The 72,089-nt window shown below is 41.9% G+C and overlaps 1 protein-coding gene across 1 annotated transcript; it reads left to right on the top strand.

The window, feature by feature from the left end:
• Nucleotides 1-20,363: 20,363 nt before the first annotated feature.
• OSTC (oligosaccharyltransferase complex non-catalytic subunit) lies at nucleotides 20,364-33,878 on the top strand. The gene is made up of 4 exons (XM_058549887.1): nucleotides 20,364-20,555; nucleotides 24,259-24,352; nucleotides 25,867-26,064; nucleotides 33,299-33,878. Exons 1-4 carry the CDS (start codon nucleotides 20,417-20,419, stop codon nucleotides 33,315-33,317), a joined length of 450 nt encoding a protein of 149 aa, XP_058405870.1. The 5' UTR covers nucleotides 20,364-20,416; the 3' UTR covers nucleotides 33,318-33,878.
• Nucleotides 33,879-72,089: the final 38,211 nt, after the last annotated feature.

Genomic DNA, 72,089 nt, shown 5'->3' on the forward strand with positions numbered 1-72,089 from the left:
CAACATATAAATTTTGGGGGAACACAAGCATGCAGTCCATAACACTAGGATGTGAAATGTGGCTGATTGGTGACCATTTCTTCACTTGTGTGAAGTTTAGCCACTAAGTTCTTGACTGCAGACAGCACTTCTTCGCCCTCTCTTTGCTAAATGCCTCTCCTCTCCACCTTGCCCTCACACTGTCCGGTCCAGTTCCTTCTTCCCGCCCCAGTGCTCGAAGGAGTGCAGAGTTCGTCTTGTGGTGTGTAGATACAGAAGAGCAGAGATTGGTGTAAACCTAGCACCAACTCTGTCCCAAAGCGACCAACATGGATTCTGCACTGTTCTGGGTTTTGATTTTGTAAAAAGCAAAGTAGAGCTTTTATTAAATCCAGTTCTGTGTGTGTGACAAAGTATTCTTGACAGGTTCCTAAAAAGACATGTGAATGTAGTCAGTGGTTTCTTTTTAAAGTCTAGTATTTCTCCTTCCATTGAATTGCTTATAAATTCTATTAGAAGGATGGGACGGGGGAGTTCTTTCCCCCTTAAAAGCAGAAAATCTCCATATGTTTAAATAATTAAATCAAGTTTATAGTCAGCAGTGTAATAACATACTTAAAATTTTAACCCTAATGATTGGGAGCTTGGGGTCCCAGAATTTGGATAGTCAGGGCTATGTCCAGTTTTAACTATAAACTATCTTATCACATGAACTGAAATCACATACAATTCTTGTGGAGTAAGACTGAAGCAGGGCTGAATATTATGATTCTTCTTTGAGTTAGATTATTTTTTGCTGGTAAGAGTTCTCTAATTATTAGACGTTACCAATAGAACCAGTGGTATGTGAAGCCAGCTCATCCCGGCTGTGAGAAACACTTGTGTGCATGTCTTCTCAGCTCTGTGTTCAGTGATGTCAGGTTGGTACCTTGAAATTGGCATGGGGGGAGTGTTTACATGTGGAAAATCAGCAAACACTACAAAATGCTTTTTTTTCTCCCAGGGAGCTGGCTGTTAAATGTAGCCAGCAAGCCACTGGATATTACTCAAGTTACAGTCTATTATCACAACTTAAATATGATGCTGTTGGTACCAGGGGCTGTACATATATCTGGTACATGTTTGATAATGATTTGCACTTCAAAATTTTTTGTAATAAATGTCTATTAATACTTTGATTCCATGAATATTCTGGGGTTTGATTTTGTAAAATACAAAATGAAGCTTTTATTGAATCCAGTTCTGTGAATGTAGAGGAAAACAATTAAAAAGCTTGCAAAGGTGCAAGTTTATCTCTTCAAACAATGAAAACGAGATGTGATAAACACTATTCTAACCCAGGAGTAGAAAAGTTAAGACTATCTTCATGAGTTTCCTTTCTAAAGGATAAGATCCACAATAATTCCGAGTCAAAAGATGCTTTCTGTTTTCCAAAATGTTAGCTATTCAGTAATTTTGAGTAAATCTTCTTAAGTGTTTCTGGTTAACTTGAAGGATTATGTAAATATTTTTGCCATACATTTACTTTCTTCTATCATTTGCTTTAGCTTTTATTCATTCACTCAACAGATATTTATTAGAAACTACTATGGTCCAGAAACTGTACTGTTGGGTAAATGTTAATACAGTCGTCAACAGAACAGACAGACTCTTCTGCTCTAGCTGTACTTAGGGGAGACCACATTAAATGACGATACAAACACATTTTTTGTTATTATTGTTGGTGTTGAGGAAGATTAGCCCTGAGCTAACATCTGTGCCAATCTTCCTCTATTTTGTACGTGGGTCTCTGCCACAGCATAGCTGACGAGTGGTGTATGTCCATGCCTGGGATCTGAACCCGCGAACCCTGGGCCGCCAAAGCAGAGCGCCAAACTTAACCACTACCCCACAGGGCTGACCCACAAATATATTTTTAATTGTACACAGGGGGATAAGAATCATGAAGAAAGTACACAGTGCTGTGAAACTGTAAAAGAAGAACCTCATGGGGAGTTAAGGTGGGCTTTTCTGAGGAAGTGATGTTTAAGCTTTGAGCGAGAATAAGTAGATGTTAGCTGGGTGACAAACAGGAAGAACATTCCAGACATAAGAACCAACATGTGCAAATGCCTTAAGTCAAGAAACAGTTTGTATAAAAGAAAGTAATTCATGCAACCCAACTGACTCTCAATATTTAGAGCCCAATAAATCTGATGTGTGTGAATGAATCGTTGATGTTAATCACTAAGAAGGAACATCCCTTTAGCACATAGCTTTAAGTCCACATACGTGGCCCCAGAGCCAAAAGATCTGTGTCACCTTTTCCTTCCTAAGAGAGACCAATGAAAGGAAAGCTTTCCTAAACTGTTTATTTTCGTTAGGAGCAAAGACACCCTCCTCTGCATTAGAGGGTATTTAAATTATGCAATCCACTAGATAATTTAGGGGATTTAACCTCCGATTAAGGAGGAGAAGGATCAAAATTATTGACTGAATTCCCCTGATATTCATTCAGCTTCTATATTCCTTGACTTCTGCAAATAGCCTAAGGGCTCTGCCCTTTTAACTCTCTCTCTCTTTCTTTCTCTCTCTCTGGGGTTGGAAATAAGCTTACAGCCTGATACACGCCTAAGGAACAAATGGTCTTGAAGAAAATTCAAAGGTTTATTGTATCTTAGCATAAGTCATGCAGACTTTGTAAGCTGTATGGCATCTGTTGCAACTACTCAACTCTACTGGCAGAGCATGGAAGCCGCCATAGACAATACCCAAATGCATGGTCATGGCTGTGCTCCATTAGAGCTTTATTTACAAAAACTGATGTTGGGTCAGAGTTGGCCCACAGGTTGTAGTTTGTGGACCCTCCCTGCTCTAAACGACCCCTGCTTCCAGCTACAGCTGCCATCTGGCTGCAATTCATGAGAAACTTCAAGCAGGACCAGCAGAAAACCGCCTGGTTGAGTCTAATCAACCCAAAGGATGGTGAGAAAAAATAAAATGGTTGTTTTATCCCACTAAAGTTTGAGGTGGTTTGTTACATAGTAGTAGTATACCACTAAAACAGTGGTACAGTGTAATGGTCTTTAAATATTTTTTCCCTTGCATATCCCTTAAAGAATTTGGAAAAGCTATGCAGACCCTTCACATTTTTACGTTATCCTCTAAAACTTTTCATTATAAATTTAAATCATTTCAAAGGACATAATTTTCAGCATAGTAAAGATATGAATAATTCTTTTAGAAACTGTTCCATCACTTTTTAAATATATAAAGTAGAAGCTACATAGCAAACTTTTTTTTAAAAAAACCCACAGGAATAGGATCTTTAACAGCTGGAAGTTTTATATTCTTCCTTTTTCTTCTTGACTCTCAGTACCATTCCATTTCCTCCATGGAATTTTAAACTATGTTTTTATGTTTAAAGTCTTTTTCTGATTGGCAATTCCCACAATGCTATTTCTAAGAAAGAAAAAGCCAAAGAGAGAGGCATGGAGTCTTGCCACACATCTGTCCTCTGGATTAAAAAAGGCACCACTGCCTTTCCAACCAAGTTCTCTTTGCTTCACTCACGGGGACTCTCTCTTAGGAATGACCCATTCTTGACACTCTCTCTCAGGAATGACCCATTCTTGGACAGTTTGGGGGAGATGAAGAGAGGGGAGGATGTTAAAAGAAAATTGTTGTCATTCCCCCCTCCCATTCTCCGTTCTGTCTGAGCTCAGGTCATCCGGCTTGGCCAGGATATCCTGTCCCAGTGTCCGAGTTTTCCCTCAGGGTAAGACTGAGAAAGACGCGGAGCCCTGCCACTGGTTTTTATTTCTTCAAAATCAATCACTCAAGCATTATTTATAATTCATTTACTATAATAAATAAAGCACTGGGATAAACAAAATAGGCAAAAATCTCTGCCTTAGTGGAGATTACATTCCAAACAGGGGAGACAGACAATGAATGAATGAATGAATGAACTAGTGAATCTATGAAACATGTAGTAGGGCTGAGATAGGCTATAGAGAGAAATAAAGCAGGGAAAGGGGACAGAACGCAGGGCAAGTAGGAGGAACAGCGGTGGAGGGAAGTCCTCCCTGAGAGGGGACGGTTAGGCAAAGACCTGACTGCTGTGAGGCGGGACCGTGAGGCTGTCTGGGAAAGGGCATTCCCACAGAGAACAGTCTGGAGGCAGGAGGGTGCCATGTGGTGGAGCAGAGGGAGAGAGCGGGCGAGATGAGGTTGGGGGTTCACAGGCGCCAGGTTGTACTGGTTCTTATAGCTCGTCGTTCGACCACTCCGGGCCTCAGACCTGGGTGAGAGGGGCCTCTGCCCTGGGCCCCACACTTTAGAGCGCCCTGCTCTGGCTTCCTCCTGCCAGTACCCACCCCACAAGCCGAGAGTCCAAGGGACTGAGGGGCGTGCTGATCTCGAACATATGCTCCCCTTCCAGACCCCCCGAGGGTACACATGGCCTCAGAAACCCCTGCCCAAGGCACCCCAAGCCCCCTCGCAGGCCTGAGCACTCCTCCCTCCGGGGCCCTCCCTCAGGGAGGATTGTGCCCCTGTGAAGTTCACTGGAAGCCCGAGGGTGTTTGCAGGGGCCGTGGGAGGAGCTTGGATGTGTGGGCTGAGCTGCCCACACACCTGCGCAGGAGGCCTCTAAGGTAGGAAGCAGAGCCAGGGGTCTGGGAAAGGGGCGCTGGGCAGGGAACAGGCTACTCCTGCATCGCCATGTTTGGGCAGCGAACTGTGAAGAGCCCTGGAATTCTCATGTCCAACCCGGGCTTTAAGACCTTTGGAAGGTATGTTTGTCCACGTGGGAGGCTAGAACTTATCCTGCTAAACCATTTGTTAGCTTGGTTTGTACTTTTTTTTAATGTTTAGACGTGATATTTGGCATGATATTCGACATCCATTTGTACTCCTGGGCTGAGTCCTGCAAACTGTTATGGGCTCCCGAGTGGATGCGAAGCCATCAGAGGTGCTTTGTTTGAAGGAGGCTGTGAGGACCCCAGTATTTAAAAACTCAGCTTACTGCCCTCACACTCCGTATGCCTCTAGTCAGTGCACCATGGAACACCAGCTGGGTTTGAGGTTCTCTTTCTTTTGTAAAATGGGAGAATAACAATTGTAAAAGGGGAGATGGGAGGGAGACTTGGCGTGGCACCTTCTTGGGGAGATCAGTTCTAGGAAAGAAGTCATATGGAAGTTGATAATCTGGAAATTTTTTTTCCTTGAAACCAACAACACCCCAGTGCCCCTTGGCATGTCTTCAGGTAACCCTGGAGATTCAGGGTATGGAGTACCAAGATTTGAAGATCCCTGATGGAGGAGAAAGAGTGCTATACTAGAAGCCAAGAGACCTGTACTGCAGGACTGGTTCTGCCACTAACTACCTCCGTTATCTTATCTTGGGTAAGTCAAGTCCTGCTCAGGATGATTGCATTTGTGATCTCCAAAGTCTCCCGTTCATGGATGCATTAATTCATTGCATTGTCCTGGTAATGAATCGGGATCTGCTGTGCTCCAGGTTCTGGATGGGGCTCTGAGGGTGGCTGTGATGCCACCAGTGCCCTCCAGGAGCTCACAAGCCAGCTGTTTAGATCAACCATTTAGGACTCTTGGTAGATTAGTTTAAATCAGTGGTTCAAGCTGGGATGGCACCTATGAGGCATTTTGGCAATTTGTTGGGGCATCAATGCTATACATTCTGCAATGTATAGGACAGTCCTGTTCAACAAATTGGCCTGAGTCCTACATGACTTTTCCAATATCCAATCAGATTTTTATGTAGCTGGGAAACCTGTTTATTATTCTCTAAGCCTTCGTAAACTCCATTTAAATATAAACAAAAAACATTTTTTGCATGGTTTTAATAAATACTGAATTTTCCAGGAATGCACTGTGTAAAATCAAGGGAGATTATATTTTCTTCTGAACATTATCTAGAGAAATTCAACATTTTAGAAAAAAGAAGTAGCAAACCATAAAACTTTGATCTTTTGTAAGGTAACCCAAGATTCCCAATTTTTAGAAAAAACTATAAACGACTAGGTGAATGTGTTGATATACATTTTTTCTTAAATCTTTGTTGCTATATATTGTGTGCACAAAATCTGATTAACAATAAATTAATTTGTGGCATAATATATAAAACTATCATGTTCTGAAAAGAGCGCCATGATTTCTAAGTGCTTTCCTTTCTTAACAGGTTAGAGAACCACTACTGTGGGCAGTTGGGAGACACCAAAGTGTTTAAGTACATGAGTGTTTAGAAGGTTCTCTCTCTTTTTTTGTTTTTTGTTTTTTTTTTGTGAGGAAGATCAGCCCCGAGCTAACATCCATGCCAATCCTCCTCCTTTATTTTTCCCCAAAGCCCCAGTAGATAGTTGTATGTCATAGTTGCACATCCTTCCAGTTGTTGTATGTGGGACGCCACCTCAGCGTGGCCGGAGAAGCGGTGCCTCAGTGCACGCCCGGGATCCGAGTCTGGGCCGCCAGTAGCAGAGCGTGCGCACTTAACCACTAAGCCATGGGGCCGGCCCTAGAAGGTTCTCTTTGATGGCAGGAAGAATTCACAAAGAGTATACAAAAGCTTCCATCTCCCCAGTCTTCCTTCCTTGCTCCCTCTCTCCACACACGCAGGCATGTGGCTTGGTGTAGTGGACAAAGCATAGGCTCCACTACTTAATCATTATGTGACCTTGAGGAGTTACTTAGATTCTCTGAGTCTCTGTTTTATGAACCCTCAACATAGGTATAAAAATACCTATCTTTCAAGGTTGTTAAAGATTAAGTGTGCCCAGCACCTAGTATGTACCTAAGAAATGTTAGTTCTGGGTCTTTTTCCATCTCTTCTCAATCTCAGAACACATCTGCCATCAGCTATCGTGTGAACGAGTCAGTGTGTTCCCTCTAGGACTGTCTACATTTTAGCTTTATAATTCCTGGTGGTGCGTTGAAAGATTGACTTTTGCTAGGGGAATTTCTAGCAGGTGAAGCTGGTAATTCAACCTGCTGGGAGTCAAGGATGGCCTTATCAAATATAAATACACAGCTAACGGGTAATGCCAAGGACACGGTCAACAGTGAAGAGCACACCAGGACTGCCGCCTCTTTACAAATAGACGCCAGGGGCTCAAATGAGGCTTGTCCTATGAAATTTCCCTTTTGGTTTTAAAAATCTGCGAATACGATATAGACAATGGTTCTCACGCTTTAGATTCACTTAAGAATATGCTGGGGATATTGTTAAAATGCAGATTCCTAAGCCCCATGGAAGACTTCCTCAATCAGCATCTCTGAAAGTCGGGCCAAGAACCTGCATTTTAGCAAGGTCTCCTGGCCAATTCTCACAGAGACAGGTCTTGGACTGCCTTTCCACAAGATACGGGAGAAAGCATGTACGATTTGGTGTTAGACAAATGGGGGTTTAAATCTTAGGTCCATCGTTAACCAACTGGGTGACTTTGAGCAGGTTTCCGACCCTCTCTAAGTCTCAGTCACCTTACCTATAAAATGAAGATAATATGACTTCAGAGGTTCTAAGGGTTCAATTATCTGCACCACAGAACACATGACCCTTTCCTGCTCCTGGTACAAGAACTGCCTTCTCATGTAGTCATGGCAAGAACATCAAGATGGTCATGATGGAGTCTCTCCTTTTCAATGATTAAAGACAAGTGATAATGTTGGAAAAAAACCAAGAAGTCATCTGATATCTTATTCTCCTGTACCATGTTTTACCCAAAGTGATTTTTTTCTTTTTGTAAGACACACACACACACACACACACACACACACACACACACACGCATACCCGGCCTGAAAGTGCCAAGCTGTATTTGATTAGTTCTGGGCAGAAGCACGTTAGGGCATCTGAAAACCACAACTGGAGACATCTATTCTGATGGGCCTAATGCTCTGGGTATTTCCTTTCAACCGAACTTGGGGGAAAAGTACTTTGATATAATGTACATATGGAAATATTTTACAACATTCTTAAAAAGTTAGATATTTTATTCGGTATATATATGAAACATACTTTTCTCTTCCCTGTGTGCAAATATGGATACATCAATGTCTTAAGCAGTCCCTTGTCATTTCTAAGCTAGAATTGTTTTGTTAAATAGACTTCAGTGTGTATGAAAGGGCCAAGTTGACAGCCCTGGAGACAGCGGTCTTTTCTCTGGGCTTCTGGCAGACAGCAGGAGCAGCTGCTCTTCAAATGTCCCCCAAATACCTGACCTCTGGAGAGTCGTTTCAGGAGGTGAGAAGACACTTTGATTTCTCACTCACTTTCAAAGGCGTTGTTGGGGATGGTGGTGGTACGGCTGGCCCTTTACACAGGCCTTTGGTTCTGAGGCCAATGCCACATTTCACATGTGCAACCAAATTGCAATCTGGATTCTGGTTCAATTTGTTTTGAAAAGATTAACATCTGTTGTTTTAAATGCTCTTCCTAATCCTGGGGTAAAACGTTCCCTGGAAAATATTCTTCATCACGAGAGCCTATTAATAGTTGTTACTTTCAGGGAGAAGGAGCAAGGAAGGGGAGAAGATGATAAAGGGAAGATGGCCTTTGATTTTCGTGTTTTTATCCTTTGTACTCTGAATTTTATAACTCTGAACATAAAATCTTATTTTTTAAAAACAGGGATCATCTGTATGATGGTGTTGTAGGCCACTTTTGTTATTTATTCTCTATAAATTTCTGTATTGAAAAATGATATCTAACAAGTTTACTTTAAAAACCTTAACTAGAAATTATTCTTTTTTTTAAGTTTAATAACCAGAACTTGGCAAATACACATTTCTTTTTTCACTTTTATAAGTCTATATGATTTGCAAGGCAACTAGATATGAAAGAAAATATCCTGGGTTTGATATTTTATTCATCTGAAAATGTTGCTTTCACAGGATTTTTCTTTCATCATTAAGAGAGTAAACCATCTGCATTTTAAAGATGCTTGACTGCCAGTGGGAAGTAGCCTTTTCCATTTCTGTAATGTTTCGTTGCACTTATTTGATCACAGCACGGAGGCAAGTTTCTTTTAAATACGTTTGCCTTTTCATTATGCTTGTGAATATAGTTTGTAAATCTCAAGGTATGAAAAATACATTTTGGCGAAGTTGAAATTATACAGGACTGTGATTCCTATAAAAGAGGACTTCTGCCCTGCTGTGGCCGCGGAGAGGAATTACACATGGGCGGCTGTCAGAAAAACACATTGTTATTTAGTTTTAATTTACAGGAAATGTAAAAAATGTGCAGATTTACAGTTCTTTTCCTTTAAAAATTTTAATGGAAAATATGTATGTGTATATATATTACACATATTAAAGAAGATTGCATATATATTATTTATATAATATTACATGTATATATGATATTACATATTTTATATATATAATTTTTTAAAAACCTGGATCCCTAATGCTTCGTAGTAATCCATTCTTCACAGTGGCTGTCTCGAGTCTTTACCTCACTCTCCAATCCAACACTCGCTCCAAGTAGGCTAATAATATCTGAAACTATGGAAACCATTAGATGTGAACTTCTGCAATTCCCTTCCCTCTTTGGCACCTCAAAACGTAATGTATGTAAAAGCTTGTGCTTGGGAATCAGCAGGCCAGGGCTCTGCTACTTTCTGACTGTGTCAGCTTGAGCATATCGCCTAGTCTCTGTAAGCCTTAGTTTCCTCATCTGAAAAATGGAATCAAAACACCTAGTGGGTGGATTAAATAAAATAATACAACTCCCGTGCATAAGAGACTTTAAGTGTTGGTTGCGTTACGTCTCTAATCTTCTTTCTGCTCTTTGTCCTTAGAAGATGACTCGAATCTTTTCCAAGGTAAACTTCACCCCTGGTGGGCTCCATCCACACACTCTCACCATGGCCTTAACTTTGTCCCGTTTCTGAACCTCCTCCCCTCCTTCTGCCATCTTCGGTCCCTCACTCTCCACAGTTTTCTTCCCTCATCTTATACAAACATGCCCAAGTCCCACCATCCCTCTCTGCTACCACCTCAGCTCTACTTTTCCTTTCATGCCCACTGTGTTGGGAGGGATAAATCCTATATTAATTCTCTACTATTATTTTTTAACTTCCCATTCACTTCTCCTTTCTGCAATCTGGCTTCTCCTGCCACCACACTACTGAAAGTAATGAATTAACTCACCAGACATTTATGGGCATTGATCACGGTACCAGGTCCTAGGACTGTGCCTAGTAATGGCATCAGGTCCATACTCAAGTCATTCTAATACTGTGCACTTAACAATAGACTCACTGGCCAAAGGTCACCGGTGACTGATTGTCAAATCCAGTGGCTTCTGTTCAGTTTCACTCCACCTGACTTCTGGAAACTCCACCTTCTGAGCCTTCTCTGCTACTGCTCTCCCATGGCTGCTCTGCTCCTTTGATCTTGCTGTTTCTACTTTGCAGTATCCTCTTAATCATGTGGGTGATTCCCTAGGCATCCGTCTTCAGCTCTCTTCCCTCTCTTTTAACTTTAGTCTGTGAACCTCCTATAATTATAGCTACGTTTGGTGGGTACATGTGAGCATTTTCCTGGGAAGAGAGCTCGTGGCTTTTATCAGCTCCACAAGGAGATCTATGTTCCCTCTAAACAAAACCCCTGCCTGCTCCATCTCATGTGTCAGCATGTTCATCCACTGGTATGTCTCCCACCATCATCCAGATGCTGCTGACTCCTGGATCTCTAACCCTGGTCTCTTTCCCAACTCCACCAAGGTCCCCTCCTGGAGGATCCTTCTAGAACAATAGTTCTCACCAGGCAGGTGGCAGGACCTCAGCCTCCCACTCCTTGCATCTCCCTCTGAGAGGCCCTGTGTGGGTTGGGGGTGATAGGCAGGGCGTGTACACGTAATCAGAGTCTCTGGGAGAAGCAGCTCTGCTCCGACCTGCCTTTTACTAACCACTGACGCACTGCTTGACCCTGACCATTTCCCCAGTCTCCTCCGGCTCCAGGAAAAGACTTCCTCTTTAGTCCAGCTCTTGGACACAGCTGCAGAGTTGCCTGGGGCCATTATTACACAGTTCACTTTCGTCAGAGTCTGCTCTTTCCAAAGTAACCAAGCCTCATATCCATTTGTTGATCAAATTCGACTGATTCTACCCGGGAAAGATCTTTGATGATCTTTCTGTTACCCCCAACCTCCCTGCTCTCTTCATTCCCACAGCCTATCCCAGACGCTCATCAGCTGTCATCTGGATTCCCACATGAAGGTCCTAAAAGGTCTCTCTGCCTTACATCTTGCTGCTATCCCATCCATCTTCCAAACACACAACTGATTATTTCAATTTAAAAAAATCCTTCAGTGTGATCAATCTATCAATTTAGATAAAATCTAAATGGATCATGGCCTTGAAAGACCCTCCACAATCGACTCTATCTTTCCTTTTTGAGTCAGATCTCCAGCCATTCTTCCTTTACCCTTCTGTCACACAACCACTCATCTTCCCCGGGACTTTCCCGCCTCTCTACCTTTGCTCGGCTGGTCCTCATGCTTGAAAAGCCTTTCCTCGACCCTTAAGGAATCCAGCTCCCCATTTGATGCTCAGCTCAAATGTGAGCTCTTCTGCGAGCCTGCCGTTTTCTGCCTGCGAGAAAGAATCACTCCTGTCTCAGGACTCTCACAGCAATTGGTCCAAACCTCCAACAAGCACGCACTTCTCAGACAGCTCTGCCACTGATTGTGTGTGTTCCCTTCCCCCACTCCTGTGCTTAGAACAGAGCTCGTCTCTGCTTCATGCTCCATAAATCCTTGATGAATGAAGGAAGACATGAATGGTGAACACATCACCAGCACTACAGCCTGCCCTCATTGGTCCCTGTCTCTCCTGAGGAAGGGAGAGAAGTATGTGAGGTTAGACAGGTGCTTTCAGAGTATACCCACAACTTCCCAGAACAGGTATTAAGACGTAGAAAGGAGCTATGAGATAGAAAAGAAAAAGATAGTAATGAATAAAACCACACCAAATTCTACTTCTTATTCAGCTACTTACTTTTCTCTAGTTAGCAGTAAGGATGGCATCTTGATTGGCCTGATGCGATTTGTTCTGTTTCTTAGAACAAGCACCCTGGTTGCGGTGTGGAGAGAACTGGGGCAGAAGATGATGTGGGTCTGGACCTGTAAGTGGTGGTGGAGATGGAGGAGGGAGCAAACTAAGGAAACATCAAGAAGTGCAGTTGTTAAGATGACACATTGAAAGATCCAAAGAGATGAAAGAGTCAAGAATTTGTTCACTGATTCATTCAACTAATATTTAATGAGTCCTACTATGTGCCAGCACTGTGAGATGTGCAGAGAATTCGTTAGTGAAAAAGATATCATCCTTGATTTTAAGACACTGAGTTTCTGATACTACAGTTGGCTGTCTGATGATGTACAGTAACAAGCATCCAGCTCCTCTTACTTAGGATGGAAACAATTTGGGAAGCAGTATTATTTATCCCTACAGAATACAGCAGGGAACAGTACCTGGAGAGAGAGACAGATATGCTCATGTAGGACCAGAAAGGAGGTATCTGCTGTGTTCCAACAAAGTACTATTTAAAATTTTATTTTAATTACGAAAGTAATGTATAATTATTATAGAAAAATTAGGAAGTACACAGAGTTCCAGAGAAGGGGAAAATAATCTGTAATCTCATCCCATAGACATCAATCACCTTTATGTCCCTTCAGACTTCTTTTTCAATGCACAATGACTAGAATATGCATACAATAACAAATGAGCCAATACGCTACAGACAACTTCGTGGTCTGATTTTCATCATTGCAAACCTGTTGTGAACATCTGTCCATTTCAGAAAATAAACTTTTACAGTGTCATTTTTAGTGGTTGTATGGTATTCTCTACATATATGGACGCTTCACAATTCATTTAATCAATCCATTATTTTCAATTGAGTATTTTCGATGTTGCAGAAGTGACTGATGATCAGGTGGAAATTTACTTCACTAGTTAAAAAAATAAATAAATAGGGGCTGGCCTCATGGCGTAGTGGTTAAAGTTTTGCATGTTCCACTTTGGCAGCCCAGATTCGCGGGTTTGGGTCCCTGGCACAGACCTACACCACTCGTCAGCCATGCTGTGGCAGTGACCCACATACAAAATAGAAGAATATTGGCAGCACTTGTTAGCTCAGGGCGGATCTTCCTCAGCAAATAATAATAATAATAATAATAAATAAATCTCTTAAAAATAGTAATGTCTCTTGGGGCCCACACTAATTCAGAACCATATGGTGATGGGATTCTGGGAAATATTGTTCCAGCTTACCTAAGTTGACACAATTCAAATATAAACCCACCACAGTCTATCTCTTGTCGATTTAGTATCCATGTATACCTTTTTGAACCATATTTAACATAATTTTCAAATAGGTCAATAGCAACAGTATGCTTCCTCCTAATATAATGCAACCTTCCCTCATCCAACTGTAACATGCTCTCTGCAAAGAGAAAACAAAATCTTTTGTCCATTTTTGGGTGATAACCATCTCTCTTCTAGATAAGTCAGATTCCTTTGATATCCAGTAACTTAAATACCGAGAGGTTAAATACTATCAACAAATTTTGTACTATATATGGTAGGAGAATGGGAGATAGAAAGAGAAAAAATTGGTTAACATATGTATAAATATATTCATATCAAAATAAGGAGGAAATATTCATAACTTTTATAGTGCCTATTTCTGCTCACATGGTCACAGCTGGTATTTATAACTACATTCTTCCACTACCCATCCCATATTCCCTTTACCGTCAGCAAAATCCTCAGCTGGTTGTGGTTCCTTGCATGCTGGAGTGAACTAAACCTTAATTCCTGAAAGGTCTGAGCCAGTAGCAGTCCTGTCCCTATTGGGTTGTTGTAGTTTTCCATGGACTTTTATCAGAATCATATGGGAGTTATATGGGTTATAGGAGAGTACTAAGAGGCACTTCAGGGGGTCTCTTGCATTCTAGGCACACTCCTCCTTACTGCCATTTTGTGGCAGCAACCTAATTTCCCCTTGATCATTAGAATCAATCCCCCTAGTCAATACGGTACCTCTTACTTGCTTTTCGATTTTCTGGCATGAGGACACTGAAGAGTCGTAGTGACAGTCTCATTTCTCAGTTTAATGGAACTATTGATGTGCCCCTCAGTGGAAGTATGCCTCCCTGGAGATTAAATCTTCTAGACCAATAGAGCCCAAAGTTGTAGGGTTAGGAAGCAAACATTTCACTAGTGGATCAGTAGAAGCAACAGGGAGAGGAGCCATTCCCATTTTCTACATTTGATTCCTGGACTTGTGAGTTTTGGGTCTAAAAGAAACAGCATCATATACTGATCACTGATTTACAGCACATACTGCATCTTGGAAGATATTGTCCCAGCCCCAAAAGGTGTTGACATTCAGCTGGCATAATAACTGAATTTTCAAAAGACCGTTCCACCATTCCACATAGCTGCTTCACAGTGATGGGGCACATGCTAACACCAGTGAATTCCATGAACGTGAGCCAGTTGCCACAACTCATTTGCTGTCAAACAAGTTCCTAGGCCAGAAGCAATGCTGCACCATGGTGATGAATAAGACATTCCTTAAGTCCACACAATAGTGATTTTGGTAGCAGCATTGTGGGCAAGGAAGGAAAATTTGTATCCAATATAAGTGTCTATTTCAGTAAGAACCAAGTGCCTACTGGAAGTGATCTTATGTAATTAACCTTCTACCAAGTGGGTGGCTCATCCTCCTGGAGAATGGTGCCATATTGTGGGCTCATTGTTGATTTCTACTATTGGCATGTAGGGCACTCAGCAGTGGCTCTAGCCGGGTCAGCCTTGATGCGTGGGAGTCCATGCATAACCTCCATCCCTGCTGCCGTGACCACTTTGCTTGTGGACAAGGACAGGAGTGACTGGGGAAAGAGGATGACTGATGTTCACAGAGTAGGTCATCTTGTCCACCTGATTATGAATGTGCTTCTCCACATGTGTTGTTCTTTGATGAGTAGTCACATGGGGCACAAATATCTTCACACTTAAACCTATGCAGAGAGGTCTATCGACATGCCTCTCCTCCAGACCTCCTCGACAATTTTCCAACTGTGTTCCTTCTAATTCCCTGGCCATCCCTCAGGCCAAATGATTAGCCACTGCCCATGAATCATTAAAGACCTGCAACTCTTGCCATCACTCCTCCCAGGCAAAATGAACAACCAGGTACACTGCTAACGTTCGGCCCATTGGGAAGATTTTCCCTCATCACTTTCTTCAGGTGAGGCTCCCCCCAAGTGAGGCTGTAGTGCAAAGCCATTTACTTTCAAGTAGTGCCAGCACATTGTGCAGAACTACCTGTAAAACAGGCCTCCATATCGAGAGGTCATAGGGCACTCTTCATAATGCCATATGTATAGGTTGAGAGAGAAGAGGCAGTGTGGCAGGAATGGGGACCATGTGCATCTGGATTATTTCTCATGCAACTTACATGTACCTTCAAGACCTACTTAAGCCTAATTTCCTGCATAACACTTTCATTTGATGATGGAAGGCTGCTGTGGACACCCATGTGTGTGGGTTGATAAGTCAGACAATGCCAAACTGCTGATGGATGGTTCAGGTTTCATGCTAACTTGTTGCCCATGGTCGATAGCGTAGTGTCCACTAAGTCCCGGTGGCAAGCTAGAAGCTATTTCTCAATGGAGATTATTTGTCTGCAGAGGATGGCATAGGTTTGCTCCAAAACTGTAGGGCTCCATGCTGTGATTCACCTAAAAGGGCTTGTCGAAAGCTCCACAGAGCATCCCTATCTGTCACAGACAGTACAAGTGATATTGGATCTTCTGAGTCATACGGCCCAAGTGACAGAGCAGTTTGCTTTGCAGTCCAGACCTGTTGCAGACCCTTTGCTTGTCCTGGGTTCTGCTTAAAACTGGCAGCTTATTGGATTACTCACTAAATAAATTGGAATGGCATGACCAAATGAGGTATATGTTGTCTCAGAATCCTCAGTGGTTACCTAAGCATTGTGCATCTTTCTTAGTGGAGGGAGGAGTCAGATGCAGCAACTGTCTTTTACCTTGGAGGGAATATCTTGCATATTACAGATTACTGGGCATCTAGAAATTTCACTGAGGAGCCCTTGATGTTTTATTGTGCTGATTTTCCATCCTTCATCATGCATGTGTCTTTTTTTTTTTTTTTTTTTGGTGAGGAAGATCAGCCCTGAGCTAACATCTGCAAATCCTCCTCTTTTTGCTGAGGAAGACTGACCCTGGGCTAACATCCGTGCCCATCTTCCTCCACTTTATATGGGATGCCGCCACAGCATGGCTCAACAATTCGACAAGCAGTGCGTCGGTGCGTGCCCGGGATCCGAACCAGGGAACCCAGGGCCACCACGGCAGATCGCACGCACTTAACCGCTTGTGCCACCGGTCCGGCCCCATGCATTGTCTTACCAGTGTTTCTGTGTAGTTGCTTCTTAGATCACTAGATCCAATCAGCATATCATCAATGTAATGGCATAGTGTAATATCCTGTGAATGAGAAGGCAATAAAGGTTCCTGTAAATCAGACTGTGACCTGGGGCTGGAAATTTGATGTAGTCCTGCGATAGCACTGTGAAGTGTATTGCTGACCCTGCCAGTTGAAAACAAACTTCTCCTGAGAGTCTTTACCAATGTGTAGATCAAAAGGCATTTGTCAGATAAATAATACCTAACAGGTTCCAGGGGATGTCATGTGCTCCAGCAACAAAACCACATGTGGAACAGCAGCTGTAGCTGGAGTCACTATGATTAAGTTTACCTTAACCCACTGTCATTCCCCGGGATCCATCTTTCTTTTACAAGGGCCAAATTGGCTAATTGAATGGAATGTGGTAGGAATTGCCAGTCTGCATCTTTCAAGTCCTCCAGGGTGGCATCAATCTCTGCAGTCACTTCTGATTTATTGTTTTAGTAGGTCAAGGCAATTCTCTTGGTTCCACTTAGCCTTTCCTCCCATCAGAGCCCGCGCTCTATGGGTCAGGAAACTGGTGTGGGGATTCTTCCATATCTGAGTGTGTTTATTCCAATTGTGCATTCCAGAACTAATCCCAGGGTTCTCACTACCTCTGGAAGGAGAACTAAAATGAGAGCTTTGATGAAAGGAAACTTGTTCCATACTTGTCTCTGTTGTTACAAGGGGCATGTACCTACGTTTTACTTGCAAATTTCAATTTTCAAAATTTAAAATAATGACAACAATAACAACAAAATCCACAATTTAATATGGCATTAGAAAGAGTTCGTATAGATTATGAGATATAATAGTGCCTCACACAGTGCCTGGCACAGAGTTGCCAATAAATAAATACTTGCTGAGCTGGGGAAACAAGCATATTCACGCTTATACAGAGCCCAGGGGAAAAGAGCATAGTTCAAGAGACTGTCAACTAAACTGCAAAATGTCTTTGTAAATAAATCTAGCTTAAAACTGTATATTATTATCTGACAAGAAAACAAAGGTAATAATTTTCTCCCCAATACATATTTAAATAAGTGGTCAGTAGTATTAATAGCCCTCATAGCTCTAGTTTGTTTAGAATTTAGTTAAAAACTTATTTGTGGAGTTTTCTTTCTCTGTTGACTGGCAGAGCCATTCTTGACTTCAAGGCTTTTTGTTAAGCTTTTCTGCATTAAACGTGAGCATCTTGGTAGACATCAGCTTTATGCTCCTTTCTTCGCTGAGTGTAGCTTTGCTGGTGCACTGGAAGAATTAGCCATTTCTGCTTTTACGTGTAGCTTAAGACGATAGGCTCTGCTGTATATAATGTCTTAAATCTTTGTTTCTTCCAACATTTTTCCTTCTTCATCTCTATGAGATAGCCGCCCACTAAATGATTAGATTCTGCATTTACTTAAGGGCATGCTCTAAATGCCCGTGGTTAGATTCATTCTTTCTTTGGTTTTCAGTTACAGAGTTTATGTTGTGTTCAATGAAAACATATTCTATAGAAATATTGTTGATTAGGACACAGTGGTAACAGATGTGCATATTTTACTCATGAAAGGTTTCTTTTATACCTGGCTTGTGGAATATTACAAACTCAAGTTGGAAAATATTTAAAAGTTTAAGATGTTAAGAATAATAATGAATTGGTTCCCGGAACAAACTTAATTTTTGAAATAGAGTAAAAAATTGACAGTAATACTTCAATATATAGATGAATGTGATGTGTTCTGACTTGGCAGTTTTATTTTTTATTAAAAAATTTATATTTTTAAAACTTCTATGTGTTTTCCACAGTGTATATAGAATTATTTGGCACCAGAATATACAGGAAGAAGAGTTAGTATATAAACTTGTTCCATCTTAAACATCTTAACTCTGTTTTATGTTTAGGGCAATTGCCTTTTAAGCCTCATCCAATCACAGACTATACTACACTTTTTGAGTTTATTTCATTTCCCAAGCTTCAGTTTTGTCATATGTAAAGTGGTGATGATAGTCTTTCCCTAATATTATTGTCATGAAGATTAAATAAGAACCAGTGTAAATCACTCAACAAGTATCTGCCAAGCAGTGGTTAACTAATGTTAGTTTCCTTTCTGAAGCGATGAAGGAAGCTTAAAAAGTTTTTTTTTTTTTTTTTTTGGTGCGGAAGATTGGCCCTGGCCTAACATCTGTTGCCAATCTTCCTCTTTTTGCTTGAGGAAGACTGTCGCTGCGCTAACATCTGTGCCAATATTCCTCTATTTTTTTGTATGTGGAATGCCGCCACAGCACGGCTTGATGAGTGGTGTGTAGGTCCACGCCCGGGATCTGAACCTGCTGCCAAAGCAGAGCGTGCAAACTTAACTACTACGCCATTGGGCTGGCCCCTAAAAACTTTTAATTTCTATGTTTTTCCTTATTTTTTCAAGGCAACATATTTTTAATTGTTCCAAAGTTTTCCTTATTTATAAAACTGTGGAAATTTCAGAAACATTCTCCTTTGTAGTTCCCAGAAAAACTTCCTGTGTATAAATGCCTGGTTCTAGTGTAAATACACTTTATTACCAGTGTTATTAGTGACTCCCTCATCATCTGAGATCAATGTACCTTCCTTAATACACAGCTGAGTAAAACTCTGGGGAGACTCTCGCTATTGAACAATAAGAGCGGCAAATATCTGTATTTAGAATTAGATACTGCAGTGTTCTATAAATATTTTTATTATTATTGGTATTTAAATAATTTCAATAATTGAGTCATTAACTAAAAGTGCAAGACCAATTCATGTCATCCTGTAAAAAAACCATGGGCTCAGTAACAAACAAAAAACAAAAACATTGGCTCAATAATAAAGGTATCAGTCTGTTCTGGATTTATATAATCAGTCACTTTTAATTCTTACTCCAAAAGGAAATTGACATTTAAGCATCTTAAGAGAGTATATAAAAAAAGAAAAACAAGACAGAAGACAAAAAAGTTTTTAGATCATCTAGTCCATCCTCAAAGACAAATTCTCCATCATATATTTTCACTCACTTGGACTGTATATGAAGCCCAGGCAAGAGATGATGGTGGCTCCACTAGAATGGTAGCAGTGGGACGGAGAGAAGTGGATGAATTAAAGATATTTTTGCTAGTACAGCCAAAAAGACCTGCTGGTATTTTGGCTGTGGAGGTTTAATAAAGAGAGAAACAAGAATGATTTCAAGATTTTCGGCCTCAAAGATCTTAGCATTTACGAAGATAGGGATGGCGAGGGAGGAGCAGAGTGCAATGGAGGACACGGGTTATTTAAAATACTGTTTTGGTCACGTCAAAGTATCGGATTTACGCATCCTTGTAAAGATGTGCTCTTGACATCTGTTATAGATCTGGACTAGATTTTTAAAAAATTTTTGATAGTATATTATTTTAGCAATTATTAATAACAATTGTTATTATTACTATCACCACTACTACATGGGGAAGTAAAAGCTCAGCAACCTAGGACTAGCTCAAGCTTTTGAAAAAACCGCGAATAGAAAAGGCAGAGCTTTCCAAACGTTCCCATTCATCCTCCAGCTCTGGGAACCTGCTGCGTCCCGCGTCCAATCAGCTTCCAGATCCCCAGCTAGAGCAAGTGGGCGGGGCTCAAGCGGATTCGGTTCCCTCTGCTGCTCCGGCTTGGCCACGTCTGAGGCCCTGCAGGTCCTTGAAGGTAAATAAATCATCTGTTTACTCACTGGCCATAATTGAGTTACTTATTTCAAATTTTTTCTCAAAAGATTCAGTAGTAGATACTTTTAAATCAGGTCATTGATCCGTTCTTCCTGCCGTCTTCTTTTCCTCCAGGCGTACATCACCTGCCTCCGAGCGTCGCGGACCCGCCGCTCCCTTCCCGCGCACGCGCCGGCGCACGGGAGGGCGGGCCTGCTTCCGGGTGGCGCGTGGGGCCGCAGGCTGAGAGGTGCCCCGCCGCCGCGGACATGGAGACTCTGTACCGAGTGCCGTTCTTGGTGCTCGAGTGCCCCAACCTGAAGCTGAAGAAGCCGCCGTGGGTGCACATGCCGTCGGCCATGACGGTGTACGCCCTGGTGGTGGTGTCGTACTTCCTCATCACCGGAGGTAACGGGGCTGCCGTCCCGGGGCGGCGGGGAAGGTCGCCTGTCGCGGTCCTCTCGGAGGGCGGAGGGCAGCGGGGGCCCGAGCGGTAACGGCCCGAGGGTCATTTGCCCCCGTGCCTCCCTGCCCTCTGCCTCGGGCCCGGGGTCCCGGTGGAGTCTCTCAGCCCGGCTCGTTGCTCTGTGTTGCTTGCGGAGAGTGGCTTGACCGAGGTCCGCGAGAGTCTGGTCCGGCCCGCTCTGCTTCCCTGGTTGACAGCAGTGGGACTTCCACCTTCCCTCTGCGGCCCCTGGAGCCTCGGAAGAGCCTTGACAGGTCTTAGGTTTGTTAGCCCAAACCGAAGACTCCGGGTTGCTTTTTGCCCCGATCGACAATAAATATGAATGGAATTTCCCGAAACCGCGGTTTTGAGACATTTTTGAATTTGGAGATAGATTTGCAGAAGGTATTGCATGTCACAGAACGAAAGTTGAGAATTTAAAGAATAAGGAAAATAGCGTTACTGTGAAACACTTCTGAATTATCATCTTATCCTTTTTTTCAAATAGAAAGTTGCAAAAGGGGCGTTCCTTTATATAGTGGTGAGTTGGCAGTCCGGCTGCAGCCTGCAGAGCCACCACCCTTTCACACCACGGCTCCACGATTTACTCAAGACTGTGCTCCTGTGCTTTTAGATTTTGGAAAGTGGGATACTTACTTTGCGAATTATAAAATTAAAGCTCTACATGTTAGGGACAGCAAAAGTGGTTCTACTTTTAAGGGAATAGTTATAGACATCTTCGTTTTCATGGATACTTTGTGAGAATAGTTGGTACTGAAGAGGGAAGAATCAGAAACTATGAGGGCTAGAATGTATCTTTGAATTTACCCTCCCCCCCAAATATAGAATAGTGACAGTTAACTTATGCTCATTTAAATAAATTACATTTTGAATATTTTTTTCTGTTGGTAAGATACTGTCCTTGCACTGCATTAACATTAACATTTGCTCAGCACATTAAAAGGTACTATATTCAATAAATGAAATTTAATATGTATGTGGCTTTTTTTTTTTTTTAATAGTAGGGTCATCATCTGCTTTCGTCTGCTAGTCTCTTTCCTGTAACCCTTACCTCCCTTGGAGTCAGAGCCTTTGCTAGAAGCCTCACAGTTTCATTCTGGCCACTTTTTCACTGTTGATTATTGTAATGGGGAGATTTTCTGCCCCAACCCCTGGGGGAGAGGGAAAAGGACACCTTTTAGTGGCCAGGGCCATGACATACCTCATACAAAGAATTGGTTTTGCCACTGGCAAGGAGTCTCTTCTAAAAACTGACTGTACATTTATAAATAAACAATATTTATTGCTGAGAAATATTGAGCAAATAATGTGTCAAGTCCCTATTAAGTTCCAGGCGCTAGGTACTGGGGACAACAGTAAATGAAACAGATAAGGACACTGCCCTCCTGAAACTTATAATGTCATAGTTGAGCCGTGTTAAATATCACATAAATTTTTTTCCATTACAGTTTGCCACAAATGCATTAAAGGAAAAGAACAACAGGTTATGAGAACATAATGAGAGTTAGGAACATCATTTACATTGGAGTATGGTTCCTGAGAAAATGACATTTTAGCCAAAATCTGAAGGACTGTGGGAAAAGGTATGCTAGGACAAATATGGTCAGTTAGGTGGGTTTTTTAGTTGACTTAGACTGGAGTAGGTTCTGGCGGTGGAGATGGAGGAAAATATAACGAAAGATATTTTGGAAGTAGATTCTGTAGATCTTGATGAGGGATTGATTGGATTTAGGGGGAGAATGAAGTGTGTCTGATTCTGGTGTCTGATTTGAGCATCTGAGTAGATGAAACTCATTTTCAGAGATTGAAGAAATGAAGTTTTTTGGTGGGGAATGGTGAACCGGAGGTCACTTCAGGAAATAGAATAGTTGGACATAACCAACTATAATTAATTGGATATGTCAAGTTTGCAGACATGAGTCTAGAACTGAGGAAGAGGTCTGTGTTGCAGTTGGTGAATAACAGATGTTTTCTGAACTCTTCCCATAAGCCAGATTTTGAAGAACTAGACAAAGTGCCTGTTTGTAGGGAGCTTACATCTAATTCTAATGGTGCTGGCATTGTTTGTTAGCTGTTGGCACACTGAGAGTCGTTAGCGCATAGAATTGAAAGCCCTGGGAAGGGATGAGTTCAGTTTGGGAGAGAACGTAGAGAAAGAAGAGGACGGTGGATCGAGCTGTACGGATCTCCCAACATTTAGTGGTTTTATGGAAGAGGAGGCTCAGCTAGGGAGGTAGCAAGAAAACATGGACAGGAGAGTCACAACAGCCATGAGAAGCCATTTTTCCTCCAAGAAAATGGGTTTAGTAAACTGGATCGAGTGCTGCTGGGAAGCCTCCTAAGTTGAGAACTGAAAAGTGTCCATTGAATCTGGCAACGTGGAGGTCGTTGGTGACCTTAGCAAGAGTAATGTATCAGTGGTGGCAGGAGCCAGATTGGAGTGAGTTGAAGAATGAAGGGTAAGTGAGGAAGGGGAGACAGCGAGTTTACCAAGTTTTTTTCCAGAAGGAAGCTTGACTCCCTTTCAAAAAGGAAGCATAGAAATAGGATATTAGCTAAGAGGGAAGGTTGATGTAGGAAAGGAGAGGTTGAAAATACAGGAGAGAGGAGCTATCCAAAGGAACAAGTTTTTGAGAAGGCAAGAGGGGACGGAGTCCTGATAGTTGTGGACGGGATCCCACGTTGGTAGGAGGAGGGACTCTCTATTGTAGCTGGAGGGGAGATGAAGACGATGGATGCTGGTACCAGTTTGTGGATTTGGTTGCAGGGAGTGAAATTAGGGAATTCCTTTGTGATTGTTTTGTTAGTCAAGCTGAGGGAGACAGTCTTGCTATGCTTAGGAAGAGCTGGAAGCGAGGATATTGGAGCACAGTGGAGAAGGTAAAGAGTAGATGTTGACAGTGGGAGATTGGGAAAACTGTTGATGTTGATGGATGTAAATATTAATGATCATGATAGCATTATGATATAATGATAGACATTAACATTAATGATCATGAATCTCTAGTATTGCCAGTCTCCTAACAGTGTGATTTAAAAACGTCTCCTTATTTTACATTTAAGCAAAAATTTCTTTAGTTACCTCTCAATTTATAGAAACAAATCCAAGCAGATGTAGAACATTTTCTTGATGTTGAATCTCCTTTAATGTTAAATCTCCTTTATTGTGGAGTCCTTGAGTATTAGAAACAGTTACTGAATGAATTTCTCTTATGAAATTTATACTTCTTTTAGAGATAATATTGTTTTACAAGTCACTCTGAAATATTGAGTTGAATTTCTGAATGTTTTATCTGAAGTTTAGGATATTGGTTGGGCCTCATTTGATTGTAATAATACATCAAAGCAGTCCTTTTTTAAATACAGTCACATGCCACATAATGACCTTTTGGTCAACGAAAGACCACATTTACGACGGTGGTCCCATTAAATTAGTACATAGCCTAGGTGTGTAGTAGGCTGTACCATCTAGCTTTGTGTAAGTACACTCGATGATGTTCGCATAACCGCATTTCTCAGAACATATCCTTGTCTTTAAGTGATGCATGACTATACAAATGAACCTTTAGAGTAGATGAAAACTCTAATAATCCTATTTTAAAAATTAGGCAGCCAATCTAATTTGTACTGTTGTCTTTCATATAGGAATAATTTATGATGTTATTGTGGAACCTCCGAGTGTTGGCTCTATGACTGATGAGCACGGGCATCAGAGACCAGTAGCTTTCCTGGCCTACAGGTAAAAGATGCCCTTTTGAATGATTGGGCTGGGGCATGCCTGCTTATCTAAAAATACAGTGAAGCCTGTGGGGTCCGTCTGTATTTAGCTAACAGCTGTTTTAAAATGCTAAATTTGGAGATGGCAGCAAGTGGGTGAGAGCAAGAGGAGAAGTATAGTTATTTATTCATTTATTAGGAAATAAAATATTTCACAATGATTGACATAATCACTTATTTAGAGGAGGGTATCACTTTAAAATACGTTTATAGACTATTCTGGGGATCAGCAAACCACCGGTACCTGTTTATTTGTAAATAAAGTTTAGTGGAAATAGGCACTCCCATTTGTTTACGTACTATCTATGGCTGCTTTCAAGCTACGGTGGTAAGTGTGACATAAAACACATGGCCTGCAAACCTAAGATATATACTGTCTGGCCATTTAAGGAAAAATTAAATTTTCTATACTATTAAATAAGAAAAATAAATTTTGAGACTTGGGAGTTCCATTTCGGCAGTGATGCCTCATTCCAGTGTGGTTTGGTTCACCTGACTGTGCTTATTCTAAATCCACTTGATAACTGTCTACCTCAATGTAGCTATACATTTGTATCTACACTTAACATTAGTGGTATTCTGTGCATAGAATATTCCTGGAAAGATTATTGTGATTCTCTGGGGAGGGGATCTAGATGACAGGAGATCTTGATGGTAGGGAGACCTTGCACAGTGTTGTCATTTGTGCTGTTTGAATTTTAAACCTGGTGCGTGTATTGCGTTTTCAATTAAAGCAATTAGTTAACAAAAAATACATAGCTTCTTTACATATGCCAATGTGTAAATCATCTCTTTAACAGACAAATTTGCTTTTTGGGGTCCATGAACTCTGAGAATTTTGAAAGCTCTGTATCCCTAGAAAAATCAGATACACATTTATACAAAAATTTGCATATAATTATAAGGGTTTATAGATTGCTGGAAATCCTTGTGGGGTTCATGGAGCTTTAGTTAAGAATGCTTGCTTTTAAAATTTTCTCTTTGAACCAAGAGGTTTATTAATTATTATAACAAACATTTCTAACCAATGCAAAATTAATTTGAAATTGATAGTAGAAATTTAAATAGCATAATTCTTAAGAGCTAAACTAAAGTTCTGGGTAAAGAGTTTTAAGTACAATAATTGGCTTTTTAAGCTAATAACTTAAATATGAGTATTGATTTTACATAGACAGTTGTGTTAGTTGAGGTTTTAAAACTTTTTTGAACATAAGCTCCATGAAGACAAAGATTTTTGTCTGTTTTGTTTATTATTGTATCCCCAGAACCCAGAACAGTGCTTGATACATGATAGGCTCTCAATAGGTATTTGTGGAAATGAATGTCCAGAAGTGTTGTACAATAGTTGTAAGGGTAAGAATAAGAAATTAGCACAAAAATGTTCTAGCAGAAATAGGAATTTCAATCTAAGGGGAAAAATTTTTTATTTTTCTGGTAATTTTCATTTATTGTTTTGCTGTGGTCTTTCTTTTTCAGAGTAAATGGACAATATATTATGGAAGGACTCGCATCCAGCTTCCTGTTTACAATGGGAGGTTTAGGTTTCATAATCCTTGACCGATCCAATGCCCCAAACATTCCAAAACTCAATAGATTTCTTCTTCTCTTCATTGGATTCGTCTGTGTCCTGTTGAGTTTTTTCATGGCCAGAGTATTCATGAGAATGAAGCTGCCGTAAGTTACTAAGTACTTTGTGTAATCAGCAACTCACCTTCCATTGCAAATGGGTAAAATTATTACCGGGATCATGTAAAATCATAGGAGATTTAATTTAACCCTCATTTAAACAGATGAAGGGGCTGGCCCCGTGGCTTAGCGGTTAAGTGCACGTGCTCCGCTGCTGGTGGCCCTGGTTCGGAACCCCGGGCGCGCACCAATGCACCGCTTATCAGGCCATGTTGTGGCGGCGTCCCATATAAAGTGGAGGAAGATGGACACAGATGTTAGCCCAGGGTCAGTCTTTCTCAGCAAAAAAGAGGAGGATTGGCATGGATGTTAGCTCAGGGCTGATCTTCTTCACAAAAATAAAACAAAAAAAACCCTAAACAGATGAAAATTCTGAGAACCAAAGAAAGAAATTTGTAACTTGCTCAAGGTTATAGCTATAGTCAGTAGCAAAATTGAGACCCGTAGGTCTTCCTGACTGTTATCTGCATGCACGTTCATGAGAAAATTCTGTTATTTTGCTGTAGCATCACTGACCAGTGACTAGAGATACTGTTTCTCTGAAGTGCTTTTTGGTTAATCTATAGCATATGGGATTCCAGTAGCAATAGTAATAGTAGGTAATATTTTCAAGCCATTCATTGCTGTTGCTCTTTGAATATTGGTATGAAGAAAACCCATGAAGCCTTGGATGGGAAAGGAGTTACTGCCTCCTCAAAAAGATGGGAAAAGGGTTTCATATATATATTAGATGATTTTGATTCAGAAAACTTACAGTATCTTTAGAACAAAGATAAACTGGTTTTATGGCAACTTTTATAATTCCATTTGAGATCATTAATTAGAAATGTGGACAAGTCTGATCACATTTCCCTATACTCTAATTTCACCTATGGATAAATTAGTAACTATAGGAACTATGGGCAAGCCTACCATACAAAGATTAGCTCTTAGTAAATTCATTTTTTTAGGGAATATGTTAAATATCAAGTGTCAACTATACTGATTTCTTAGAACTGGTATTCCCGTATTTTGTTATAAGAGACAATAAAAGGGCAGGTAGGAATGTGTTTGAATTTCACAAGTTGACTTGTTCTATGGCTTAACCTGTCCATTGTCTGTAACACATCTGGGGTAGAATGGGTAGACTTCCCCTAGAAAGTTGCAAGTACTTATCCTGTGGTCATGTTCCCATTTTAGCCCTACAGGATGGGAAGAGAGAGCACAGTGTTCTTTGTCAGCTGAATTTCTGTGTGGTTGTATAGCCCCCTCAGGCTCCTCTGCCAATGGCTCTTATTTTTGTCTGGGGAAAACAATTCTGGCCATTGGCTACATTGTATGAAGACTTAGGTACCCCAGCCTCCTCTTTCTTCTACCTCTGTTGGAAATAAGTTAATGTAGCCTGGTAAGGTGTACTGGTATGGAAGAGACTGAAGTTTTCCATAGCAGAACAAAAAAAGAGGAAGCTCCCAGAGAGGAAAAAGAGGCTATTAAAAATTAACAGCCAAAACAGAAGGAACCTTTGGAGGCATATAGCAGGACAGAAGAAGCGGGCTGGGTTTGCCCCTAGAACCAGATTTGTTCTCATTCTGCCTCGACTTTCCATTCTTCCTTATGGTTTTAGGTTCTCTCCCAACATGTGGGTATGTTTGTCTTTTAGCTCAGACATTGACTTGAAGGGTAATAGAGCATCTGCTGCTTACAGAAAAGCTGTGGAAGGTGTTTAATTCTCTGCACTGCCCTCATCCTACTTTTGTAATTGTTTATGTAAACGTTTGTCTTCCTGTTCCCATTCTGTAGGCCAGTATCCAAGATTGTGGGCTAAGTCAACAATAAGAAACAGGATATACTCTCTGGTTTCAGGTGTAGATTGCATATAGATGTAATGAAAGCAGAACAATGGTCTAAACAGAATTGCTACTTTCTATAACTGGTCATGCAGCTAAATCGAGGATTTCGATTTTTAAGAGAAAGGAATTTGTGGTTCCCTTTTTGATATGATTTCTCATCCACAGCTCCTAATTCCTGCTGCCTTGGCTGTGGAGTGAGGAGAAACAATGGATGGTTTTAGAAAAGAAAGGGAAGCAACAGTATTGCATTTTCTGGAATATTTGCAGGCCCCAAAGGAGATGATGAGCCAGGTCTCTGGGCCTATTTTTTGCATACAGTAGGGTTGTGGTTAGTACCAACAAGGAGGGATGTGTCTTTCCTCTTGCACGTACATTACTTTTGATGTCCTACCTTATATAGACAGTTTGATACATAATAAGTGGAATAGCAACCACAATAAAAAGACATTAAAAAATACTGGTAACCACTGGTTTTTCCAGATCAAATAAGTGGCTAGCATCTGAGATAAAGGTGGCTATGATGTAAGATGTATCATGATAACCTCTAGGATTCAGTTCTTTTTCACAAAGAGTCTGATATCATCTTTGGCAAGAGGTACCTTTAAAAAGGAGAAAACAGGAGCAGTGAAACAATACTACTAGTTCTGTATTTTCTGATTTATGCCTTTTTAAGGACCTGTTGCCTCCCCTACTGATATAATTTTACAAAGTAAAACATGGCTTTATTTGACGCCTTGCTTGTCTTTTGAAGAAATATGGACACTAATAAAATGAATGACTTTATTTTCTGTTTGCATACATGACAATACATTTGAAATAAAAAATAAAATGTTAGTGCCGAGTCTTTTTATTGTACTAGTACAGAGTTCCAAAGGAGACATTTTTGTTTTGAAAATAAAAATTTTTCTGATATAACTCAAAAGATAATGTATGTGCAATTGTGTGTGCGAGGTACCTTTTAAATGTACATAGGCTCAAATAAAATAATGTTTAGACACTGGGTAAAAGACTTTGGTACAACTGTGAACTTGGTTCTTCTGAAAAATAATAATAGTCATGAGATTCTCTTTAGCCTTACTATTGGGAAAGTTTTGACCTAAAAGCAGAATCTTAAAAATTAAAAAAAGGAAAATAAAAGATAGCCTGCTGTGTCATGGTGTAATGGCCTAAAATTAGGCAAAGTGTTTGGTTGGGGGAAGAAGGATGGGTTCCTATGTTCAGGCAAGTCTGTTATAAAGCTGTATGAAATAGTCTAAATAGATCCTATCATATAATTGAGGACAAAAGGCCTGCTTTACTCAGACTGGCAAAAATTGCCGTTTGAGAATTTGAACTAGTGTTTTCAAGCCTGATGAGAAAAGCCAGGGAGCCCCTGAGTAGATCCTGAGATCATGCGGTCAGTTCAGAAAAGTTTTCCCGGAGGGAGGGGGGAAATGAAAAATAAAAAATAAGAACATAGTAATATTTACGTAAATTAACATCATTTAGGGAATAGGATGATGCATATATGTGATTCTTCTGTGTAACTGGAGTTTAACCTGACATGTACTAAGAATGTATTTTATTCACTTGTGACAGACCTCTGTCTGAAGTGTTTGTTTCATTGCCCCCGTAACATTCACATTTGTATTTGGCAGACATTTATTATTTGATCATGAGTATTTGCTGGACACTGAATGCTAGACATCATTTTGCCTTCTTGCCTCAGGGTCAGCGTACACAGTTGTACTTACGTTAGACGTGGTACTGCTTTTCAGTTTTGTAGTTTGTTTCCTCGGTGTGAGCAGGCACTTCTCGTTGTTATCAGTGTACACCTGTTGTAATTTCACCCTCTCCTGCCTCCTCCTCGGTTTGTGGGTTATGCTGTGATTTGAGGACATAGGTAGCTGAGGTATCTGGTTGCATTTGAAATCAGTCCTGGCTGAGGGGAGCCTCCTGGCCTGGCTTTTCACCGTCCTTTCCTTTCAGGTGTTTGGGTCTCATCTGCTTCCAGGTTTGGAGCTGTGTTAAAAACGTTCAGGTTGTAGAGAGTCTGGCATCAGAATAAGCTGGGTTGTTGCAGTATAAAATCTTGTATCCATGGTTCATTGTTAGCAAGTAAGAGAGGTAATTCTAAAAACCAAAGCATCTGTCCAGCTGCTAAGGACAGTGTGTAGGAGGAGGAGGAGGAATTTTGAGTCCAGTTTTGGGTGTGCGGCTCATTAGCTCTGAGACTTCGGATCAGCTCCGTGAACTCTTGGCCTCGATTCCAACCATGTGAAATGAAGTTAATAATGTGCCTCAGCGAGTTCCTGTCACCATTAAATGAGAAGGTGTTTTATGTGCTCTCAAGCATGGTATCAATGTTAATTAGTATTTTTATTGTAAAGATAAACAGGATCCTCAAAGTTCTGTATTTCAAATTGGATTATAGCCATTTCAAAAGTAAATAAGTACACCATTTCTGTTTCTAAAGGAAGAAAGTGAGATTTCTGTTTTAGGACGATTGCTGAAGATAGTGGAGCAGGAGTGAGGACGCCTGTGTTTAATGCTGGTCCTGTTCTTTCTCACCTTGTGATTTTGAGCAAACCACTTAACTGCCCCCACAGTCTCACATTCTTCAAGTGTAAAGTGAGATTAATACTTGTTTCTGGGCCGGCCCCGTGGCTTAGCAGTTAAGCACACGCGCTCCGCTACTGGCGGCCCGGGTTCAGATCCCGGGCATGCACCGACGCACCGCTTCTCCGGCCATGCTGAGGCCGCGTCCCACATACAGCAGCTAGAAGGATGTGCAGCTATGACCTATAACTATCTACTGGGGCTTTGGGGGAGAAAAGGAGGAGGATTGGCAATAGATGTTAGCTCAGAGCCAGTCTTCCTCAGCAAAAAGAGGAGGATTAGCATGGATGTTAGCTCAGGGCTGATCTTCCTCACAAAAAAAAATACTTGTTTCACCTCCCTTTTTAGGATTGTTGCAAGGATTAAATGCTAGAATGCATGTCATAGTATTTTGAGGAATTCCTGTGTTAGTGCCAGCCTAGCACAGTGCCTGCCTGATATGCAGAAGGCACTCAGTGAGTAAGGAAAGAATGAATGCCTTAAAATAAAGGTGAAGTGGAAGATCCTTCATGGTGGCTTCTCCTGTATCAGTTGTTTTTTGAGTTCTTGATTCACTTTGATTCCTATAATACTTGGGATTACCTCAATACTTGTATTTACCTATAGTTCTACTTGTATAAAATTCTGACAGTCCTGAATATAATAATTAAAGACCTTACATTTTCTGGGCCTTGAGAGGGGACTAAATGATTCCAGGAGAAACCATAGTAAATGTGTTTCAACAAGTTTATTTTTATTGTCTTCCAAGAAGTATATTAATTTACGTGCTCTTCTTTTCTTCCAACATGGCATCTTTATAGCATTATAATATTTCTTAGTGTTCCCCCAAATTTTTCCTGAGGTAGGGCTACATGTAAGTTTGGCAGTTTTGAACAAGGATATGTCCTTTTAAGTGCTCTTTTCCGTCTAAGCATAGGTTGACTAATCCGTGGATTTGTAGTGCATAAGCATAGGTGACACACTGGTTACAGGGAAGGAGACCACAACATGTGACTGCTCTAAGAGACACATGTCCAGAAGGGCATGTCCCGTGTCAGTGTGTGCAGGTGACAGGCGTCCTTGGGACTTCTGGTTCCTAGTGAGCTAGCTGCTGAGTGACTTCCAGGGGTGCAGATATTAATGGATCCTTCCTTAAAATTGTCTTGAACATTTTTTCCTTGTGAAGCTTAGGTCTTAAAGTATGCTTTTTGTGAAGTATCAGGCACAGTAACAAATTTATATGGGAGTCTTCAGAATCTATATCCTAAGAGCCTTTTATTTTATTTATTTATTTATTTTTTTAAATTTTATTTATTTATTTATTTTCCCCCCAAAGCCCCAGTAGATAGTTGTATGTCATAGCTGCACATCCTTCTAGTTGCTGTATGTGGGACACGGCCTCAGCATAGCCGGAGAAGCGGTGCGTCGGTGCATGCCCGGGATCCGAACCCGGGCCGCCAGCTGTGGAGCGCGCGCACTTAACCGCTAAGCCACGGGGCTGGCCCGAGGCTTTTATTTTTTATTCAGTTTTTTTCAATGGAGGAGGGAGGTGAGAAGTACTGAGTGGTGTCAGAGTTGTCATAAGGGTGGTTATGTGGGATGGAAGTTCTCTCTGTACACAGAGTGTGGGTTGGCCAGGCTGATAGAGCAGAGGGAAAAGTGCGAATGCGTTCTGGGGAGATCTCATTGGCTGCGCATAGATCTAAGCCCTATAGGGAGTCAGGTGAGTCCAGAAGCTGGAAGGGAGGAAAATCACATTCTTGAGTGGCTGCTCTGTGCCAGGCACTGTCGTAGATCTCAACCCTATGAAGTAGATTTTAGTCCCTACCTTACAGATGAAGAAACTTGAAACTCTGAACTAATAATAGCAGCTAACATTTGTCAAATGTTTACTCCCATGAGTAGCAGTTACTATATAAGTAATCCCTTCAAACCCTTTGGGATAACTCCATTTTACAGATGAGGAAACTGAGTGAGGTTTGCCGAGGCTTACCCACTAAGTGTTAGAGGCAGGGTCAAATGGAGAGAGGTTCTGAAGGCATCAGTGGGGACAGTGTGTTAAACCCTTCTTAATGTGGATAGTTTTACACCATTTTTCTATTTTTTTTCCTGATCCTGTAGATCCTTAGTTAATAATAGGTTGCAAGGATTTATTGCAAAAGAAAAAGTTTGGAACTTTATGAAACCAAACTTAATGCTTTAATTTAAAGGGGATTTCAGGGCCTAACTCATGCATTTAGTAAAAGGATCTCCTAAGTGATCAACATGAAGTTTGACCTGCTCAGCAGCAGCAGCCAGCGCCCCTCCCTGCTATCTGGACATTTTGTAAAGGAATAGAGGTGCATGGGCAGACGCTGCTGCACACTGTTTCTCTAGGGTTCAAGGGCTCACCTCCCGGGCATGAGGCTCCTGATCCTCCCGCCTTCTCCTTTGCTAATAATGGAATTTTTAGAAAAGCCAAACCAGCTTCTTCCCATAAAAAGGTTTGTGATTTTTCTTGGAACTGAGAAAGTCCAAAGGAAATTGATTCTGACTTTTAACTTTTACATAACATTTCCTTTTCTTTACTTCTTTTTCTCATTCTGTGTTGTTTAGCATATTGGTTAGTAACTTGATACTAGGAGGGGGAAGGGTACTGGGACTGAGGCCCAATAATTTATTTGTTGGGCAGGGGACAAGATGTGAAACAAAACCATAATGAGGAATTGCACAATTATATTTTCAGATTGTCATTTGATTCGTCATAAAGTTTGTTTGGGCACTTTGAAATATTGCTTCCTTTTCACTTTTTGTGTTTATAAATTTTATTTCTACAGGGGCTATCTGATGGGTTAGTGCCTTTTGAGAAGAAATCAGTGGATACTGGATTTGCTCCTATTAACGAAGTTTTAAAGGCTGTACCAATCCTCTGATATGAAATGTGGAGAAGGATGGAAAGCAGCAGAAAAAAGAAGCATCTAGTGAACACATAGGAAGCGTATTAAAGCTTGGACTAGAATGTCTTCTTGGTTTCAAAGAGACAAGCTTATTACAGTATTTTTTCCTGCTGACCTGTACTGACGTACCCACGATGTTAAGTGGCATTTTCTTGTTAGTTTTTCATTTCTTAAAGGAGATATACTCCGTTTCTACAACTATAATATTGATGGAAATGATTATTTTTTACAACCCCCTTAACATTTTTCGAGATGACATTTGTGACTTTCAGAAATTAACGTAAAATCAGGAAGTGCGATCACCTAGCTGAGAACTCTGGACAGCTGATTGGCCTTCCATCTGGTGCTTTGCCTTTAGACAGAGTGTGTGACAGAACCTTATTTCAGAGACGTGTATAAGACTGTTACCTGAACAATGAGATGTGTGGAAGGAGCAGAAATAAATCGATTTTCTAATTAACACCTTTTACATTTGTTTTTTAATGACTGATGGTATTTCCTTTGGTGTGCAGTTATTCAGTCCCATCTTGTGACTTTCTTCAGCTGCTGTTGGTGGCCTGAGGTCTCACGACGTTGGCAGATGCCCTGTGAGGTAGCGACTCATGTCCCCATAAATATTCAAGCATGCTGCGTGTCTGTGTCACAGTTGTTGTAAATGTGATTGTGTTAGATGCAAGTTCCCTTCGGGCATTCATTTTCAGTAATTGACACAATTTGGAGCACACCTGAAAACATCTCTGGACCAGTTGGGCCCTCCCCTAATTTCTTCTAGCCAGGCCTGCGGTCCTCCCTGACTGGCCATGACCTTCACTTCTCTAATGGCTCAATCAGTTCTCATCCTAAGATCTTTACATTTACAGTAAAATTTTCTCTCAGGTGAATTTTTTTCCCTAATTTCAATGCTGATCTAAATGAATTGATTTATTAAGTAGAAAAAAAAGATTAATTCATTTATTCAAAAACTTTTGAGTACTAGTGTATGCCAGGCAGCACTGAGGATGATAGTGGTGAATAAGGGGAAGCCAGATAATCAATAGGTAAAAAATATTTATAAAATCAGATACTAATAAATACCACAAAGAAAAATAAAGCAAGGTAAGTTAGTAATCTGTACTATGGGAGATGTGAGGAGAGATTGCCACACTCCAAATCTCTGAAAACCGAAAATAAGACCTGTGTGTGCTTGCCACCTTTAAAGCCTTGATTTAGCATCAATTACAATTTTCGATATTTGGTCATATTTTATTTTATTTATTTTATTTTTCTTTTTTTGTGAGAAAGATTAGCCTTGATCTAACATCCAATGCCCACCCTCCTATTTTTGCTGAGGAAGATTGGCCCTGGGCTAACATCTGCGCCCATCTTCTTCTACTTTACATGGAACGCCGCCACAGCACGGCACCAAGTGGTGCATAGGTCTGCGCCCAGGATCCGAACCTGCGAACCCCGGGCCGCCGAAGCGGAGCACACGCGCTTAACCGCTACGCCACCAGGCCAGCCCTGGTCATGTTTTCAGTGCTCTGTCAAACTAGCTGAGCGGAAGCTAACGCCAAGGTGTCAGGGCTTCTGAAGGTCTGCTTTCCTGATGGACTGAGCAGTGAGCGGTTCCTGCTAGGCGCCACCAGATGGTGCTGTTGTTTGCTGTGTTTTTCCACGTCACAGCTCGGAAGGTTTTGTTTTGTATTTTGTTATAATAAATGTATCTTTACTAAATACAATGAAATATATCTAAATAATTTTGCTGATAAGATTGCAGTCTTTTATGTGAAGAAACAATCGTTGTACCTTGTACTAGACTTAAGATACTTTGGGAGACTTTCACTAAAGTGTCACAGCCTGACAAAAGCCTGCTAAGCCTTATTAACAGCAGCAGAGGTTAAGTAAACAAGAGATAGAGTAAATTAATAGACTAGATGGGAAACAAACTAGGCTTTGATTTAATCACAGGTCGGATTCCCCGGGAAGTGGACACTAAAATGGAGTTAGGAGTGCACAGTGGTTGAGTTGGGGCTGACTCCAGGGGGAGGTGATGAAGGGTACAGAATCAGCCAGGGGCAGCTGTCCTGGATGCACAGCTGCCAAGGTCACTGTCCACCCAGTGAGCTCCAGAGCAAAGACTGCCTGTCAAAGAGGGCGGACGTTGGGTGGAAATGGCTGGACCCTTGTACCGCTGCCTGTCAGGTCTTTGGCCCAGGGCCACTTTGAGATTAGCAGGATTTGGCCAGAAAGCTGAGGTGAACCCCAAAAGGCTAGCAACTGGGGCTGTCAACTAGCCCACTCCAGCAGCTAGGCAGCGGGTCCATCAAGGGGATCTGAGCAGCACGTCTCTGCCACAGATTTATAGAGAAATATCTTATTTGTAGGATTCATATGAGAGGAAATCCTATATCTCTTGCTTATGGAGGAAAGACTACTATGATTGTCATTAATGTTTATTTGAATTGGGAGGTGTGAGAAAACTTAGAGTCTCAGGAAATGGTACATCCCTGAAGTGTAAAGCTGGAATAAAGGTTATTTTGCCATTTTACTAGGGAGTAAATTGAGATTCGTTTGCTATGCAGCTTGACCTAGAACCCAGGTCTTCCAGATAGCAGACGAATTGGTTCCCTTATGTGCTGCTATTTTCTGGAACAGAAGATCAGTCTTTGAACACAGTCATAAGAAGTATATACTTATTTATAAAAGACATAGTGCCAGATGCTGGGTTACACCAGTGAGCAAGAAAAATACAGCCCCTGTTCATGTGGAATTTATAGCCCAGTCAATAGACACAACAGGCCATTCTGTTTGCGCTAGGAGCACGTGGAGGAGGACCTAAATCCAGATGTGGAATGAGGGAGGCTCTAATTTGTTGCTGGAACAATGGGCTACTCATCTAAAAGTTTCAAGTAAAAATACACTTTTTCCAAAATCTCTTTTACTTGTTTTTCATTGTTTTACTTATGCACTACAATTCCTAATTCCAAGTGAGAGAAACTCAGGCTATCTTAAGCCAAGAGGGTAATTTATTAGAATACTAGAGTACCATGGTACTTAAGACAGAGATGCCTAATGGAGTACCAGAGTAGAGACTATGGTACTATATGGACTCTATTGTTTATTTCTGACATATTCTATGGGTCTGCTTCATGCTTGTCTCTCTATAAAACCAGTCACTTCTATTACTCTAGTTCGGAGTGGTGGGAATCATGGCTGCCAAGCTGTCTTGATCATTACACTCGACAGCTTCAGCCACTCTAGAGGAAATGTCCTTGGTTCAATAATTTTTTAAGGGCACTTCCTTGAATGGAAAGTCCTACCTCTTCCCTCGCCTTTGGCCATGCCTCCTCACCCCACCCCCTAGCCCTGCTGCACCCAGTTGTCTAGCTACCTCTTTGCAAGATCACCCAAAGTCTAGTCGTTATCAAGGTTATGGAATTTAGTTCATATAATTTGTTATAAAGTAAGTGAGATGATTCAAATCCTAATTGCATTATCCACGATGAGGTGTCCTCTGACTTCTGTTGAACATGCCAGTGATGGGAATCTTTTTACATCTCAAGGCAGCCCATTCCACCTTTGGCTCTCATTGTCCTTTAGGAAGTTATTTTCTGTTTTGCTTTAGTTCATTGGATTCATGTCCACCCTGTGTCTATATCTAGACACATCTAGCTGTACTACATAATGACAGCCAGCATTTCAAATGTTAACACCCTTTCACAAGCCCCCATTTTTTCAGGCTCACCATGCCTAGCTTTCCAGGCTCAGAAATATGTGGTCTGGTTCCTTTACGTCCAGTCTTCTCTCACTGCGCTCTGGGTTGTCTGTATTCCTTTAAAAAAAAGTTTGCCGAAAGATTATGTACTGCTTCTGGGGTGCTTATATTTAGATTTGTATAGCCATTTTGGTGGCTACATACTTCTCATAAGCTGTGTTAATATTGGGGTTTCAGCAATGGGTATTATGGGTCTAGGTGGACAATACCATGAATTATTAGGAGCTCAGACAGGATCGCTTGGACTTGGATTTCTATCCCAGCTCTGCCAGTTACCAGCTGTGTTACGGTGGACAATACTTAGATTCTCCGAGCCTTGTTTTCCTCTTAGTTAAGTGAAGATAACAATACCTACCTCATAGGGCTGTTCTTTTTTTTCTTACCTCCACTGTACGAATCCTCTGTAAATGCTCAGTTGCCCTGAAGTGTGCAGCTGTGGAATACGTCTAAACGTCTCGAGTGAAGGAATTGGAGGCACTGGTTTTAACAAGAGCAATAAAATGGCTACAGCTGAGAAGCATTCCAGAGGTAAACAGACGTCTTTCCTTGTCAGACTCTGGCTCAGTGAAAACGCTTTACAAAGCACATGGTGCTAGCCTCTCTCGCTTGCTCTTGTCTAGGGAGGTCAGGAGGAAGGAATTCCATTTTTCTGGCCCCTGAGGTCTTGGTGCAGAGCAGTACTGTGTGGGAAACAACATGCATCTGATCCCCTGAGTCACCACTGATGACCTCTGAGAGCGTTTGCAGGGAGCTCAGTGTTCCTGAGACAGAGGCAAAGGGGGATCATATGCACGGGAGGCGCTTTGGGGTTTCTTAGAGGGAAGTTTCATAATTTTCTTCCTGACCCTGTACACAAAGGCCAGCACTCTGTATGCAGTAGGCACTCAATAAATTCCTTTTGGCCATCAATGACTGGTCTTCAGTGCCGTTACTATCCCAACCCAGGGCTAGACTTGGAGAGGACTGTGAAGCAAGGAGGGGTTTTCTTTGGGAAGCCCCACTCCACTGCACACCCCCACACCCCAGATCTTCAAGGCCCTCAGGCTCTGCAACTTTCCCTCCTGGTCTCAAAACTTGTCCACAAAGCCTGAACTCGCACACAGACGCATGATATCCTACAGAGATGGATATCTAGCACCACTCGTATTTTTTTTTAATGTGTTCTGGATGTTTTCTCTCCTTAAGTGCAGTTTTCGCGTCTGCCCTGGGTCCCTGTTTGCCCTGACCTGGTAATTTCTTTCTGACATTTCTTTCTTCGCCAACTCTGGCTTTGGTATCAACCCATAGAATTCTTTGTCCCTCTGTAGCTTTTTCTGACATTCCTCAGGAATGTGTTCCAAAGCCAGACCTCCTTATTTCCTTGGTAGCAGCTATTGTGAAGGGTAGGGGATGAGTGATGGGAAGAGGGGGATGGTCCTCCAAAATTCCCAGTTAGTGAAAGGAGCAGACATCTGCCCCTCCTTGTTCAGTCTCATGGCCTGCTCTGCAGTAGACAGCCCTGTGCCTGGGCCCCCTGCACTGCTCATCAGCCCTTCAGGGGCACTTAGCTGTGCTCATGTTTCCTTCGTAAGGAATATACACATAGTTCCATCTTCACTTTTACCCTCTCCAGATACCAGAGATAAATGCTGTAAAAATCATTTTATGCATCTAATATTTGCTCAAAACATTTAGTGAACTTCTACTGTAGTCTAGTCACTGTTTTAGGGCCTAGCCTATATTTTGCCATTTATCATATACCTACCACATAACCTCATTCATTGTCGATTCAGATTTGAAATTGTGTTGAAAATGGAGATGGTGTCTTAGACGTCTATGAATTCTTTTCTATTCATAGGATAGTTTACAGCATTTTGTACATTTGGGTGTTAAATTAAGAGTTAATTGAGTGATGGAAAACAAATAAATGAAAGTCTTTTCTCCAGAGTGAGATATCATGCAAAGTTGAATCAATCATGTTTTTTTAAAAATTTTCTATTGAATAAATTTATACTCCCTTCACCCATTTCTCCCACCCCTGCCACGCGCCCCACCTCCCTCAACCTCTGGCAATCACCAATCTGTTCTCTGTATCTATGAGCTTGTTTTTTTTTTTTTTTAGATTCCACGTGTAAGAGAAATCATACTGTATTTGTCTTTCTCTGACTTATCTCGCTTAGCATAATGCCCTTGAGGTTCACCCATGTTGTTGCAAATGGCAAGATTTCATTCTTTTTTATGGCTAATATTCTGTTGTATATATATTACAATTTCTTTGTCCATTCATCCATCAATGGACACAGGTTGTTTCCGTATCTTGGCTATTGTAAATAATGCTGCAATGAACATGAGGGTGCATATATCTTTTCAAGTTAGTGTTTTTGTTTTCTTTGGATAAAAACCCAAAGTGGAATTGCTGGATCACATGGTAGTTCTATTTTTAACTTTTTGAGGAACCTCCATACTGTTTTCCATAGTGGCTGTGCCAATATACATTCCCACCAGCAGTGCACAAGGGATGTTCTGAGAATTAAATGAGATAATGCACAATCTGTGGAACATGTTAGATGCCCCATAAATGTTAGCTCTGAACTTATCTTCAGTGATTTTTTCCCTCACACTCTGTAGTTTTATTTACTGCATGACTATACATTCTTCCCTGGGGATGGGAGTGGTGGAAATGTGCTCACATAGACACGGGTGATAAATACAGTTGAAGCACGGAACGTCTGCCTTTGTTTTTATGTCCATTTAGAAAAGTGTGTTTATGATTTCTGTTGTATCTGTTGCAGGGTGGAGACAGTTTGTATGCAGCACGCAGCCTGACGCCTGAAGGCCAGGGGGCTGCCTTTGGTTAAGGGATGGTATCTCCTCGTCTTGAAGTCTACTTCTTCAGATGCCTCCTGCCGAGACTGAACCTTCACGCCGGCCATTATGTGCTTATGCTGGCAGTTGCTCCACCTCAGAAAAAGAGTTTTCTCTTGACAGCAGAGTGTGGGCGCCGGTGTAAACTCAGAGCACTCGAGGTCTGACCGGGTTAATGGGTTGGAACAGCTGGAATTCAGAGTCCCCAGAGCGGCCGTACCACTTTATCTGAGATGACAGGAAATTATCTGACAATTTTTAATTCCACATAGCAAACGCTGTTCTGTATCCTTTCACATAACACTTATATTTGTATAATAACACATTTCAGCTTTTATAAGAGCCTTCACATCTGTTATCTCATTTAATCCTAACATGGACCCTGACCACCTTTCGGGTCTCTCAGTGTCATGAGGAGGAACAGTTGGCTGATTGACAAGGGAAGGTGCCGTGCCGGTAGCCATTCCATTCATTTCCAGTCCCCACAGGACTTCAGTCGAGCAGATCGTGTTGTCTCCATCTCACAGGGACCAGCTGGGGAGGAACTGGAGTGTGCCCAGCTCTAAACCCTTGCACTTTCTCCCAGGACACCACACACTCTCTGTCCTCTGCTCTAATGTACTGTTTAAAAGTCGTCTTCCCCACGATGTTAGAGGGTGGGATAGTGGTTACTGTGTGAGGTGGGGATAGTAACCAGAAGGGGACAGGAGGAAAGCTGCTTGTTGCTTCTGTATCTAAACACTACCTGGTTGGGTGTGTACGCTTTGGGAAAATGCACTGAGTTGTACAGTTATGATTTGTGCACTTTATGCATGTTATATTTCAATAAAAAGTTGTGTTTTTTTTTGATGAGGAAGATTGGCCCTGAGCTAACATCTGTTGCCAATCTTCCTCTTTTTGCTGAGGAAGATTCACCCTGAGCTAACATCTGTGCCCATCTTCCTCTATTTTGTATGTGGGATGCCACCACAGCATGGCTTGATGGGCAGTATGTAGGTCCGCACCCAGGATCCAAACCCGCAAACCCTGGGCTGCCAAAGCAGGGTACACAAGCTTAACCATTACGCCACCGGGCCGGCCCCCAATAAAAAGTTTTTTGAGCCAGTTTTTCTTTTAAAAATGTGAGTGCTCTTCTTATCCCCAGAGTCTAACCCTCTGCTTGTTTGTTGCAGTGAACAAAGTGAGTCACTGCTCATTTTGCTCATTTACGGTCGATAAATGGGAGCCAAATATCCAGAATCGAGGGACAGTGCTGCTGCTTCTGCGAGTGTTCTTTAATCTTTGGGTCGTGGACCAAATAAGGATCTGATTAAAGTTATAATGAAAAGAGTAATAATCAAAGCATATGCATTCTGCATCAGGAACTGTGTCCAACCAACTCTTTATGTGTCTTGTTTCCTTTTATTTGTACAGGAACACTGTGAGGTGGGCATTATCATTCTTATGTTACAGATGTGGGAACCAGATCTCGGAGAGGAAAGCAAGTTGACTAAGATCGCACACTAAGGAATTTGTGATCCAAGATTCAGATCCAAGTATTTCTGCCTCCCAAGCCCCTCCCCTTAACTACTGCGCACTGCTTATGTCCAGACACTCTTCCAAAAGGGTAGATGCTTTTCCCTGTCCCCTGCCTGCTCCAACACACACACCCAATTTTGCCTGTTACTTCAGGGAGCTCATGAACCTCCTGAAGTACATCATCCATAGACACAGTTTAAGAACGTTTTCATGTTGGAAAAAATGAAGGAGGAAAGTTTTTTAAAAAGGATTGGACGACGGAAAAGCACTCAGATTCTAATTTAATGAAGTTGTAGTTTTGATATCTTATATTCCTTTATTCCCCGATTAAGCTTGACTCAGATCATTTTTCATATTAACATTTTATAATATAATATGTAATATACTCAAAAGAATATATGAAACAGAATGTAAATTGTGAAACATAATAAAATGAATGAAGTCCTGTGAACCCATAACCGCACACAAGAATTAGACTGTTTCAAACACCGTCGAGTCTTTCCTTGTACTCAATTCTCATCCACTCCCCTCCTTCCCTCTGGAGGTGTCACTGCTCTGAAGTTTATCACGTCTTTGCTTTTTGAAAAACAGTGTTACCACATATGTATGACTATTTAAATAATATATCATTTAGTCTTGCTTGCTTTTGAGTTACTGCTTGACACACTGATAGTTTAAAATTGTGTACAGTATCTTTCACTATAATCACAATTTAAAAAATATTTTCAGTTTTATAAAGTTTGATCATCCTGTCTTTCTGGTGAGTTGAAGTTTCCTCATTACGTGGTGGCCCTCTGCATATTTGAAGGGATTTTTGTCTCAAAGTCCGTGTAGTCTCGTGTTAACATAGCTAACTCAGCTCTCCGCAGGGTAGAATTTGCCATGTGTATCTTCCTAGCATTTTCTGTCGACCTTTCCTTGTTCTGATGTTTCAGGGCTGTCTCTTACCTGTAGCTTTATTTATGTGTGTTTTACTCTGACAACCTTGTCCTCTAATGAGTGAGTTCAGGAATTGCCATCATTATATATTTGGACTTTTCTGTATCTCCTCACTTTGTACTATTTGTCTTAGTTTTCTAAATGCTCCTTTTTCCTCCTCTCTCATCTTTCTTGGGTTGATAGAGATGTCTTTAACCCTTAGGTAGCAGATGGTGGTTCCTGAGATGGCAGCAACCACAGCTCTTGTCCCACTCGTCTTGTACGCAGTGACCCTGCCGCTGCCGTCGGGGGGTGGGGAGGATTTCTCCAGCCCTCGCAACATGGCCAGCCCTGCGACAGCTTCCATCAATAGAAGGTGGCAGAAGTGACCCTGTGCCAGGGCCGGCATAGCTCTCCACTGGCCTGGCAGCCTCTGCTTCCTGCCTCTTCGACTGCCGACTTTGGGATGTGCCCTCTTGGAGCCCAGCCGCAAGATCATGAGAAGGCCAAGCCCATGGAGAAACCGTGCGTGGCCGCTCCTGTCAACACCGGCTGAGCTCCGAGCTGGCTGCCACCTCCGTGCTAGTCCTGTGAGAGAACCCTTGTGGACTTCCAGCTGCTGCTGCCACCTGGCTGCACCCGCCTGAGACTCCTCCAGGGAGGACTGCCCGGCTGAGCCCAGCCAGCCCAGAAAACCTTGGGAAATATTAATAAACTGGTGTGTTTTTTTAATAGGGTTTTTAAAATTTATTTTATTGAGGTCATATTGGTTTATAACATTGCGTAGTTTCAGGTGTACATTATTATTTATCAGTTTCTGTATAGACTGCATCGTGCTCACCACCAACAGTCTAGTTTTTATCCATCACCGTGCAAATGTGCCCCTTTACCCCTTTTGCCCAACCCCCCAGCCCCTTCTCCTCTGGTAACCATAATCTGTTCTCTTCATCCACGTGTTTGTTTATCTTCCACATATGAGTGAAATCATACGGTGTTTGCCTTTCTCTGTCTGGCTTATTTCGCTTAACATCACACCCTCAAGGTTGCATCCATGTTGTTGCAAATGGGATGATTTTGTCTTTTTTATAGCTGAGAAGTATTCCATTGTATATATTTACCACATCTTCTTTATCCATTCATCTGTTGATGGGCACTTGGGTTGCTTCCATATCTTGGCTATTGTGAATAATGCTGCAATGAGCATAGGGGTGCATAAGTCTCTTTGAATTGTTGATTTCAAGTTCTTTGGATAAATACCCAGTAGTGGGATAGGTGGACCGTATGGTATTTCTGTTTTTAATTTTTTGAGAAATCTCTATACTGCTTTCCATAGTGGCTGCACCAGTTTGCATTCCCACCAGCGGTGTAGGAGGGTTCCCTTTTCTCCACATCCTCTCCAACATTTGTTATTTTTTGTCTTGTTAATTATAGCCATTCTGACAAGTGTAAGGTGATATCTCATTGTAGTTTTGATTTGCATTTCCCTAATAATTAGTGAGGTTGAACATCTTTTCATGTGCCTATTGGCCATCTGTATATCTTCTTTGGAAAAATGTTCATATCCTCTGCCCATTTTTTGATTGGGTTGTTTGTTTTTTTGTTGTTTAGTTGTATGAGGTCTTTATATATTTTGGAAATTAACCCCTTGTCGGCTATATGATTTGCAAATATTTTCTCCCAGTTGGTGAGTTATCTTTTTGTTTTGTTCATGGTTTCCTTTGCCTTGCAGAAGCTTTTTAGTCAGATATAGTCCCATTTGTTTATTATTTCTTTTGTTTCCCTTGCTTGAGTAAACATGGCATTTGAAAAGATGCTGCTAAGACCAGTATCAAAGACTGTACTGCCTATATTTTCTTCTAAGAGTTTTATGGTTTCAGGTCTTACATTCAAGTCTTTAATCCATTTTGAGTTAATTTTTGTGTATGGTATAGGATAATGGTCTACTTTCATTCTTTTGCATGTGGCTGTCCAGTTTTCCCAACACCATTTATTGAAGAGACTTCCTTTCTCCATTGTCTGTTCTTGGCTCCTTTGTTGAAGATTAGCTGTCCGTAGATGTGTGGTTTTATTTCTGGGCTTTCAGTTCTGTTCCATTGATTTGTCTGTCTGTTTTGCTGCCAGTACCATGCTGTTTTTATTGCCATAGCTTTGCAGTATATTTTGAAGTCCAGGATTGTGATGCCTCCGTCTTTGTTCTTTTTTCTCAGGATTCCTTTGGCTATTCAGGGTCTTTTGTTGTTCCATATAAATTTTAGATTTTTTGTTCTATTTCCATGAAGAATGTCATTGGGATTCTGATTGGGATTGCATTGAATCTGTAGATTGCTTTTAGGGACATTTTAACTACATTTATTCTTCCAATCCATGAGCATGGAATAAGTTTCCATTTCTTTATGTCTTCTTCCATTTCTTTCGATAATATCTTATAGTTTTCAGTGTACAGGTCTTTCACCTCCTTGGTTAAATGTATTTCTAAATATTTTATTCTTCTTGTTGTGATTGTAAATTGGACTGTATTCTTGGTTTCTCTTTCTGCTAGTTCATTATTAGTGTATAGAAATGCAACTGATTTTTGTAAGTTGATTTTGTACCCTGCAACTTTGCTGTCATTGGTGATTATTTCTAATAGTTTTCCAATGGATTCTTTAGGGTTTTTTCTATATATAGAATCATGTCATCAGCAAACAGAGAGAATTTCACTTCTTCCTTTCCAATTTGGATACCTTTATTTCTTTTTCTTGCCTAATTGCTCTGGCGAAAACCTCTAGTACTATGTGGAATAGGAGTGGTGAGAGTTGGCACCCTTGTCTTGTTGCTGTTCTCAGAGGAATGACTTTCAGTTTTTTACTTTTAAGTATGATGTTGGCTGTGGGTTTGTCATAGATGGCTCTTATTATGTTGAGATACTTTCCTTCTATACCCATTTTGTTGAGATTTTTTGTCATAAATGGACGTTGGATCTTGTCAAATTCCTTCTCTGCATCTATTGAGATGAGCATATGGTTTTTATTCCTCGTTTTGTTAATGTGGTGTATCACATTGATTGATTTGCAGATGTTGAACCATCCCTGTGTCCCTGGTATAAATCCCACTCGATCATGGTGTTTGATCCTTTTTATATATTGCTGTATTTGGTTTGCCAATATTTTGTTGAAGATTTTTGCATCTATGTTCATCAGTGATATTGGCACGTAATTTTCCTTCTTTGTGTTGTCCTTGTCTGGTTTTGGTATCAGGGTAATGTTGGCCTCAAAGAATGAGTTAGGAAGCATTCTGTCTTCTTCAATTTTTTGGAATAGTTTGAGAAGGATAGGTATTATCTTCTTTGAATGTTTGGTGGAATTCTCCAGAGAAGCCATCTTGTCCAGGACTTTGTTTTACTGTTTCAATCTCTTTACTTGTGACTGGTCTATTCAGATTCTCTATTTCTTCTTGATACAGTTTTGGGAGGTTGTATGAGTCTAAGAATTTATCCATTTCTTCTAGGTTATCCAATTTTTTGGCATGTAGTTTTTCATAGTATTCCCTTATAATCTTTTGTATTGCTGTGGTATCGGTTGTAATTTCTTCTCTTTCATTTCTAATTTTATTTATTTGAGGCTTCTCTCTTTTTTTTCTTAGTGAGTCTGGCTAAGGGTTTGTCAATTTTGTTTATCTTCTCAAAGAACCAGCTCTTAGTTTCATTGATCCTTTCTACTGTTTTTTTAGTGTCTATTTCATTTATTTCTGCTCTAATTTTTATTATTTCCCTCCTTCTGCTGACTTTGGGCTTTGTTTGTTCTTTTTCTGGTTCTGTTAGGTGTAGTTTAAGATTAGTTATTTGAGATTTTTCTTGTTTGTTGAGGTTGGCCTGTATTGCTATAAATTTCCCTCTTAGACGTGCTTTTGCTTCATCTCATGAGTTGTTATGTTGTATTTTCATTTTTATTTGTCTCCAGGTATGTTATGATTTCTCCTTTGTTTTATTCATTGATCCCATGGTTGTTCAGTAACGTTGTTTAGTCTTCCTATATTTGTGACCTTCCCAGCTTTTTTCTTATAGTAGCTTTCTAGTTTCATAGCATTTTGGTCAGAAAAGATGTTTGATATGATTTCAGCCTTCTTAAATTTATTGAGGCTTGCCTTGTTTCCCAGTATATGGTCTATCTTTGAGAATGTTCCATGTGCACTTGAGAAGAATGTGTATTCTGCTGTTTTTGGATGGAATGTTCTATACATATCTATTAAGTCCATCTGCTCAAGTGTTTCCTTTAAGTCCACTATTTCCTTGTTGACTTTCTGTCTGGATGATCTATCCATTGATGTAAGTGGGGTGTTGAGGTCCCCTACTATTATTGTGTTGCCGTTAATTTCTCCCTTTAGGTCTGTTAATAGTTGCTTTATATACTTTGGTACTTCTATGTTAAGTACATATATATTAATAAGTGTTATGTCCTCTTGGTGGAATGTCCCTTTTATCATTATATACTGCCCCTCTTTGTCTCTCATTGTCTTTTTTATCTTGAAGCCTGCTTTGACTGATATAAGTACGGCAACACCTACCTTCTCTTGTTAGCCATTTGCTTGGAGTATTGTCTTTCATCCCTTCACTCTGATCCTATGTTTGTCGTTAGAGCTGAGATGTGTTTCCTGGAGGCAGCATATTGTTGGGTCTTGTTTTGTAATCCATCCAGCTACTCTGTGTCTTTTGATTGGAGAATTCAATCCATTTACATTTAGAGTAATTATTAATATATGAGGGCTTAACACTGCCATTTTATTTCTTGTTTTCTGGTTGTTCTATATTTCCCTTACTTCTCTTCCCTTGTATTTATGACTGTCATTTCAGTTTGGTGGTTTTCTATGATGGTTTCCTCACTTTTCTCTTTATTTATGAATTGTGGCTCTGCTCTGATTTTTTTGTTTAGTGGTTACCATGAGGTTTGTATAAAAGAGCTCATATATGAGATAGTCCATTTTCTGATAGCCTCTTATCTCCATTAGCCTAAGCAGGTTCCATTGTTTTCCTCTTCCCCTTCTGAGTTATTTTTGTTGCAAATTATTCTGTTTTGTGTTGTGAGTTTGTGACTGAATTGAAGTGTTTATAGTTATTTTTGATGCTTTCCTTCCTTTTATCTTTTATGTTATAATTAAGTATTTGCTAACCTGTTCTGATAGGGAGCTGCAATATTCTGATTTTGTCTTGTCTATTTATCTCCTTGCTCAAAGCTTTGTAAACCTTTGCTTTTTTGTTTCAGGTATGAGGGCTTCCTTCATCATTTCTTGTAATGGGGGGAGTCTAGTGATGATGAACTCCCTCAGCTTTTGTTTATCTTGGAAAGCTTTTATTTTTCCATTGTATCTGAAAGATAGTTTCGCTGGGTAGAGTATTCTTGGCTGACAGTTTTGTCTTTCAGTATTTTGAATATATCATTCCATTCTCTCCTAGCCTGTAAGGTTTCTGCTGAGAAATCCGCTGGAAGGCTGATAGGGGTTCCTTTGTAGATTATTTTCTGCTGCCTTGCTGCCCTTAATGTTTTTTCTTTGTCATTGACTTTTCCCAGTTTTACTATTATATGCCTTGGAGAAGGTCTTTTGGCATTGATGTAATTAGGAGTTCTATAAGCTTCATATACTTGTAAGTCTAGTTCCTTCCCCAGGTTTGGGAAGTTCTCAGCTATTATTTAAAAAATTTTTTTTTTAATTTATTTTTACCCCCAGAGCCCCAGTAGATAGTTGTATGTCATAGTTGCACATCCTTCTAGTTGCTGTATGTGGGACGCGGCCTCAGCGTGGCCGGAGAAGTGGTGTGTCGGTGCGCGCCCGGGATCCGAACCCGGGCCGCCAGCAGCGGAGCACGAGCACTTAACCGCTAAGCCACGGGGCCGGCCCTCAGCTATTATTTTTTAAGCAAGCTCTCTGCTCCTTTCTCTCTCTTTTCTCTCTGTAATACTGTAATACTTATGTTGATTTTCCTAATTGAGTTAGAAATTTCTCGAAGAATTGCTTCATTTTTTAAAAATCTTAGTTGTCTCTCCTCCTCCACCTGATGCATTTCTATATTTCTATCTTCTAAGTCACTAACTCTCTCCTCCATAACATCAGCTCTATTTTTTAAGATTCTAGATTATTATTTACTTTTACTTTTGGTGAGGAAGATTGGCCCTGAGCTAACACCTGTTGCCAATCTTCCTCTTTTTGCTTGAGGAAGAGGGGCCTTGAGCTAACATCTGTGCCAATCCTCCTCTATTTTGTATTTGGGTTGCCACCACAGCATGGCTTAATGAGTAGTGTAGCTCCCTGCCTGGGATCTGAACCCTTGAACCTGGGCCACTGAAGCAGAGCATGCAAAACTTAACCTCTACATCACCAGGCCAGCTCCTAGATTATTTTTTATCTCATTAATTGCATTCTTCATATCCAGAATTTCTGTTTGGTGTTTTTTTAGAGTTTCAATCTCTTTGATGAAGTATTCCTTCTGCTCATTAATTTTATTCCTGAGCTCATTGAACTGTCTTTCTGAGTTTTCTTGTAACTTTTTGAGTTTCTTTATGACAACTGTTTTGAACTCTCTGTCATTTAGATTGTAAATTTCTCTGACTTCAGGGGTGGTTTCTGGAGGACTGTCTTTTTCCTCCTGCTCTGAAGCATTACTGTAGCTCTTCATGGTGCTTGATGAATTGATCCTTTGCCAGTGCATTTGTGGTAGCATCAGATAGTATCAGGCAGATTCCATCTGCCACCGCTGTGGGAGAGCAGGAGCTGTGTTTCTGAGCCCGCCCCATCTGCTGGAAGTTGTGCAGGTACAGCTGCTCTGCATTTGTGCAGGCTGGCCACAGCCCCTTGCGGGGCTGGCTCTCGTGGGGGCGGGGCCTCTGTGCCTCTGTGCTCAGCAGACAGATTGCATAGGCGCAGGCTGGCATTGTACTTGCTGGTGGTTTGGCTGAGCCGCTGTGCTTGGTGGGCAGGGCTCCTTCACAAGGGGTGAGCTGCAGCCACTTGGTAGGGAGAGCTCCCACTGGCAGGGCTGCTGGGGCACAGTGGGTGCTCCTGCAGGCCTAGCTACCCCTCCAAACGTGTTCTCACGTGCCAGGCTGCCCCACCTCCTCTTACAGTCATGCCAACTGCTGTGCTTGGTGAGAAGGGCTAATAAACTGTTGTTTTAAGGCAAGTTTTGGGGTGGCTTTTATGCAGCAATAGATAATTGGGATGGAACTGCGGCATTGGCTTTGGGACTGAGTGATGGGTGGAAACAGACAGGGTCCAGAGGAGATGCAAGCTGGAAGGGCTTATAGAAGACAGTCAGGCAGGTCCTCGGAGAAGTGTTGATGAAGGCTTGAAGACACTGAGGAAAATGACCTTGGAGGCTGAAGAAGAGGGAAGCTTGTTACGTAAAGGCAGCAAGTTTGCTCAACCTGTTTCCTGCGGGAACATGGAAAATAGAAAAGGAACCCACTGACCTCACAGATCCGAGTGGGGAGACTGCCAGGCAGAAAGTAGAAAGTGTCAACTGGCTTCTTCTAGCTGCATATAATGAATGTGAGAAGAGAGAGATGAACCGAAGTACTTGTTCAGTCTTTGAGCTGAGTTTAGGGAAATTAGCCCAGAACAGTGTTTCCACGTAGCAAATGGAAGCCTGTGTTCTTAAAACACAGTTTTAACACAGATGTTCCCCATTTATTCTTTTTAAAAGATTTTGTTGATAAATTGATGATTAAAAGTGTAATCTTTAGTGCATCATCTCTCTGTGTCTAACTTATAATTATAACTTTTAGTTGTATTGCACATCTTCAATTTACAAAGAACTTTCACATACATTGCCTCAATTCTCCTGGCCATTCTGCTATTGGATATGTAGGAAAGCCATTGTTAGTCCACAATATTAATAATAGCAACAACCACAGTCATCCTCCCTCCTCCTCCTCCAATGTTGGGGTTCCTGCTGTGTGCTGCTGTTATACTTTAGATAGGTGAGCTCTCGTCCTCAGGGTGGAGTATTAGGACTCGCAGTTTAAGGATGAAGAATATTAAGTCAGAGAGGTAAATATCTCAACCAAGAAACAGCTTGCAGAGGTGGAACCTTGACTCCAACATTAGTGTGACTCCAAGTCCAAACTCCCATTTTTCTTTTTCTCTGAGAAGAGCAGGTAGCAATTTTAAACCAGAGGTATCTTCAGTATGTGGGTTACTTTCAGCTTATCAAATTTTGTACTTGTTGTCTGTCTTATAGTCAATATTTTTCAGACTTACTACATGTGAACTATAATTTTGACAAATTATTTTACTTTCTCCATTTCTTCTAGTTAGGAATATACCAGTATTATAGTAAGCTTCTCTATTTGTAAAATAAATGGATTGGATCAGATGATCTATAATGCCTCTTTCACCTTTGATGTTCCTTTTATCTTTTCTAATTTTCTGACATATGGGTTTTCTAATCAGTATCTGCAGGGCTATGAATAAATTCCATTTGACCAGCAGATGGGGCTCTGGATAGTTGAATAGGGTGAAGTATTTGTTGAGCGCCGACCTGGTACCAGGCCTCAGCACCTTCCTCCTGCTGCCGCTTCAGGTCTGTATAATTACGTTCTTGGACCAATCTCAAATTATTGCTTTCACATGTAGTAAAGGTGTCAAGGAACACTTACCATTTTCCCAGGAAGAAACCTCTCCTTGTGGAAAGTGGATTAAGTGATTACTGAGACATCTCCCAGCGCTCAAGTGCTGTGATTTAAGACCCAGAGTTAAGTGACCTTAGGAGTCCATGACTCCTCTGTGAAGGAGCTGATATATCTGATCTTCTGTGGCCTTCAAATATCTCCCAGGAACTCAGGAGCTGGAAACTGCATCTTATCAAGGCTTATCATTGTGATCATAAACAGGATACAGAAGCCAGGGAAAGTTCAAGAACATTTTCAATTTATGCCTAAATTTTTAATACTTCCTATCTTTTATCTATAAATGGATACTAATACTAATATCATCTTTTTTCCTCCAGATACCAACTAAATGATGCTTCAAAACTGGAAGTAGCAAAATCTAGATGTTTCTGAAACTTTTTCTCTTTGCTTCTCTTGAAGCTTTCTTATGGTTTTCCACTATCAATTATCATTATTTTATAAACAGCCATGTTCAATTGTAGGGTGGTGGTTATATCGTAGTTTAACATTTCTAAGTAATAGAGGTCTCGAGATAGGACCTACACTGAAGCTGGCAATACCACTTACAACCACCTCAACAATCAAATAAAAAATTCATTAAATGTTTAAATAACCTCTCAAAGGTAGACCAGGACACACTGCTAGTTCTTCCACTTAGGAAGCTTAGACATGCGTCCCCTCGTGGAAGGTCACCTTCCCCCCTGGTGTAAGCACCTCTTCTCTGAGGTGTCCAGAGCTTGGGTAACCTGTGCAGGTCTTCACAACAAGCTCGTCATGTCTGGACCGCATGGTCGGCGTCATCTGCTCCATGCCATGCCTGGTCAGCACTTTGAGAGGGGCAGACAGAGGTACCGGAGAAGGCTGAATACTGCCTGTATACCTCTGGGTCTTTGGGGTCTAGTGCGTACAGATCTGTTGTTTCTTTCTCTCCCCATTCCCTCCAACCCCCAAGGTGTCACATAAACAACCTGGTTGTTTCTAAAGTAAAACTTTAGTGAGGAAATTGCCAGTGAATCAAGAGGGTTTGTTGTTTTCCTTGTCGTTGAAATTCATCTTGGATCTCTTCCTCTGAGCATGTGAATCAACGTTTCTGGGCTGATGGTAAACAAGGGAGAGGCAAGTGCTCACTAGTCTTGGTACAGCTCCGAGTTGCCAGGACTTTTAACCCTTTAAATTCCCACTTCTTGTCCTTGAGAGGATTTTCTTTTATTGTTGAACACTTTGTTGTTCAAGGAAGTATAGGTATTAAAAATAGCTGATATTTATTGAGAGCACACTGCACTCCAGGCATTGTTTCAAGTGCTCTTCATATATAACTCGCTACTCCTCACAACTATGAGATAGTACTCTTAGGCCCATTTTGTAGAGGAGGAAATCAAGGCTCAGAAAGATCAAGTCCCTTGCCAAAGTTTGCACAGATCCTAGATGGTGGACCTGCAGTCTGGATCCAGAGCGTCTGCTCTAAATCATGATGGAGCGTTCCAGGAATGTGTCTGTATTTGGCCTCAAAGGATTAGGAACCTTTTAATATTTATAAAGAGTCAACTAGATTGGAAATTGCTTGAGTTCAGAACTGATTCTGTTTCTTCTTTACTTGTTCACAAAATTTTCTGCACCACAGCTCTAGCTACAGATTCATAGTCACCTGTTGTAGCCCTTATTACACTTTCTCAGTTTAGTCTCACTCATTCGCCTCTGAGAAATGTGCGCAGAACTTAGCACATAATAGGAGCTTGATCTATGTTAGGAGACATAAGTAGAGATAACTTTTGGAGAACACTTTAAAGTTTAAATATACAAAGTACATGTACATTGCTCCGCTTGTTACTAATCACAGATATTTAACAGCCTTCATTTCACTGGAATTTAGAAAAGTATATTTTTATACAATTTTTCTTTGAAAGAATGTTAGTTTATTTCTACACAAATTCTATGTACCAGATTATGTGTACGAACCTTACTGCCTTTTCATAACGTAGCGTCTGCATTCTGTTTTACTAAATTTGGGCATGAGAGCAGAATAAATCAAGGAATTTGCTTACATAGGTGGTTCATGGCTTCAGCAGTGAGATGAGCTATTAAAAACTTAGAAAAATGGGAAATGAGAGCACTCCTATTAAACTAGTGGAAGATTCCCATAGCAGAGGTAATTAGTCATCTTGGATTATAAATTAAGAAACTGATGGGTCATCTTTTGGAAAAACATGAATCGGCTGTCAAAAAGGTCCTCTTTGTACCATAATTCATATTAACAGCCCCACTGGCCAACCACTGCACAGGATCATGGCCTTCACTTTGTGACATGCAGGTGTGTCATCATTCAGTTGTGATTGCTGTGCTGTGCTGGTGGTTTGGTTCTCTGCACCTGGTTGGTGGTTTGGTTCTCTGCACCTGGTCAACGGTTTCGTTCTCTGCACCTGACCAGTGATGCCTTTGGATGTAGTGATTGCCATGCTATTCTTCCTTCTAGCGGGGCAGGGGGGCGGGGTAGAAGTTGTGCTGCTGATCATCATGGAGAGCATCAGTTCCACAGGCAACAATTATTTCATTTTTGCCAAAAAACTAACTCCGAGTCTAACTCAGATAGGCAGGGGCTGAAAGGAATTCTTTCTTCCCAGAGCACTGAGGCGGTGTGCTGAGAGGAGGCAGAGCACAGGGGCAGAGCATGGGGTGCTGAGGTCTGTCTGGGTTTTAATCTGGCCTCTACCACCTACCACCAAGGGTGACCTTGACCCCTCAGAGCCTCAGTTTTTCTACCTAAATAAGAGGTAATCATAGTACCTGTGTCATAGGTTGTTAGGGTATTAAATTTATTTATTCAACAAATATTTAAAGAACACTACTAATTGTCAAGTATTCTTCCAGACGCTGGTGATACAACAGTAAACATACAGTTCTCATCCTCATGAAGATTATGTTCTAGAGGAGGAGACATATCCAAACAAACAAACATATAATATCAGGTAGATAGGTGCTACGAAGGAAAATGAATCAGAGCAAAGATATGGAGGTTAAAGGAGTTTAGACAGGTAAAGCTCTCAATACACTTGGTGTGATTATTGCTCCCTAATCCAGTCCACAGGAGCGGCCAGACCTATGGCTTAGCTAAGGAGGAGCTGACCTATGTAAGGACTCTCCCTGCATGATCATGAGCTTCAGAGGAAGGGAATGATCATTCATACCAAATTGTGACTACGTACTTGGCCTCATGTTCCACACTTTTAAATCCTTCAGACAGTTCTGCAAATTGGGTTTTAAGAAGTGTTTTAAGAAGGTTTGAAGAAGATGAAACTGAAAAAGTAACTTTGTGTACTTAATGCATGGTCAAAGCTCTTGTACTTTCTTCAACATGACATTTCTCAAGGATGCTGTTTGTCGTGTGATAGTTCAAAGAGACCAAAGAGTTTGAAACTATGTCAACTGGATGGGCGATTTGGCCTGCCATTGGCACCACCTCTTCCTGAGATGATTGATTATAGGCAGATCTTTACACCGAGGTCTCCATGTTCTGAGTCCTGTAGCTTGGCTGCCCTGATTTCAACTGATCCCCAGATGCTCCCTGAGCCCGAGGCCACTGTATTGAGACTGACTAGTGGTATATATTGAGATGAACAGAAATGAAATACACTAGATTGTGGAAATGATGTAATCAGATTTTTATGGTGGTTGGCAGCATCAGGAGAGGCAGCTAGAGTCTTAATGAAAGCTACAGAAGCAGGCAGAGGGCAGGGGAATAGCAGGGGTCATAGAGTAGAGAAACCAGATGACCCAAACTCAGGAACTGTGTACTGTTGGTCTACCGTGGTATCCCGAGGGACTGCATGAGGCCAATTGCTGCTAGGAGTGCTTCCACCCTCATTTCCCTTTGGTACTTTAAAATAAGTCCCTGTTGGCCAAAGCTGAAAGAGCCAAATGTCCACTAGATGATGCTGGTCTACACATGACTGTGCACGTTTACTTGACAGAGCTGGGACCTAAGCACTGAGCAGAGAACATGTCTTTCTTTCCATCCCCTTTGTTGCTCTATATCAGGACCAACTCTGGGGAATCTGGTTCAGTGAGGAGTACCCTGAGGAATCTGAAAAATATCTTCAATGCCAAGATGTGATAGGTTTTAAAACCCCAACAAAGACCAAAATTTGGAGTTTGAGTCATAGCCCTGGAAGCCACTCCTTTAAAGGCAAAGCTTGGGGTGACTCAAGGACTGCTTTAAATGTGGGAGTGAGGTCAGGTCAGACCTCCTGGCACTGGCTTCTCCTGGCTACATAGGCCCTTTGCAACCAAGATGGAAGGTATGTGGGGGAGCAGGTCAGAGCAATGTTTCCTGTTTCAGGTGTGGAGAACAGTAAGACTGGTTTGGAAAACGCAGGAAGTAAGTTGAAAGAATTGATTCATCCACTTGATATGTCTTCAAATTAGGTCGTGTTGAGAGACGGGGTGGCCTAACTCACCGTGCACACTTTGAGGAGGGCAGTCACCCTCTCAGGGCCTTGGCTTCCTCAGCAGTGGAGAGGGTCAAGTTTGGGCACAGCTCGTCTCTAAAGTCACAGCTCTAATAGCCTGGGAGTCCAAGGTGGAAAATCTACCAAGGAGGCACCTTGGATTACTTTGTCCTGTGGTACTTTAGTCAGTCTGATGATGGCTACAGAAGGGAATTCTTGGGGTTGGATCGAATGACATGAATACGAAACATATACAATTTTGTAAAAACTTAAGTTATTTTTGACTGGAGCACTGTTCAACCTCAAGACAAGCAGAAGGCAACTCCTGCTCTGTGTTGTATTAGGTGAAGCAGGGCCCAGTGTGGTTGGGAAGACTCTCCTATAGTTATTCCAACTCTAACGCACTTTTCCTTTTCTGCAAGCACCTTCTCTTCCTTCAAAGCTCATTGCTCCCTGCAGACTTCTTGCTCTCTGCTCAGTGTCCCTATAACTCTGTGTCCATTATTGGGCATCTAATGTTGGGTTGAATTAGTCTACTAGTCTCCCTCCCCATCTGGACTTTGATCTCCAAAGGCAAGGACTGGGCCTTATTTATTTTTGCATCCATTAGACTGTGCTTGAAACTTGTAGCTCTAGAAATGTTTGTTGAATGATGAATGATCTCCTACTGAAATGTTTATGCTCAGGCTGACACTAAGAGCCAAACTACAGGAGCAGAAAATCATAATTTAGCCAGTTCCTTAAGAGTTTAATTACATCTGAATAGAAATCTTCACCACTTGGATTTGGGAACAAAACGAAGAGGCAAAAGCCAATAAGATTGAGACTTGATAACCTAGTAGAATATTGAAAAAGGACAAAATCCTATTTGCCTCTGGTGATTAGTTAACGGCGATAAGCTTGGCAAACTCCTGGTGGAGAGCCAGTCCTCTCTGAGCACGTACTGAGCTTCTGCAGGGACGGCTGCTGTTGGCTCCTGCTGCTGGGGGCTGAGGTGAGGGGCATCAGCCAGGTGCTTCATCAACACCAGAAACCTAGGGGGCACATGGACGCAAAGAGGTGCTGTGATGCCAATATATGAATTTTATTTTTGTAGCAATATACCCAATTACGATGAACTGACTTATCTGTTTCATTCATTCATTTATTCAGCAAATATTTATATTGAATGCTTATTATTTTCCAGACATTGTTCTATGCACTGGATAAAACAGTAAGCAAAATAGACAAAAAATCCCCATCCTCACAGAGCTTACATTCTAGTGCGGAAGACAGAAAATAAACAAATGAGCGAAACATGGGTAGATGAGAGAAGTGCTAAGGAAGAAAAAAAGCAGAAAAGGGGGATATGAGTTTGGGGAGGTGTTTCCAAGTTTTGATAGGATGGTCAATGAAGGCCTTCCTGGGAGGGTAGCTCTGAGTCAGGAAATGAAGGAAGCGAGGGAGCCAGCCGTGAGGCAATCCAGGGAAGGGTAGGAAGAGCAAGTCCAAAGACCCTGTGGTCAGAGTGGGCCTAGTGAGCTCAAGGGAGCAGTGAGGAGGCCCATGTGGCCTGAGCTGAGTAAACAGCGAGAAAGCAGTGGGAGAGAAGAGGTTGGAAAGATAACACAGGATCACATCATGCTGGGCCTGGGAGGACATAGCAAGGATTTTGCTTTGACTTCAAATGGGATGGGAGGCCACTAGAGTGTTCTTAGCAGAAGAATGACTCATTGACACGTTTTAATAGGATCACTTTGGCTGTTGTGGTGAGAAAATCCTGCAAGAGCAGTCGCAGGGAGACCAGTGATGAGGCGACTTACAATAATATAAGTGAGAGATGACAGTAGCTTAGACAAGGCTAGGGGTAGTGAAGATGGGGCTGGAAGTGATGTCTGTGGAAGTAAGGACCAACAGGGAAGACTGCGGACGAGCAGCTAGAAAAGAGGGAGGAAAACCAGGCAAGGGTGACATCCTGGATTCCAAGTGAAGAAAGTGGTTTGAGGAGGAGCGTGATCCACTGGGTCAAATGCCCCTGCTAGGTCACGTGAGATGAGGACTGAGAAACGGTCAGGAGGGTTAGCAATGTGGAGGTGCCTGGTGACCTTGAGAAGAGCAGGTTCAGGGGGGTGATGGGGTAGGAACTTGCATGTGATGCGTTTGTGATGGAATGGGAGGAGGGAGGTTGGATCAGCAGGTAATGTAATACTTTTAAGGACTTTTGCCAAAAAGGGATGGAGGGAAATGAGTATCAGCAGAAGGGATGAGTGGGATTTAAAAACTTATTTTAAGATGGGCAAATTAGCAATATGCTTGTATGCTGCTGGGAGTAATTCAGTGGAGAGAGAAAAATGGATGACACAAATGGCAGAAGGGAGAAAAGCTGGGCGAAGTCCTGAAACAGGTGAGAGAGGATGGCCTTAGCTAGGAGCACAGACCGTCCACCCATCCACAGGAAGAGCAGAGAAAGCAGAATGGATGGCGGTGGCAGAGTGTGGAAGTTCTCTTCTGATGGCTTCAACTGTTCTCAGCAAAGTAGGAAGCAAGGTTGTCCACTGAGTGAGGATGGAGGAAGAGTCGGAGATTTCAGGGGAGAGGAGCCAACATGAAACAACCCTTTCCTGGCAGAAGCAGGGACTCTCTACATGTTGGGAGGTGTATACAACGGAACAAGCTGTCAATGGGGAGATGGAAGCATGGAGAGGATTAACATTTGTCAGTGACGTCTTAGGGGGAGTTCAAGGATTGGGCTGAGAGTGCAGTGATGGTTAAATGTTCTGTTCTCAAGTCTTTCGTATTTATTCTTTCAGAAACATGTCTGGAAGGCATTTCTAGTGTTGTGTATAAAATCACTGATGTGGTATAAAAATATGAGTATTTATGAATATATATAAAAATACATATAAATATTTGTATTCATACATATACAGTCTAATTTACATAAAAATTTCAGAATTTTATCTTATAAAAATGTCAATAAAATGCTTAACAAAACTCTAAAGATGAAAGAAACTGAATTTACTAAAATCTGAAAAATTAAAATGAAGAATTTGTATTAATAGCTGGAGGAGAACGTCTGCTATTTTATAAGCACTGAAAGTCCCCAAAGATCTCACAATAACAATATTCATACACTCTCAGCACTCAAAGAACTGCTGGAAAATTGCCTCATTAACCTTTATAATACCCTTGTGGGGTCAGCAGGAATTTGATGAGATTTCCATTCTCTATGGTGGGCAAATGGGGACAGGGAGATTTGAAGAAAATTGTAGACATAGCTCAAATATAAGTAAATCTTGTGTTGAGTCCTGTGAGAGTCATCAGTTTACGGGCATAAGAATGAATTAAATCTATTAATCACCTTAAGAGGAACCAGTCATTTCTAACTTGTATCATAGATCTCAAGAGTACAAAGTCGTGTCAGAAGAAATCGTGAGGGTGGGGAGAAAAGAAAAGAAAACTCTGGGAGCACTTTCCGTCTGGATCTTCTAAACCGTCTCCAGTCACAGGTATGAGAGAAGTGACTTTACAGAGAGCAAGTGTGAGAATGAAACAGATACTAAGGACACAAGCAGGAATCCCAAAACTAAACTGAGAGAAAGGAAGGAGAATGAGGCCAAACAGAAGACTCTTATGTGAGTATATGAGGGAAGGAAAAGAAAAAAGCTTTGAGAATTTGAAGTCTAGGAAAGCTGAGCTGAAGTTAAATCATATGGTCTTGAACTAGTGCGTGTGTGTGTGTCTCTGCGCGCACATGGAGGGGATGGAAAGAATTGATAATCTCCTAAAAATAGCATTCCTACTCTGACACCCAAATGGCCTTCCGTTACTAACAAGCAGCAGCTAACACTTACTGAGAGTTTACCATTTGCAGGCAGTCTTAGCACTTCACAGGTATTAATTTAATCCTTACCGCATATCTATGAGGTAAGTACTACTTTACTAATCAGTCAATTAATTTTTAATTAGTTTAGTAATTAGTAAATTACTTGATTAGCTAATTAAGGCATGAAAGTAAAGTAACCTGCCTAAAGTCAGTCATTACACGGAGCAGCCTGATAATCCAGGTCAGGAATTTATCAGTTACCTGCTACAATGAGCATATTAGGTGCATTACTAATACTTGTTGAAGGAATGAGTGAATGAACCAGTGAATACATGACCTGACAGGGTCAATGTCAGAGAGAGACCCAGGCAACGCTCAAAGTACCCAAGGTCCTAATCGAGGTATTCTGTCCTCTCTTTGGCCATCTTTTCTTCCTTGTCCCCCTGGGGGTCCTCCTTCCCCCAGGTCCCATTGCTTTCATTCTTTCCCCAACTCCTTAGGTGTTTCCTTCACCCACTGAAGCCCTCTTCTTCTCAAAGTTTAAGTTCTGTGATCCATCAACACTCTCAACCCACTCATTCTCTATTCTCTCCTTAGCTAAAAATCAATAGTGTAATGATTTAATCTGAAACACCTGTAGCCAAAATTTGCACACCAGAAACAGTTCTCACTTGGCAGGGATAAGAGGCAAGAGTGGAGTCCCTGGAACACGCCTTCGGCTAGATCTTTCCTGGGGATCCTCCCGTGACAGTGTTCAACCCACCAGGTCCTCACTCTTACCCTCTGAATGAAGAAAGCTTTTAATGAATGTCTTGTATATAGAAAACCTGGAAGACAAGTGGAAACTCCAAGCTTCCGTAGTTGGGAACTCATCAGGATGACAGTCATGAAAACTGGCAGCCATAGGTCAGTAGATTTTTGCCGCCCCTTTTTGCACGTCTATGAAAATAATAGTAGCAATGACTTGTTGATTGCCTACAATGGCCCAGCGATTCTGCTAAGCGCTTTGTCTGTATTTTGTCATATAATGCTCACAACGACCCTGAGGGACCAGAAAACAGGCTCAAGGAGTTGCCTTGACTAACACAATAAATAGTGAAGAAGCCAGGCTTCCAGTTCATTCTCCCTAACTGCAAAACTGGTGCTCTTCTGTACTTCAGCCAGGTAACCCATCTACTTTCCCGTGATAAAGATGGAAACACCATGGCCCCAGGCTCTCTACCACCTCCCTGAGGAGACCTTCACAGCAAATGCTCTTCAGAAAGTAATGAAAGCTTCACTCATCTGTTGCAATAATTACAACATTTATTTTCTGGAAACTCTTCTAAGTCAAGTCTCATAGGGCCCAGAGAGACACACATTCCTGTTCTGGATGTCAAGCAAGAGCATTAGCCCCTGGCCCCAACGTTACTTCTTGTCACTGAAGTGACCCGGAGCAAACCACAGGAATGCTTCCCTTCTCAGGCCAAGCCACACCGGGTGCTGGTGATGACAAAGAAAATAGGCATTCACACAAGTTCTAGCATCTTCCCAGACTTTGAATTTTAATCCTTTTGAGAAAGTTTTCTTTCTGCTTATCTTTTCTCCTTTCTCCTGCATCAGACTAGGAACTTTATAAGGGAGGTTTTTGTTTGTGTTCGTCTCAGACGTCTTGAGTTATCTTGTTTCATCTAATGAGGTTCAAATCTCCTTTAGGGTAAGTCCCATAACGACAGGGACCTTGTCGTCCTTGGTCATGCTGTATGCCCAGTGCCTAACTCTGTGCCTGGTATACGGCAGAAACTCAATGAATGTTTGCTGAATGAATGAATAGGTCAAACTCTACTAAACTGAAGAAAAATAGCAAACTACCTTAACACCTTGGCCCTGGAGAATTTAGGCATTTTGCAAACACAGATTTCCAGACCCTGAGTAGATCTGCAGAAGTAGAATCTACTTGGCAGGAGCCTGGGGAATTTGTATTTTTAACAAAAACACCAGACAATTCTTAGTATTAGGCAAATTTTTGAAATGTGGCCCTGGGGTTTGAATAAATATGCTTCACCTGGGTCACTGTCTCAAAGGGAACTTTTTTCTGTCATTTAATACTCATTTATTGAGCAACTACTACAGAATTTCTGAGTCAACACCAAGTATTTGTCTTTTTCCTGCTATGTAGCATTGTTTACATCGATTCTCAGGCTGTCTTTAGGTTAATTAATTCTTTTGCTTATTCATTCATTCAACAAACACATATTGAAAGTCCATCACAGGCCAGTTTGGTTGAGAGAGGAAATGTTCACTGAGGTTATATCTCGGGGTCCCTGTTCAGCTGTTTTCACTGGGTTTGACAGGAAATTTATGGTGGTGGTAGAGAATTGGGGAGGAGGGAGAAGCAGGAAGAGATGTGGCTTGGCCCTTTGTCAACATTACGATATAGTGCTGCCCTTGGCAGTGAACAGACTCTGAGGGACTGTCCAGATTCCTTTATTGGCCACAAGTGTGGTCAGATAAAATATTATGTGCCATTGGGGCTTGGTAATTATTACTTTTTCAATACAGAGATTTTGGGGGTGATGGTTTGTAACTTAGAGTGCTTTTCTGCTGCTTGTGCAGGAAGAGTCGTTTAATCCCCAAATCTATTTTGTTCTTGCCGCCTCGCCTGTGGAATCCTCCTTGCTGGATGGTACTGTTTATTAAATAGAGCTGAAATGCCAGCTGGAATCACAGGCTTGACCCTCTGCAATTTTATGTGTGCTAATGGATGTTTGTATTCATCGGTGTCAAAACCAAGTTGAATAGGTATGTGGACAAGAAAGTACCTTTGTGCTCAAGAGAGACCTGTCTTTGGAACTGGATGCCTTGGTTGCTGTTATCGGGTCACCTTGTGCAGAAGAATATATCCACCTACCTGCTTCCCACTGCTGGCTCTGCCCCTTCTCTGCCTCCAAACCCCTGACCTTCAAGGTTTCTCATTTTAGCTCTTTGACATCATATAGGAAGAAAGGCTGACAAACAAGCCCCACAGACACATGAAGTGTATGCCTTAATATTTGTAACTGTTGTGTCACAGTCATCTCAATTATTACCTAATTACTCAATTAATAATTATCACTCAATTATTACTATAGTCCCAAGTCCGCCCTTCCTTCCCTCCCTCCTTCCGTCCTTCCTTCCTTCTTTCCTTCCTCCCTCCCTCCTTCCTTCCTTCCTTCCTTCCCTCCTTCCCTCCCTCCCTCCTTCCTTCCTTCTTTCCTCCCTCCCTCCCTCCCTCCTTCTTTCCTTCCTTCTCTCCCCCTTCCCTCTGGTAATGTTTTTCTTGAGCATCTGCTATGTTGGGGGCACTGCACTAGAGGAAACAGTATAGTTGGAAAACTTTCTCGAAAGTTGTCTGTGAACCACGCCCTGAACCCATCTAAACCTATGTCACTTAATCCCCGTGTGACGGGGCCAAGGCTGCATTGTCAGCAAGCGCCCGGTGACTTCCACGCACACTAGGGTCAGAACAACTGGTGTATCAGCAAAGATACAAACTCTGTCACGTAGGAGCTGTTTGTCCTCAGTTGTTTATCTGTGGCTTCTCCTCCTGAGTTTCAGCCTCTTCAGCTGGAGAAACTCCAGGTCACTGTGAGGAACGGAGGTAATATGTGTAAAGCAGTTTCGGGCACACACAGGGCAGGTGCTTTCGATAGTCATTACTTAAAACTAGATGCCCCAGAGGATAAAAAGTCTAGTCAACATAATTCTCATCACCTTTATCTTTTCCTAAAACTTGCCCAACTTCCTGCCAACAATGTCTCTCCCCTCCAGCAGTGGTTCTCACCCTGCGCTGCTCATGGAATTCCCTCGGGAGCTGGTGGTTTTAAAATCCTGGTGCCAGGGCCCCGGGCCCATTCCATCAGAACCTCTGGGGGTGGGACCAGGCGTCACAATTTAGAAATCCCCTGTGACTGTACCATGCATCTGGTCCATCTTGCCTTCCTTCTCTGCCCTTTCCTTCTGTCTAATCACGCTTGAGCCCTCTAGTTCTTCTTCGGAAAATGGCCTGTGGCAATGTCATGCCACCTCTGGCGATTTAGAGGAGTGTTCTTTCTTGATTGTTTTTAAAGGGGGCAAGTTCTAGTATCTACCTATTTATTGCAAAATTAGGCACCATATGATACGTCTGGGCTTCGGGCCACGTGACGTGCTGCTGAGCCAGTTAGTACAGCAGCCTTCGCAGAGCGCGGCTGCAGCTGGAAAGGGAAGCTCTTGGTAGAGCATGACGAGCGTCACAGGGCCTGAGGGAAGCTCGAGGCTCTGCTGGCAGGATCAGAAAATGAAAATTCTCTAGGCTTTACCCCAGGAAAACGGGAACCCCTCTTCCACACTCAGACCACTTTAAGACAGAAACCAAGCAACCAACCAACTAACCAGCTGACATGGATATGAATTGAAGGGATGACGGGACATTTCAGGGACTCAGGACAGGCGTGCAGCGAGCTCCAGGGGCCTGGAACCGCCAAGCCCTCAGGGCTCTTTTTCTAAACCTCTTTTTTCTGCTTCCTTTTGTGCCACTGTTTCACCGCACTTTCTCTGGTGAACAGATCTCTCTGCCCCTCTGGGCACAGAGCATATTACTCCACACAGCTCCCGGATTAACATTTCTGGCTAAACAAAGAGACCCAAACTGCTCTTTGTTCCGATTCCAGACTTTGCAGCAGAGGATCCTACCGGTCCGGGGTCAGGTATTTGTTGCGACCACAGACAATTACTTTCTCTAAGGCTCAACCAGCAGCTAATTCTCTGTGCAGTTGGTAATTTTTTTTCCTTCAGATATGGAACAATTTGGCCATAAAATGCGCTTGTGATAACTGGGGTTATAAGGCACATGCCTGTCTTCCCCCATCACGTCATTTTTACCAGATGAATTAACGCTCACTGAGCCAGTCTGAGCAGGGGACTCTTCATGGTTATTTGTTAGTGCTCTGATGTGTGGCCATCAGTCATAGAGAAATGACGCAGGTTGGAGAACATACCATGACTGTGGCCATCACTCGTTGCAGAAATAGAAGACGTGGCCTATGAGCCAGTGTGTATGCATGAGTGAGTGTGTATATCCACTACTTCAGTCCGTAGCTTGTCATAACACAAATTTAGATATACAGTAAAGGTCTCCACAATTTCCTACTTGTGGGACATTGGGCAAGTCATAACTTCTCTAAGTAAATGGGGGCTAAAAATAATATTTATTATCATGCGAGGATTAAATAAAATAATATACCCGAAGCGCTAAGCAAAATGCTTGGCATATTTAGCAATCACTCAAAATAACTTAACCGTTATTGTTTTAATTTTTATTATTAAGGGACTAACCTGGGGCCTAACTCATAAGAGCTGCAAAGGAGATATATATGTAAATAACACAGGAGCTCCATGGCGTTATTTTAAAGGGATCTCAATTCAGAAGGAATTATTCTGAAAATTCTACCACCATTTGCTACAATCTGGCAGTGTTTATCAGTAGGGGTCGAAGGCTACAGGTTCACTTTCTCTAGAGCCAAGGACGGGGGGAAAGGTGGGGAGAAAGCCAACCCGTGACTCTGGGACAAGGCTGGTTTAGAGATAAGCATTGTTGAATGAGCTTCACTTTGACCTACACCTAAGGTGACGAAACTGACAGATGTCATGATTTCCAGAAAGAGCAGGAGATAACCTTACGGTCCAGTAAACATTCCTCTTGTACAGGACAGAGTGTAAGTCCAAGGCTGCATGCAGGGGACTGCTGAATACATAATCTTCATAGAGGTTGTCCTCTCATCTCTGGCTGATTCTAATAGAGGTTTCTGGGGAGGGGGAGGGAAATCAGCATTTTTTGATTATCTAGCATGTGCTAAGCACTGGACTATGTGCTGTTTGCAATGTTGTAAGCAGAGACAGATCTGTGATACAGGTATGAGCTCCATTTTACAAATGGGAAAACTGGGGCTCAGAGAGAGAGAGAGACTAATGTAACAAAGACTAATGTAACAACTAGCAAGAGGCAGAGTTAGAATTTTTAAAATATTCTATTATGAAGAATACATACAAAAATTAAGTAAATCATAAATACACATTTTAATACATATTTGTAAGGCAGACACCCATATAATTACAATCAGGTCAAGAAATAAAACAAAGGCTCCTTATGTATCCCTTCGAAATCATGGCCCCTTACTTCCCTCTTAGAGGAAACCACTCCACTGACTTTTGTGGTCATCGATTCCTTGCTATATCTTAAATTTATCAATCTCTAAATGCAATAGATTCATTTTTCTTAGTTTCTAGCCTTACATAAATAGAAGCATACTATATGTATGTCAATTCTCCCCAAATTGATTTATAGATTCAGCAATCCCAATCAAAATTCCAACAATTACTTTGACAAACTGATTCTATAACGTATACACAAATACAAAGGGCCAAGAATTGGTGAGACAGTCCAGAAGAAAAACAACAAGGTAGGAGAACTTGTTCTACCAGATATGAAAATTTATAAGCCATACAGATTAAGACAGTGTGGTGTTGCCCCAGGGTTGGACAAATAGACCAAGGGAACAGAAGAGAGCCTAAAACAGACTCACATTCGTATGCGCACTTGATATGCGACTGTAGACCAGTGGGGAAAGTATGGACTTTTCAATAAACGTTTCTTGGACAATTGGGTATCCATATGGGGAAAAACCAAACCCATATACAAAAATCAATTCTAAATGGATTAAATATTTAAATGTGAAAGGCTATAAAGCCTTTAGAAAGTATAGTGGGGTGTATCTTCATGACTTCAGGGTTGGGCAGGATTTTGTAAGACACAAAAACAGAATTAGAACTAGGCTGATTGGTTTCGAAGTCCATGCTCTTTCGACTACGATATGCTTTAACCAAGGAAGAAATCTCTCTGTCCTGGGGGCATTCCTTGAGCCTGGATTTACATGCTTGGAAGAAAAGAGAGAAAGAGAGACTTGATAGGAAACTTGGAACAGCCTTGGGAATAAGGCTATTCCTTAAAAACAAACACCATCGACTTTATACCTACGTGACTAACTCCACAAAACGGCTTCTCCTGTGTGCAGAATCATGTAGAATGGATTTAATTCTGCTCCCGCAGCTGCAGTGAGTGGGAGTGAGCGCCAGCAGGAGTCAAGAGGTTCTAGAGCTCATCTCTGCTGGATACGGGGCTCCGGGGTCCCCATATTTGAATGATTTGTCTTTGACTTTAGTTCATGTTGGACAATGCCATGCCTGTGTAATAATGTGCTAAAGCCCAGGTGCAGGTGGGACAAGCAGGCTGTGGCAGACGCTGCTCTGCCCTGCCCACGGCCCCTCGGACCTCACCTTGAGTATGTGTGGAAGGTGTTCTACCGCAAGAACCCGTGACTCTGCCTGAGGGCTTGCTCTCAGTCCAAGCACGGGGCCAGTCAGAGGTGTTGCCAAATTATCCTCAAGGAGCCTTCAGCTAATGTTGCATGGGAATTGGAAGATAAATAAATAGTTTAGCTTCCTTGCCCCTTAGGGTAGGAAACTCTGAGGCATTTCTCACTGTCTCCCTGAGTTTCCTGAAGGACTGAGCCCCAGCTGCCCAGAGTGGTACCCCTCCCCATAATACACACTGATTGGCTGCTTTCTCCTCCCTCTCCCATCCCCATTTGCTGCCAGTACTCCTTGGGATAAAGCACTAGCACCAACCCTTGTATCAGGGTCTACTCCTGGGGAACCCAACCTAAGACAGGGGAGCAGGGGACACCTTGGAGATTAGGGCACAGGGAAAAGAAAGCAGATGACTGTCCAAGTGATGTAGAACTAGGGACTGGGGGTCTGCAATCCTGGCTCTGTGTGGACAGCAGAGGAACTGCAGTTAGAGGATGTTTGTTCCCAAGAAGACCAGACTTAACTAGGCTCGCAGAAATGGCCATGAGGACTGAGCCAAAAACACAGAGACTATGGCAGCAAGTAGTCATGATTGGATGTCAGACAGAGAAAAGGAGAAAGTCACAGGTGGGCTGTCCCAAGGAGTATTGGGGGCAGTAACTCAGACCGTCAGACAGCTAAGCTGCCATCCTATCCCGGTTTATCCGCATCCCTGTAATGTGGGCATCTTGGTGCTCTTAACAAATCCCTTCCATGCTACATCCTTCTGGGTTCAGAAAAGCAGTTCTCAATTGTCCCTCCGTCAGTGTTTCCTCGGGGGTCAGTGGGAGAAGGAAGGGTCAGGCAGGCTCCCTGCTTGACGCCCAGGAGTGCAAGGAGAGAGTATTCCGGCACCCGTGTCTACTCACACCTACCGTGAGAGGATATTAGTGAGTATTCTTGAACTAACACAAGGGGGAAAAGATGAGGGTGGCAGGGACATGACATGGAACCCAAGAGCAGGAACAGCTGGGCTCGGTGAGTGACTGGAAAAGGGGACTAGGAGGCCCCAGAGTTCACACTCTCTTCCTGTTTTTCTGCTATTTTCTGTACAACTGCCTCACTCTGCTGACCCATTGCTCTGCTCGTTGGTGCACAGGCACATGGCAGGGGAATACGGCTCTAACCTATTTACCAGTTATATTTCCTGAATTTACACGTTATGCATGGTTTCAAATACTGAAAGATCAGTGACTGGCAGAGCTGGGTATACACCCCTGGTCCAATCAGTGACAGCAAGTGGGCTGAGTGTACAGAGCACAAACATGGCTACTAGGGATCCACCTTGTTAAGGAAAATTCCCACAGAAGGTATAGGGAGGTCATTAGCTTATTCACTTGGAAGATCCACCAAAAGAAGTCTTCTTCAGGGCTGGCCCCGTGGCTTATCGGTTAAGTGCGCATGCTCCACTACTGACAGCCCGGGGTTCAGATCCCGGACGCGCACCGATGCACCGCTTCTCTGGCCATGCTGAGGCCGCGTCCCACGTGCAGCAACTAGAAGGATGTGCAACTATGACATACAACTATCTACCGGGGCTTTGGGGGAAAAAAAAAAAAGGAGGAGGATTGGCAATAGATGTTATCTCAGAGCTGGTCTTCCTCAAGAAAAAAAAAAAAAGTCTTCTTCAGAGGGGTCCTAAAGACTGTGGGCATGTCCCTTAACCTTCCTAGGTCTCTATTTCTTCCCATGTAACAGGAGGGCTTGGGACTAAACACTTTTTGTGGTCAATTTCAGCCTCAATGGGAGCATCTGTAAACTCAGTGTCCCTCCTTTTCACATTCTATGATATTTTCTAGAGCCCAACAACCGTTTCTGATAACTACAAGGGGTACATTTTACAGAAGAGCTGCCATGTTTTAGCCAAGACTCCTTTCTCTCTCAAATTGGCCCGAGTTATTTTCCTTCTGGAAATTGGGAGCAGACTATGGGCACTATAAGGGTAACTCAGGGGCAGGGCAGGCCAGAGAGCCTTCTGTGTCTTTCACCCTCTGGACTGAAGACGGACTGCAGACATCCTGGAGGAGGCAGGTGGATGGTTAGAACCAGATGGGCCCTTCCTTGCAACGCGTCTTACCTTCCTGCCAGACGACAGTAGGTGGCGCATCCTCTTTAACTCTGAACTGATCCTAGACCCTAGGAGCAGGCAGAGAGTGAATAAATAACCTTTTCCTGGGTTAACCACTCCCGCGGCTCCTCCCAGCGCCGTCTGTCATCCACTTACGTGCCCCAGTGTGCGTCAGATTATGGTGAACACTGTTACGTCCAGGTCGCATCACACCTGGGGCTGCTCCCCATTGGGCGCAGCTCCTAGCCAGCCCCTCCCTCTGTCACGGGGGCTTGGAGAAGTGGGCGGGGCACTGAGCTCCTCCCACTGCCCAGGTGGTTCCACGCACCCTGGGGGCCACCCCAGGCTCCTCCACCTCTAACTGCAGCTTCTATACCCTGAGGGGGATCATTTTAGCAAGAACAACCACCGAGGGACTTCTACCTCAGAAAGTTAACCATTGCTGTTTCCCAGTGTTTTCCCCAGAATTCCTGGGCCCTGGGACAGTCCGGGAATCCACCCCGGCATGAAGGGGTGAACATGTATCCGATTTACAAGTCCCATGTCATTGCAACTGCTGTCAATAATAATAACCATGCCATACCTCTAGAGCACTTCCTGTTTCCACACCCTTTCTTCCGATTTTCTCAAACAACCCCTGTCAGATGAAGGACAGCTTTCATGTGCGAAGGCCTTTCCGAAGGGCTCATGGAGAGCTAGAGGGGGCAGCTGGGTTGGGGCTACCCATGGGCTGCACATTCTCAAGATTCTCAAGGCAGTGAGCTTTCAACTAGACAGCCCAGTAGTTATTTTCTTCTCTGCATCTCCCACCTCTCAGGGCAAACCAGGATGGAGGAGGAGGAAAACAAAGCAGACTTTCTAACAAGGAGTGAGGATACAGACTGTGGTGGACCAGAGAAAGACAGGGAAAGGAGTTGCTCTGAGGACCCCACTATTCCACACATGTTCCCATATATACACAAATACATAGAATAATTAATATGTATATTACATTGCTCCTGCTAGAGTTTGTGGACAATTCTCTACATAGGTATTTCCAAATAAAATATTTTTTTTAAATAAGAGCTTTTACAAATGGATTTTTACGTGATAGAATTTCTCAATCTTTTCTTTTTTGGATTCTGAATTGTGTAACACATTTAGAAAGGCTTTCTGCACTTCATGATTATATTTTTTAGACGTCTCCCATGATTTTTTCTAGTTTATTTTTTAACACTTAAATCTTTTACCTAAGAGAATTTAACGAAGTGTAAGGTGTGGACTACGGATCTAACTTCATTTTTCTCCAAGAGGCTGCCTCGTTCTCCCAATACTATTAAGAAATAATCCACAATTATGCACTGTTTAAAGACCAGAGGTATGGTGTCTATAGTTTGTAAGTGAGTTTTTGCATGTGTTTTATCAGTTATATTTTATATTATCACTATGGAAGAGTAAAAACCAGGTTTACATACATATTACATAAACTACTCAGAAAAAAATTATTCAACATGATTAGATATATTCATAGTTATAAAACTATGCCTTTGGTGAGAAAATGCAATGAGGACATGAGAATGAAATGGGTATATTTAATTGAAATATTTGAGACACAGGTGGCAGTGGTTGCCATATATGAAAAGCCAGCAGAAATTTTAAACCTCTAAAAAGCTATGTTTTGCACTTTCTTCTGAGAGTCAATAGAGTAAGACAAATTGACAAATCAGGCAGAAGAGCGGGATAGATTAGAGTCTGGAGAAGAAGTTTAAATGTTGGAGGGAGGTAACTATGTAAGGGTTTTCTTAGGTCACCATGTAAGTGGCTTCAGCCAACTCTATTATTTTGGAGGGACCAAAAATGTTCAGTTCTCTGCCCCATATGGGTGTTCATAGGGATGGAGAGAATTGAATGGAACTGGTGATGTGAGAAGGAGTTGGGGTAAGAGGGTGGAACACTCTACCCTTTACATTCTCCTTCCTTTAAGATATTTTCCCTTAGCTGCCTTTTAAACATAATTATAAGTGACCTGGGGACTGGCTCCCTTTTCAGTTCCTCAACTGATCTTACCATTTCCTTATCATATTTATTTATTTATTTAATTAATTTATTTATTTTTGTGAGGAAGATCAGCCCTGAGCTAACATCCATGCCAATCCTCCTCTTTTTTGCTGAGGAAGACCGGCCCTGAGCTAACATCTATTGCCAATCCTCCTCCTTTTTCTCCCCAGAGCCCCCAGTAGATAGTTGTATGTCATAGTTGCACATCCTTCTAGTTGCTGTGTGTGGGACGCCGCCACAGCATGGCTGGACAAGTGGTGCGTCGGTGCGCGCCTGGGATCCAAATCCCGGCCGCCAGTAGCAGAGTGCAGGCACTTAACCGCCAAGCCATGGGGCCGGACCCCCTTATTTCATATTTAATTACACTGAAGATTTTTGGAAAAGGAGTGAGGAGCAATCTTTGAGCCAGTAAAGGCATCAAGGAGTGGCACTGACACCCTCATAAGCTCCATCAGTCCCCTAAAGCAACCCCCAAACTCAACTAAGCTATGGAAAAGCAAGGGGTTGACCCTGCAAAAGCTTCTCCAAGACCAAGATGCTAACTCTCAGCAATCTGAGTGGGATTGTTGACCCTCAAACCCTCCATCTAGAAAACCACATCTATACAGCTCTCTTGACATATGTAATTCTAAAATTATGTGACCATATTTTCTTAATTATGCCAAAGTCTCTTAAAAAAAGCAGATATTTTGATGAGATCAACACTAAAAATGTTCTGAGTAGCATTAAGAAGAAGGTTGTAATGAAAGGCTTTTCTTGTTATTTATTTTTTCATTCACATTCATTCAGCAAGGAATAAATATGTACCTGTTACGAAATGTTAGTTTGCAGAAATAGAAAACCCAGTCTAAACTACCTTAATGAACAAAAAGGATTTATTGGCTCATTTGACTGGAATGTCCAGAGGAAAAGCAGCCTTTCGGGTTGACTTTTTTCAGTGGTTCAATGACGCGCTTCTCTCCATAGAGGTGTTACCTTTATCTTCATACTGGCTACGCATCTATAGACGTTCCAGATCCACATCCTCATATCAGGAGAGCTCTTCTGTTCCAACTTTGCTGGGAACAGCTTAGGCCAATGGTCCACAGACTGTGGGCCAAGGAATGGAAAATGCTGATTGACTACACCAGCGTGTATGTGTGTGTGTGTTGGATATCCATTTGAAAATCTAGTGTTGTTAAGATGAGGGAAGGAGGAAGGCATGCTGGGTCAGCAGACAACAAACGTCTGGTATGGAAGGTG

This window comes from Diceros bicornis, chromosome 11 (assembly GCF_020826845.1).
Source record: "Diceros bicornis minor isolate mBicDic1 chromosome 11, mDicBic1.mat.cur, whole genome shotgun sequence".
In the NCBI taxonomy this organism is placed as follows: domain Eukaryota; kingdom Metazoa; phylum Chordata; class Mammalia; order Perissodactyla; family Rhinocerotidae; genus Diceros; species Diceros bicornis.

What these genes read in the sequence shown, in the direction of transcription:
- OSTC (XM_058549887.1), top strand. Translation starts at nt 20,417, where the DNA reads ATGGAGACTCTGTACCGAGTGCCGTTCTTGGTGCTCGAGTGCCCCAAC. An exon ending in GTACTTCCTCATCACCGGAG is followed by an intron (nt 20,556 to 24,258) that starts GTAACGGGGCTG and finishes TCTTTCATATAG; the next exon opens with GAATAATTTATGATGTTATT. An exon ending in GTAGCTTTCCTGGCCTACAG is followed by an intron (nt 24,353 to 25,866) that starts GTAAAAGATGCC and finishes TTTCTTTTTCAG; the next exon opens with AGTAAATGGACAATATATTA.